Source organism: Chenopodium album, chromosome 7 (assembly GCF_948465745.1).
Source record: "Chenopodium album chromosome 7, dcCheAlbu1.1, whole genome shotgun sequence".
Classification (NCBI taxonomy): Eukaryota; Viridiplantae; Streptophyta; class Magnoliopsida; order Caryophyllales; family Amaranthaceae; genus Chenopodium; species Chenopodium album.
The window spans coordinates 65,893,519-65,947,681 of record NC_137840.1 but is presented as its reverse complement, the minus strand read 5'-3'; the positions used below and the strand labels follow the sequence as shown (position 1 = coordinate 65,947,681).

At 34.0% G+C, this 54,163-nt stretch overlaps 4 protein-coding genes and 1 long non-coding RNA gene across 5 annotated transcripts; 4 read left to right on the top strand and 1 right to left on the bottom strand.

Annotated features, from left to right (window-relative positions):
* The first annotated feature begins 11,927 nt into the window (after positions 1–11,927).
* On the top strand, positions 11,928–33,326 carry LOC145639213 (histone-lysine N-methyltransferase ASHH2-like). Its single transcript, XM_081690388.1, has 19 exons — positions 11,928–12,238; positions 12,397–12,439; positions 12,661–14,874; positions 15,008–15,215; positions 18,263–18,420; positions 18,519–18,598; positions 18,986–19,117; positions 19,212–19,328; positions 19,500–19,592; positions 20,730–20,807; positions 21,334–21,390; positions 24,086–24,872; positions 24,968–25,023; positions 25,195–25,274; positions 26,063–26,145; positions 26,224–26,303; positions 28,651–28,730; positions 31,093–31,138; positions 31,877–33,326. Exons 3-19 carry the CDS (start codon positions 12,687–12,689, stop codon positions 32,978–32,980), a joined length of 5,427 nt encoding a protein of 1,808 aa, XP_081546514.1. The 5' UTR covers positions 11,928–12,238; positions 12,397–12,439; positions 12,661–12,686; the 3' UTR covers positions 32,981–33,326.
* A 1,506-nt stretch (positions 33,327–34,832) lies between these two features.
* On the top strand, positions 34,833–37,697 carry LOC145640501 (wax ester synthase/diacylglycerol acyltransferase 4-like). The gene is made up of 5 exons (XM_081691772.1): positions 34,833–35,049; positions 35,133–35,711; positions 36,095–36,445; positions 36,653–36,790; positions 37,551–37,697. The coding sequence occupies exons 1-5, from the start codon at positions 34,834–34,836 to the stop codon at positions 37,695–37,697; spliced, it is 1,431 nt and encodes a 476-aa protein (XP_081547898.1). The 5' UTR covers position 34,833.
* A 2,910-nt stretch (positions 37,698–40,607) lies between these two features.
* LOC145638112 (wax ester synthase/diacylglycerol acyltransferase 4-like) lies at positions 40,608–44,153 on the top strand. Its single transcript, XM_081689067.1, has 5 exons — positions 40,608–40,840; positions 40,945–41,523; positions 42,312–42,656; positions 43,250–43,387; positions 43,780–44,153. The coding sequence occupies exons 1-5, from the start codon at positions 40,625–40,627 to the stop codon at positions 43,924–43,926; spliced, it is 1,425 nt and encodes a 474-aa protein (XP_081545193.1). The 5' UTR covers positions 40,608–40,624; the 3' UTR covers positions 43,927–44,153.
* A 4,548-nt stretch (positions 44,154–48,701) lies between these two features.
* On the bottom strand, positions 48,702–52,695 carry LOC145638111 (uncharacterized). Its single transcript, XR_014114620.1, has 3 exons — positions 50,859–52,695; positions 50,643–50,747; positions 48,702–50,139 (listed from the first exon to the last, which is right to left on the bottom strand). It is a non-coding gene; the product is annotated as an uncharacterized LOC145638111 (long non-coding RNA).
* On the top strand, positions 50,754–53,796 carry LOC145638110 (wax ester synthase/diacylglycerol acyltransferase 4-like). The gene is made up of 5 exons (XM_081689066.1): positions 50,754–51,038; positions 51,127–51,702; positions 52,269–52,619; positions 53,159–53,296; positions 53,536–53,796. The coding sequence occupies exons 1-5, from the start codon at positions 50,820–50,822 to the stop codon at positions 53,680–53,682; spliced, it is 1,431 nt and encodes a 476-aa protein (XP_081545192.1). The 5' UTR covers positions 50,754–50,819; the 3' UTR covers positions 53,683–53,796.
* The last annotated feature ends 367 nt before the right edge of the window (positions 53,797–54,163 follow it).

The window sequence follows — 54,163 nt, the reverse complement described above, 5'->3', positions numbered from 1 at the left end:
ATTGCATAAAAAAAATAACTTTTTTTTTTCTTAGGATTGATTATTATTCTTTACCAATCGGTTTATTATATTTTTTTTCTTAGGATTGATTATTATTCTTTACATAGTAAATATATACATATATAGTAATTATATCAACCATATCGTTCACAAAACAGAAATAATGTGAAAAGGTAGTATAAAATCTTTTCAAACTTCCAAAATTATTTTTATACTCCACAATACTATCTAAATATAGTTGCAATTTTCAATATCAATTTTATGCATGATTGAGGAGAGTTAAGAGTAAATAATGTGAAAAGATAGTATAGAATCTTTTCAAACTTCCAATATTATTTTTATACTCCACAAAACTACCTAAATATAGTTGCAATTTTCCGTTAAATATCAATTTATGCATGATTGAGGAGAGTTACGAGTAAAAAAATGTTAAGGTAGTATAAGAGCAACTCCAATGGTTGGGAAAAGGGACTAGCTTGCAAATATTAAAAAGCTTAAGCTAGTAGCTACACCATTGTTTCACATCTTGTTGATTAGCTTTGGCAAGCAAATTAGCTTTGTAGAGCTAATTAGCTTGGCAAATATTTATTAGATTAAAATTATTATTAATTTAAAAATAAATTAATTTACAATTAGCTTAACCATTGGAGCAACACATAACTTGAATTGTTGTAGATTAAGAAGATGATTTGGCATGCTAAGCTATTAAATAAATTAGCCAACCATTGTAGTTGCTCTAATATCTTTTCAAACTTCCAATATATTTTTATGCTCCACAATACTATCTAAATATAGTTGCAATTTTTCATTAAATGTCAATTTTATGCATTTTTGGCAATAGATACGAGTAAAAAAAAAAAAAAATTTACATATTTACATAAGATCTATTCCCTATATATAAACCATATATAATCATTGATCACAATTGATTTGGGTTTTAATTCTTATTATACTGTTCAATCATTGTTATTATATTATTTAACCATAATTTTCATTCATTCATGGCTGAAAATTTAGAATTCATCAAGGACATAAGTCCTACTACTGAGAATGTAACCTTGCGAGTTAGAGTCATTCGTTTACGGGCACTATCATTCTCCAATTCTGCTGATATCTATTCTATTGAGATGGTGTTATTGGATGAAAAGGTATAGTAAATATTGAATTAATGATATTTCTGTTTATTAAATTCAGAATTAATGTTTTAAGATGCACTTTATGGAATCGATATGCTAATCAACTACAAGATTATTTATCTGAGCACCCATGCCGTCAAGTTATCATCTTATTACGGTTTGTAAAAATCAAGACTTGGCAAGGTATGTAAAGTTGCGGGTTTTGGTTTTGACATCAATATTATTAGTACTATCTATTATATTCATGTTTATTAAATTTTATTTAATAACAAGTACTACCATGCTATCAACTTCCCTATTTGCGACTAAACTCTATTTAAATTATGATATTCATCATGAGATGAATGAGTTTAAGAATAGGTACATGATTTTTTTTTAGATATGCATACTATTCTTGAAAGAGTAATATCCCCCAAAATATATATATTGATTACTTATACAACAAAATATATATTGATTGTTACATTAATTTTGCAGATTTGATAAGGGTGGAAAGACTTCTTCGGAATTGGTGACTGACATAAGTAGTTATATCTCACAAAAAAATGAGAGTGACTTTTTAAACAAATCTGAAAGAAAAACAGTTGATGAGATCCGTTATACACAAGAGCTGAGGCAAGTGCTTACTACTACTATTTTATTTTACAATTATGATGCAGAATTCATATTGTTTAAAATTACAGTTATCAAATTTATATGACTAAATTTTATTATTATAAATATTATTTTATAAATATTATTTATTTATTTATATTTGTAGGTGTGTGTTTGTGTCACATTAGCTACAATTGACTCCATTGAAACTGAAAATGGAAGTAATCCCCCGTATTTTTTAAATATTTTATAAATGAAAATTTATTTTATTTATAATATTTATTTGTTATTTTTCATAATTTAATTTCAAAAGTTTCAAATTATTAATCTGGGTCGAAATTTATTTGAACAAATTATTTTATGCACCTTTATTCTACAATTTATGTCCAATCACACAAGCCTAACCCATTTGTAATCGACCCATTATTTTTATGAGGCCCAATATTCTTATTTACCCTACAATTCTCTCCTATAAATACCCCATACATCCCCAAAAATTTCCCCACACAAAAGATTAGTCTTATTTTCTTTCTCCTTTGTTTTATTAATTTGTGTAATTATAATTATTGATTATGGGTTTTGATTTTATTGTTTGAAATTAATTTAATTAGTATCAAATTGTATTTTGATGATTAAACTTTATAATTTCATATTTTATAAGTGTCATAATTTTCAGATTTTGTAAATTTTATAACCTAGGGTTTTTAATTATTGAAAATCGTGATTTTAGGGTTTTTATGAACAATTGATTTAGGGCTTTTATAGTAATGATGTTTTGAAATTTTGGTGATTATAAGTACTAATTAGTTTAACTTAATTCCAGATTGTTTTGAACACTTAAATTCGTGTTTTAATTTTAAGATTTTCGTTCATTAATATTAATCCCGTTTTAATCCCGATCAGGTTCTGAACTCATCCGATTTTGACAAAAAAGTAGTGTTTTCCATGTGAAAACAACGTTTTAAGAAAAACTCACTACCTTTGGTAGTGAGTACCACCCTCTTGTGGCCAAATTCAGCCTTTAAATATGATTTTAGGGCAATTTTTGATTTTAACGAAGTTTTTTTATACTTAAAATATTATCCTTGAGTTTGATTAATAAAATTAATTATGTTTAAAGTTAATTTATTTTTTTTTGATGCGAATGTTTAAAGTTAATTAAGCATAAATATATATTTTTTTTTATTGAAGTTTTAAGTGCTGGAAATAATTCCTAAGTACTACTTTTGATGTTTTATAAAAAGGGTTTAATCACCCATTAAAAAGGGAGATTATTAGAGGTTTTTAAATAATTTTAAGATTTTTATTAAACTTTAAACTTGTTTTAATTTTATTTATAAGAGTGTATTTTAAGGTTTTTATGAAGAAAATTTAAAGAACTATATATAAGCCTTTAATTTTAACTAAAGGGAGGGTTTTAAAGTGTTGTTTGATTTGGATTTTGAAGGTTTTAAAGTAAGTTAGTGTTGCTGTAAATTTGATTGATTGGGTATTGATTGAGATGTTATTGTTTGGTTTAGGAGAGGAGTTTATTAAAGGTGATTTCTAGTTTTTAAGTGGCCAACCGAATTGTTTACACGAGGTACGTACATGTCTACTTCGTTGTAAGTAGTATCATGTTTAGGTACCAAAGAAAAGAACTTAGTTTCATGATTAGAGAACACTTGGATGAAAATTGTTTGGTTATACATTTAATTAATTCATGTGCTTATGTTTATGAGACATGTTTTGGTGAATTGATTATGTTTGTATGGAATTATGGATGCAAACATGTTGAATTATATTGGATTAATTGTTTGTATGGAATGTTGATACAAGCATAATTTTATTGGATTGGTTTGTTAACCACATTTGGGTTATTAAAGGATTGGCCGGAATTGAATGGTTTAAGTGGAATGAATTCATTAATTATTCCACAAGGATGTTATTTATTTTATTTATTACTCAATCATGACTCGTTAGTATGTTGAGTAAAGGTGGATTAAGCCGAATGGATAGGTGAGTTGACTATGTTCAACAATTTTAGATAATTTGGAAGTTTAATGGAATTAAAGGTCAATTTGTTATGTGATCACCATTGTCCTAAACAAGATTAAAAGTGCATTGATGTATGATTGTTACGTATGGTCTACTTGAATGAGTCGGCTATAAATTAAAATTGTAATCACGTAAAGTGAAACATGGATGTGCAATAAAACTCTAGAAAGCGTGCACTTCTAGAGTATTGACAATTATGGGTTGGGGTACACGGTGGTAGCCCGTGGCTTTTCGAGGCTTGTTTGATCAACATGTCCTCTTCTCTTTTGGTATTTACATTTTATTTTATAATGAAAGTTAGATGGGATCCTAGACTAACTTTGTGAGAATGGAGTCGCGCCCATTCTTGCATCGCGCTAAACTTTTATTTTAAATGGTCATTTGGGACCAAAATGATTTGGTGGATTGGACAACCTCGTCTATTGCTTACTCCAAACTAAATTAATTAAATTAAGTATAAGGAGTCAAGTGTTTGGAATTTATTAGCAAGTATGTTGAGTCGTTTGAATTGTTTAAGTGTAGAGTCTTGAATAATGAATTCGAGTTGTATATTTATTTACTTTAACTAGTTGAGCATGCTAGATTTTGTGCGTTGTAGCTTGTATGTACTCAGCTTTGCTGATTGCGTGCTTTTGTGTGTTTTCTTTTGGTCATGGCCTTCGCCTTTCAATGATCCTGTGATGATCCAATTATTACACTTGTATTATTGGGGAGCAGTATTGCACAGGTTAGCTTGATGATGTGAAGTTCGGGGATTTGACATACGCATCGTCAAGGGATTGGTGTGATTGAGAGTATTCGTTCTTTGTGTTAAACTTATTTATGTTTTACTATTCTAATTATGTTTTGGGATTTTGATTATTGGTTTTTAAATAAGGGTTTTTATGGTTCCAATTTGTAAGCTTTGACTTATTGGTTTTCTAAATTATATTATTTTAAGATTTAAGTTGGATTTTCGCTGCAATACTTTGATAAAGCCTTAACGTTTTAACACGTGGCGGTAACATGACAATGGTTCTCCTCTATTTTTATTTAAAGTAAGTGGTTTGGAAATGGGAGAATTATTGGGGTGTTACAATGGATGGTTCTACCTTGCCTGTTAAAAAGATTTTAAGAAGGTTAAGGAGATAAATGTTGAAGGGCTAACAAAGTTTTTGTGTGAAAAGTGCAATACTTATGTTGAACCTGTTCCAAGATTCAAAGTCCAGATTAGGGTAGTTGATGATCCTGGAAGTGCTTCATTTGTTGTTTTGATCGTGAATTGGTGCATCTTCTAGGTAAATCTGCTTTATACCTACGAGAAAAAACAAACAAAGGTATGGTAAATATTTTAATTTTTTAGTAAATTGAAGTAAATTTGTGATTAATAATGCCAATTCTGATATCATGAATTTAGAATGATGCAGGATGGAGATAATGTGGATTTGATTCCTAAATATTTGAATGAACTCTTAGAAAGGAAAGGTTTGTTTAAGATAAAAGTTTATGAGTATAATATTCGACAATATTGTCCCTTATTCATAGTTATGAAGATGTCCGAAGATAAAAACTTAATAAAATCACTAGGTTAGATCTCGTGCCATGCACGGTGATCTATAGTTCTAAATTAAATTAGCCCCGTGCGATGCATGACATAATAAATTTCTTTGAAATACATAAATTTTATATATGTACCTCATATGAGGAAAAAAAATATACAAACATAACCATAAACAAAATTATACAATACGGAGTACTCTTAAACCGAGAGTAATTATATTTGGGATCGAGATAGTTTTTTATAAATACATAATAATTTAAAAAAAATATATATATATAGAAATAACATATTATAATAATTATCTTCAAAAAAAAAAAACTCCGTATTATAATTTAATAATTCAAGGTAAAAAATAAAAAGGTTTAAAAAATAAGTAAAAATAAAAATAAGAATATGATGTCAGCAATTGATTTAGGCGGGAAATTTTAATTTTTTACCACAACTTGACATCTGTACAATTTAAATAGGGGATGATGTCAGCGGTTGTTACTTTAGTAATATTTATAGATATAGATTTATAGATTTGAGGAGTCGGACAATGCTTATAAGGTTGTTACTTAGTTTCGACTTAAGGTTTATGATGATTAATAATTAATATTCGTTTTATTATTATTATTATTCGTTTTATTATTATTATTATTATTATTATTATTATTATTATTATTATTATTATTATTATTATTATTATTTAGCTTTTGCACATATTGGCAATGACTGCAATAAGGTTGGCCAGGTATCAATATTATTAGGTTTTTTTTCACTCCGTAGTCATCTTAAATATAAATATTATTTTATATTTTTAATTAGCAATTTTTTTAATATCACTAATACATACATTAAAATTACAGATTTCTAGCACCATATGCAACGAGCACTCGGATGACAATTGTTTAAATAGTCGTGCCACGCCGAATCAAAAAAGGTGTTTTTAAAGATGTTAATGACATGAATGCAAATGATCAATTTACATCAACTGAGTTTTCTACAACCAAATATCAGCGAAAGATTAAGGTTGAGCACGAAAAGGATGAAGATGATTCTTGAGTCTTTGTTAGTTGTATGCTCAAGTTGTTACTCTGAGATTAATAATATGTTCTTTTCTAATTTTATTTTTAGAATAATATAATGTGAGCTATTTTGCTAGACACCTTCAATAATTATGATATTGTTAAGATATATGATATCATCAATATTGGAAAATATATGTGTGATATATTTTCTGTATTGATCCTATTAGGAGAATAATATATTTATCTTTATTTATGTTAAAGATATTAATAAGAGAATATATCTTTAATTAGGTTTATAGAATAACCTCTTTGATGCACTAAAATTTCTCGCTCCGTCCATTTTTATTTGTCTTACTCACTTATATTTTATATAATAATAATAATTAACTTACATATATAACTAAGTATCACTTTAATTACGTATAAAAATTAATTATGAAAAGTTGAAAACATGATATTTAAATACTACACATTGAAACGCCACTTATAACAAATATCACACATTTGTAATTTTTGATTTGTACATAATAAGCCATAACAAACCGTGAAAGTTGAATAATAAAGAATTAAGGTACTCTGTAATATAATTCTAAGCACTAGCCACATCACCAACAAAATTATGCCAAACCTTTTCAATTATTAAAGATTTTCAATTACTAAAGATGAATCAAAGACAGGATGATCTAAAATGTACCCATAAATTCAAAGAATGATTATCTAACATATGCCCATAAATCTCCCGTAGTACTTATTTTTTTAAAAGTGACCCATAATCTTTTTTTTTTCTTTGGAAAGAAGTGACTCATAATCTTGATTAAAACAATTGAGTGATTCATTATTATTATTTAACTAATATAAAAATATATATTTATAGTAAATGTATCAAGTATCAACCATATCATTATTAAAATAGAAATAATGTTAAAAAGCAATATAAAATCTTAAATATTCTAATATAATTTTTATACTCCACAATACTATCTTTTTTTTAAGCAACTCCACAATAGTATCTAGATATAGTTTTATTTGTATTCTATATATATTCCCTTACTGCCATCAAAATAAAAAATATATTCACTTACTATGAAATATTAATTTTATTAATAAAATCACACAAAAAGGTTGTCTGATTGATAATCTAAATATACATTAGTTACATATATATTTCTCAATTTTTTTATATATACATGTATAGTTAGATGATATCATTTTAACTCATATCAAAGATATGGATCAATGCGATAAAAAAAATACAAGGTTATATAGATATCGAATTTTGAAGGAAAAGCAACAACGACTATCATATCATTCACAAAGGTCAGATAATCAACTAAGAAGACCACTCAGTGACATATCAAATTGTAAGTTTTTGCTTCTATGACTTCAAATTAGTGACAATTTTTTCATTTTTGTTGTAATTTAGCTGCCCTTTAAAATGGCTTATAGTACAAGCACTATGACATAGTGTAAATAAACTTAAAAAAATCTCAATTTTACACTTCAAATGATTATGAACGATCATTTGTGGGTCAATGTCAATTGGGTGCTCCGAGTGAACTAGCATCTTCCTCTAATAACACCAGAATAAGCAACGTAGATTATAGCCTATGGTTTGGTAGAAATGAAAGTTCACATCGTTCACCGAAAGCCGGAAAACACATTATACAAAACGGAAGAATTTGTAATAAAAATTCTTGCTGCTGATCAATAGTAATAAAAATAATATTTTAAGATAATGCATATATTCCACAATAGACAATACTATATAATATGTGTATTATACGACAAGTAACAATTAAAAGTCTTATTCAATGGTAAAAAATTTAAGAAATGGTTAGATTTAGGTCCGTGCAAATTATTATTCACTTATAAAACATTATTCTTAAATTATTTTGTCCTTATAAATAAAATATATGTACCCACCATGACCTTATATATGGATCTAAAAGTTTAAGTATAGAAATGTTGGATGGTATTTTTTTTTTTTTAAAAAAAAAAAACTCAATATAAAAGAACAATCTTGAAACGATATCTTTAGACTCATTAGTTTATATATGTATTAATGTATATAATTATAAAAAATGGCTAAACATTTATTAAATTAACTTCTAATTCTTCATAAAAAAAAAATATATTAACAATACTGATTATAAAAAGGTTGTCTTATATTATGACCATTATTAATCATAATAATAATAATTCAATTTTATCCGTGCATGGCACGGGTCTTACACTAGTTTATTACTAAAGCGAGAGAGTGGTGGAGGATTTTTTTTTTTTTAACTACAACTAATGAAAATAAGACATGTTACACTATAAACTAGTCAAATCTGTTAAAAATATTTTTACTGAACTAAAATTATTTTTTATTGAAACAAAATTATTTTTGCTGAACTGAAATTATTTTTACTGAAAGAAAATTATATTTGCTGAACTTAAATTATTTTTACTGAACTTAAATTAATTTTACTGAACTAAAATTATTATTGTTGAAATGAAAATATTTTTACTGATTTTCTAGGATCTTTTGCCAAAATGGCTACTTTTACAAAACTATTTACCAAAAAGGTTACTTATAAATATTAATTTCAAAACTAGCTAACTTATTAACTTGGAAGAAAATTATTTATTCCTTATTTTCTTTTGAGCTAGTTTGGTTCACTTTATGGGTTTTTTTTACAGAAAAATATAGTTATTTTTTTTTCTAATTTTTTTTTTTTTTTTTTTTTAAAAATTTTGGGAAATTTGAATGCCATAATTTAAGATATCCAATGATGAGAGGGTAGTTAGCTTGTTTTTCGTAGGGTGTGCTTTTGTTTTCTGCTTTGTTTTTTTTTTAAAAAAAGATTTCTGTTAGTGTGTTTTTCTTTTGTTAGGGGTTCTCCCCTCTTTTGCACCAAAAAAATAAATAAAGAAACCCATTTATTTGAAAAATAACATTCAACATAATATATTTGCAACAATTCTTTGGAGACTCTACTTTGTTCAGAGGTGCAAGCATTAACATTTTTTTAAAAAAAAATTAGGGAAAAACAAAACTCAAAAAATTATTCCAAATTTCCAATTAACAAAAAAAAAAAAAAATGAGAACATATTCATTGTTTACCATAATATATCACTATGTGTAAATTTGATTTATCATACACATTAAACTAAAAAATATTCAAATTAGCTGACATTAACAAAGTATACAATTTATAGGCATGAAAAAGATGAACAATACCTAAAAAACCCTTATCGTTATATAAATTTGCGGTAGTATTGATAGAACAATACTACTTGAAATTCCAAATTTAAATGATACGATCTAGCCGAAAAAATTAGTATATTTGTACTCTGCATATCGTCAAAATTTTCAACTTTTAAAAAAATCCTAAAAACAAAATTAAAATAAAAACAAGAAACAAAATTTAAAAAAATATCAATGAAGTGAACCCTGAACAAAATTGGTTCAAAAGGAAAAGAAATAGCTAATTTACGTCCAACTCAATAATTAGCTAGTTTAGGAATTAAAATTCATAATTAGCCATTTTGGTAAATACTTTTGTCAAATTAGCCGTTTTGGTAAAAGATCCCATTTTCTATTATAATTCTTTTTCAAGAAAACTGAATTTTACTAAACTGAAATTATTTTTACGGAATTGAAATTAATTTTACTGAACTGAACTTATTTTTATTGAAATGAAATTAATTTTATTTAATATTATTTTTTAAGGTGAAGTGAACAGCACCTAAAAATAGTTTTGTGAAAAAACAAATTAGATAAAATATTAGGGACGAAGAGAGTGGCTATGGAAGTAAATCAAGACCGCTGACCAAATTATCTTCTCCCCTTGAACCAAGCACTTAAACGTGATGTGTTCTTGATTTGGTATAGATACTGCATCAAATGATAATTGGGCCTTCCATCTAATAAACTAGCCCTTATATGTACGTGCTAGTTTGCTATGGTAGTTTGAAACAATTATTTATTTTAGGAAATTTTGAATTTTGGTACCTCGAAAATGACCCCAATTGAGGTTTAATTTTTTTATTTTTTATTTTGGTACCCATCAAATGTAAAAAATATAGATTTTGGTACCTCCGTCCAACTTTCGTTAAGTTTTCTGTTAGTGGGGTCTTGCCACCTTCCAACCACCCCTTAGCCACCTTCCATCCACCCCTTAGCCACGAAGCAACTACGCACGCAACCACCTTGTTTCGCCACCACACCACCGCCACCAAAACTACCCCCTTGCACGCAACCACCTCCAATTCGCCACCACATCACCGCCACCAAAACTACCCCCTTGCACGTAGCCACCTTCAATTCGCCACCACACCACCGCCACCAAAACTCCCCCCTTGCACGCAGCCACTGCAACCAGTCACCAAAGCCGCCGAACACAGTTCATCCGCCACCACCACCACTCGAAACTCCCATTCACCTCCAATTCGTGCCATCCCCCCCAAAACCAACCTGAAACAACCCCGAAAACCACCCGTTTTCTAGGTTCTTTAAAAACCTTAAACGGGTTTGGTTTTTCGGGTTGTTTCAGGTGGGTTTTAGGGTTTCGAGCTAAGGGGCGGCGAAAAGGGGAAGGTGGTTGTTTCAGGGGGAGTGAGGAGGTTGGCGAACAAGGGAGGGGGATTGTTTTTGGCGAATGGTGGTTGTTTTGAAGGGTAGCTGTGCGGTGGTGTGTGGTGGTTTAGTTGAAGGTTCATATGGAATGAAATATCTCGGCTTTTTAGTTAAATAAATATTTCGTAGTTAAAGAGGATCGTGAGAGCTAATAACAGTGTCACTATCCAACAAGACATAACAACAATTGATAATTTAATTACCAATCACAATATTTTAAAAGTGGTAAAACATACATTATCTTAAAGGTAACAGGTGAAACTTGTATCAACTTACCAATTGTAATATTTTTGGTAATTGTGTTTATTCAATATGACTTTGCTGTTAACACTCGTGTGCAAGTTTAAAATGAATATTCAATATAAAACTGTATGTTTCAACAAGGTAATATCATTTTATTTAAAAAAAGGTAATATCATTGAACGAATTTAACGAACTTTAACATAACTGATTTAACGAATCTTAACACATATGATCCTCCAGATTCAGTAAATCCCTAAATCATCATATTTATGATTACAAATGTCTTTAAACTTGCACACGAGTGTTAACAGCAAAGTCATGTTGAATACAACAATAACTGAATGTATTATAATTGGTAAGTTGATATGAATTTAAAATAAATATACAATATCTTACTATATGTTTCAACAAGGTAATATCATTCAACGAATTTAACGAACTTTAACACAATTGATTTAACGAATTTTAACACCTCAAATCAACCACCGTCAAAATCATCCAATTTACAGTAATCAACAATGTCAAAACCATCGAACTCAACCAATATCAAACCCAATTCAACCGACCTATCCATCTTACCATATTCAATCTCACCGATAAAGATACCCTTAAAAAAACAAACGGAGAAAGTATAACGATCATGAAACACTTGGAAGAATTCCCCTAAAGTATCCAATTATTCCACCTCCACACCCACATTCATCTTCAAACAACAAAGAATACGAGTTAAAAAGGTCGTCTTGTTCTTGTTACGAACAAAGTCTCCCTCTTTCTCTCTCCTCTCCTTCAGTGCCCTTCTTCTTAAGGACACTTTTTTTCTTCTTTTTTTTGGGGATTTTTTTGGATTTTTTTTTTCATCATATAAACCGTTTTATTCACTTTGACACACCTTTGCTCGTATTCTCTCTCCTCCCTTCTTCTCAATTAAGGTCACCTCCAAAAAATAAAAAATTTAATTCATGAAATAATGTCATAGAAAAAAAAAACAAAAAAAATTAGAAAAACCAACAAAATTTCTTCAACGACTTAATTCATCTTTCTCTTTCTTCAAAACCAGGTACCCAGATTTTTATTTTTTGTTTTGTTTTTGTTATTTTTGTTGTTTTTAATTTAATTTTTGTGGGTTTTTTTTTAATATTTAATTTAATTTTTATTTATGTGTAAATTTTTCTGGGAATATTTGAACGTAGCCTTACTTGTTCTTCTCTCTTTCAGTTCTCCATTGACATTTGTATCCTCCATTGATGCAGCTTACGAGGTTAGTTGGTTGTTTCTTTTTGTAATAATCATGTTAATTTCACAATCTAGGGTTAATTGTTTATCTAATTTAATTTAGTTTAATTGTCAGTATATAGTTAATTTAGGGTTAAAATATTTGAACCTATTGATTCTAATTTGATTATTGAATTTCCTAAAATTATGTGATTTTTCGAGCTTGTTTTAATAATGGAATCAAAATTTGTTGCTAATGTGTTGCAGAACCTTTTGAATGTTAGTATTGAACTATGAAATTGGACCTCTTGGCGGCCGACCCTGCTGCCCTGGCTCAGGGACGGGCCTGTCAGCAGCATTGTATACCGGACTCGGGTGTTGGGTTAGGTGAATTGGGAATGGAAGATAGACATACAACATTTGATAGTCCTGTGACTGCTGATAAGAATTCTGAGGCTTTTATTGAGAATGCTGGTTTAGAATGTACTGATGGCGCTGAGGAGCTCGTGTGTGATGCTTTAGGTGAGAGGCTGGATGAGTTGATTCTTACGCCCCTTTCAGTTTCGGGGTTGGACATTAGTTTACAGGAACCTAGAGGTGAAAAGGACACTGCTTTGGTATCTTCTTCTGAGGAGGGTTTGTCTGAGTTGGATCATAGAGACGAAAATGCAGGAGATTTTTTTCCCGATACAGATTTTGAACCGATTACTGAGAGGAAGTGTGAGCACGATGATAACGACTCTGAATTGGGAAATGCATCAGACATCAAATGCTGCTTGAACAACTTATGTCTTGATGGGGGACCATGTGAGCGTGAGATAAACTCATTTCTGAGTGGTTTTGCAGAGGAGTATATGTCAGATACTAAAGCAGATTGTGTCAATTCCACTGATGGAGGTTCTGTGGAGGCTGTTTATTCTGGAACTATGGTTAATGGATCTTCAAAGAACTTGGTGATGCCAAGTACATTTAGATTGAAGGGTTGTGATGCTGCTCCTAATTTTACCTGTGCAGTTGATACTTTTAACCAAGGCGGTTACACAGAAAAGGATAATGCTGGAACAGATGGTGATACGTGTGAGTTGAAATCTCTTGACACTTCCTCTTTGCCTTTGCGAAGGAGTTCTAGGAGTAAAAAATCAGTACAGAAAGTTCAAAAGGCAAAAAATGCAACTAAACGCACAAAGAAGGCCTCTAAAGTGTCACTCTGTCGAAACATTGATTTTCTTGCAGAGGCTACAAGAAAAAAACGTAGTAGCTTGAGTAGATCAAATCGTTCATCTGGTTGGGGGATGTCAGACACATTGTCAAAGTACTTTCAACAGAGCAATGAGATTTCCGTAAACTTAATGATAGATCAAAGATCAAGAAAAAAGAAGGCAGGCCAAAAGAGCAGGAAGAAAAATAAGCTTAAGATGGTTGCAAGCTCAAATTTTTCAGACGACAGACAAGAAGTTCCTATTCGTCCTATTCGCATTAAGGTTACTTTTGGGAAAAAGGAAGAGTCTCGTAAGGTGGATGGCATGCCTCCAGTAGTATTTGACGCTTTACCTGGCTTTCAGCCTTCTAATGAAGGTAAGGGACTGAATTTATGTCCCTATATTGATAGTGCTGGAGGAAATGTGATGGATAGCTCAGTTCCCAAAGAGATGCCTGGATTAATACCATGCAGCAATTCTACATCAAATGTCCAGTTTTCAGGTTCAAACCTAGAGATTTGTTCTGAGTCAGGCAAGTGTAGTCTTGCAAATGCTTCTCAACTGGAATTTGAAAAGCGGGACAGCTCCGTTGCTGATAAGTTTTCAGACCCTGGTACATCACCTGATTCAGAGGTCATTGACCAGGCACTTGACTCTATTATTGGGCCCAGGGCCTCCTGTGGCAATGCCTGTCCCAAGAGTCACAGCTTCCCCGATTCTTCTGTAAAGAGTAAGAGCAGAAGATACAAGAAAGACAAGCTCTGTCTAGCAGGCAATCCTGTTTTGGAGTACCAACATAGTGCTGATAGAGATAAGGTGCCTACTAAGGGCGGACAATTGCAGAATTCAGTTAATGATGTTTGTTTTACTGATAATGTAAATGGGGAAAGTGAAAATCCTCCAAGTAACACCTCTGGCAGTGAGCTAGCTATAACAGAGTTGTTGCCGGTTGTTGATGAAGGTTGTCACAGGGCTTCAAGTCTGGACAATGGTTCTGATATCAATACTTGTCCTAGTATGAACATTGGGATTGAATCTGCAAATTCTGGGAGTTCATGTCAGTTGGTTCCTTCCAATAATAAAACTCAAAAAACGAAAAATTCCAAAGGTTCAAGAGCCAAAGGGAAACCCAAGAATAAGTCTAAGAACATGGATGTCACTGATCATCAAAAGGAACCTTCTAGCCTACTGAAAAGTAAAAGTAAGCTGAAGAGTAAGCACAAAGTGAGGGATTCTGGCATTTTAAATGAGGCATACACGATAAGGGCCGAACCAGGAACAGGTATCCAAAATTTATTGGTTACGTTTCTCTCTGGCTGTTTCTACTTGGTGCCTTTTATATGTTTTCTCCTATTTTTGAATCTTTTGATTATAGCTTTGCTATTCGAGCTAAAAGATATTGCTAACTGTTTCAGGGAATCATGATTTGGTTGATGTGGGAAGAACATATTCTAGCAATGAAGTGCTACTGGAGAATGCATGTTGCCTGGATCCTGTACCAACTGGAGCTGCGAACCAGACATTGGCTCCCCGTCTTGCATGGGTTTGTTGTGATGAGTGTCTAAAGTGGCGTTGCATACCTGCTAACCTAGCAGATACCATTGAAGAAACAGACTGCAGATGGTATTGTCATATTGCTGAATATGCTGATACTTTATTTACAAACAAACCTAGGTTGCATTTAGTGATAATATGCTGTTGGGTTTATGCTAGCCGTACATAGCTGGATATTTATGTGTAATGGACCATTTCTTGCTATCGGTCAGTCAAAGATTGTATGGTAATGCCTTAAATTCTTTTATGTTGCAAACACACATTGTCCATTTGTAATTATTGATTTATCTATGGAAGTTATCACCACCTAGTAAGGAGGTGTGTGTGGGGCTGGGGGGGGGGGGATCTGTGAAGGGTAGGATATGGACTGCCTTGACCTTTGTGCTCTCTAAACCTTAAAAGAAAGAGAGAACTTACATAAGGTAATAAAAGGCATAAGAGGGGTAAGTGATAACAATTGTAATGACAATAACTAATAAAAATAAAATAATAACATTGTTGACGGTAATAAAATTGGCATTATGAAGTGATAGGAGTAGCCTGGAGTTGAGCTTGAAATAAGGCTGGAGGAAAGGATTTATTTATGACTGTGTGCTTGATGTTTTCCTTCTCTGTCATTCCTCTTTGAATGCTCTTTGCTTCTATGTTGGTGATGCGAAAAATTATGCAATTTTGTTTGTTATTCATCAATATGACGATTGAGAAACAATCAGTTTATACCATTTAGGAGGGAGATGGTGTTTGTATGCGGAATATGATATTAATTCGGTCAGTCAAAGATTGTATGGTAATGCCTTAAATTCTTTTATCAAATGCACATTATCCATTTGTAATTATTGATTTATCTATGGAAATTATCTCCACCTAGTAAGGAGTTGTGTGCATAAGTGTGCGTGTTTGTAAGGGGCTGGGGGGGGGGGGGGGTTGGATCTGTGAAGGGTAGGTTATGGACTGCCTTGACCTTTGTGCTCTTTAAACCTTAAAAGAAAAAGAGAACTTACATAAGGTAATAAAAAGCATAAGAGGGGTAAGTGATAACAATTGTTATGACAATAACTAATAAAAATACAATAATAACATTGTTGACAGTAATAAAATTGGCATTATGAAGTGAGAGGAGTAGCCTGGAGTTGAGCTTGAAATAAGGCTGGAGGAAGGGATTTATCTATGACTATGTGTGCTTGATGTTTTCCTTCTCTGTCATTCCTCTTTGAATGATCTTTGCTTCTATGTTGGTGATGTGAAAAATTATGCAATTTTGTTTGTTTTTCATCATTATGACGATTGAAAAACAATCAGTTTATACCATTTAGGAGGGAGATGGTGTTTGTATGCGGAATATGATATTAATTGGTTGTGCTCTCTTTGTCCTCAATTGAATTGCTTATATGTGTACTTTTTAGGATTGTAAAGTATCTGTCTCAGCTAACGAAAAGAGTTGTAGGCTTTTAGTACCATATCTTTCATTATTTAGTAGGTCCTGTGAAGGATAGAATATAGACTACTTGACCTCTGTGTTCTTTAAACCTCAAAAGAAAGAGCAAACTTATATAAGGTAATACAAAACATAATAGGAGTAATAATAATTGTAAAGATATCAACTAATAAAAAATGAAATACTAATACACTATTGGCGATGGCAACAAAAGTGGCATTATGAAGTAGTTCTTGCCTTCTTGGAGGAGTAGCCTGGATTTGAGCTTGAAATTAGGCTGGAGAAAAGGATTCTTAGCTATGACTATGTGTGCTTGATGGTTGCCTTTTCTTTCATTTCTCTTCGAATGCTCTTTACATCTATGTTGGTGATGCTAAAAATTTTACAAATTTGTTCGTTATTCCTCAGTTTGACAAGGGATTGAAAAACAATCTGTTTAGATTATTTAGGAGGGGTGGTATTGTATGCGGAGTATGAGAGAAGTTTTTTTTTTTGTTTTTTTTTTTTTTTTGTGTTCTCCATTTGGCCTAAATTGAACTGCTTAAATGTTCATGGTTTTTTGAATTGTAAAGTATTTTTTGGGCGAATCAAAAGTGTTGTAAGCTCGTAGCACCATATCTTCTACTACCCTGTTCTTTTTTAGTTGCCACGTATTACTTTATGGGAAGTTTCTTTTTAGTGGGCATGTTTCTATTTTGGATAATATTTAATGTTAAATTGTCATTTTACCCTCAAAAATTTTAAGGGTCCTCTTTTTACTCCATTTTCTTTCTCCTCTCCCTTCACCATACCTGAACTCTCATACCCCTGTCATCATCTTCCCTAACCCAGAGGCAAAGATCACCACCCATTTTCCATTATCACCACCACTACAACCACTACCACCAATCACCACCACCACCACCACCACCACAACCACAACCACCAACCCCTCGTCACTTTTCCACAAGAAAGAGAGTTGTTTGGGGGTTGGAAGGAAGTGCTGCCATTAGAAGTTGAAGGTGGTGTGAGAGATCCTAGGATTTCGGGGGCTTTGCCGGTGGTTTGTAGTAAAGTAGTGACTAGGGCTTTGATGAGTTGGATTCGCCAAAGATCTGAGAAAGTGAGTCAAAATGGGTCACAAGATATGGGCTTTGACACATTATTAATTTTCCATTTTACACTCCTCTTGTCTCAATAGAAATCACACTATGTTTTCTTTGAAACAAATGTTTATTTAAAGTAGAGAAAAGTTCAAAGGATTCAAAGAAGAGAGAATTTCAAAGGGAGAAGAGTCACCTGATGGTGTTTGGTGGTTGTGAAGAATCTAAAGATGGACATATGGTGGTGGGGTTGAAGAGTTGAGGAAGGTAGGGATGTTGGTGGTTCTGTAAAATTTTTGTAGTCAAGAAGAAGGGTAGGTGGGTGGGTTAATGGATACGGGCATCTATGTTTTTTGTCATTTTTACTTATCCTTCCTTTATTTTTGTGCCAAAACCAAATATGTCAACTAAAAAAAAGGGAGCAAGTATTATTTAGAAACTTATTTTTTGGTTATCATTGGTAGGTTGTGAATTTGGGTGAAGGCTAATGTCTGGTAGCTGGTACTCATGCATATATTTATAGCTTTTCAGTTGAGAAAAGTTAAGTTTGTGGTTTTGCCTTATACTCTATATTTTATTGATTAAAATGTTGCTCATAGGACTTGCAAAGATAACCAAGATCAAGCTTTTGCTGATTGTTCAATTCCTCAAGAGAAGTCCAATGCTGAGATCAATGCTGAGTTGCAAATATCTGATGAAGAAGATGCTCGTGGTGGGCACTTAGGTTCCAAGGGTGGTGGTCTTGGGCAATCAGCAGGTTGTGTTTGGCTTTGCTAGTGGAATATAATTGTTCCAAAAGTTATTGTAGTTTATATAGTTTTTAGGATTTACTCTTCTTTTCATTTTGTCTTTCAGCTTTGCAGCCGTCAACTTGGATGCTAATAAAGTCTAACTTGTTTCTACACCGCAGTCGCAAGGCCCAATCTATGGACGAGGTTGGATGATTCTCCTGAACTTATTAAATTTTAGTGATCTTGTAATGTCATACTAGGCTGATACTCTTTAATGTGACAATTTCGATTTTAATAATTGGAAGCCGATGAATTAAGACGCTTCTTGACTTCTATATAAGCAAATAACAGTTTGATTGTGATTTCTGCTGGGGAAATATATATCCCATAAACTGCTCTTTTTCTTGATGCCTTTTCCAGTGTAATTTGATTTGAAATAAAATTTTGAAGTAATGTCCTGGAAATTTTTAAATGAAGCTTACACCTACAGTCCTACACACGTGTATGCACTTTTTTATTCAGTAAAGCTACCTTACCCTTTTGTGCTATAAATTACCTCTCTTATTTGTTCTGACTGTTCTTTTTAATCAGATAATGGTTTGCCATTGCAAACCTCCTGTAGATGGTCGGCTGGGCTGTGGTAGTCAGTGTTTGAATAGAATGTTGAACATTGAGTGTGTTCAAGGAACTTGCCCATGTGGAGATCTTTGTTCTAATCAGCTGGTAGGTGCTTGTTTGTGAACAGTGCTACATGCTAATATTTACGGTGAAATTCTATCTTTTGGGGACATGTTGTGAAGATTCTGTTTTCCTGCAGTTTCAAAAGCAGCAATATGCCATGCTGAGTTGGTTTCGTTGTGGGAAAAAGGGTTATGGATTGCAAGTCTTGGAAAATATCTCTGAAGGGAAGTTTCTCATTGAATATGTTGGCGAGGTACATATCTGAACTATTTGATTATTGTTTAGGTAACATTATATTTAGTAATATAAAGTATAATGCCTCAAAAAAAAAAAAACAAAAAATGCTGTCATTAATGGTCAGAGTATTTGCTCTGTTTTATGTATTGAGGTTGTTTGAAACAAGTCTCACATCATTTTTGTCTAGGTGCTGGATTTGCAATCTTATGAGGCACGGCAAAAAGATTATGCTGCAAAGGGCCACAAGCATTTCTACTTTATGACCCTGAATGGGAACGAGGTTTGTACTGCTCTTTTCGTGAATTTCTTTATGGGCCCCATGCTTTTGGTGTACAACAACTAATGCAGTTGCTGTAGGCATTTAAGTACCCTATGGTACTTTTATTTTACAGTCATTCTCATTGTTTATATCTAATTATTTAAGTCTTAGCAACACTTGTTGGAAGCTTATAAAGTAGAGGAAAATATATGGGGATTCGAATTACTATCTAGCTTTCAAAAACCCTCTCACCAAAGTCTGTGCAACAGACAGCGTATGAATATGCGGGGAAAACAAACACAAACAAGGAAGAAGACTAGAGTAGATTGATAGGTAGTTAACCGAAAGGTTAAGAGTTACAAATTTAATGGCTTTAAACCATAAATCTCCAAGGTTTCAATACAATTTTTCTGAATACTCTAGCTCTCTCTATTCATTGTTATATATACTACTTACTAGTGGCAAAGCCTTAATTACTACAACAACTATTTTTGTCCTCTTCCAAAAGCTTCCAAAATAGAACAGGTAAAGTAACGGTCCCCTGCACTTTTACCCCTCTGCCCTGGGAGGCTGTTGTGGTGTGTTTGTGCCCTGCTCGAGCCCTGTTGCTGCTGTCTTCTGTTGGTGTTGTCTCCTGCTGTACGTCCGTATGATGGGTGGCCTTTGGTTCATTGCAGTCTGAAAAGTCATTCCTAGATCTGCTAAAGGGAGATTGAAGTAAGAGATGGGCAAGCTCTTGATGACACCCCTAAACACTGAGATATCCTATGATTATCATATGACTTGAAAGAAACTTAAATATGAAAAAGAGCATTTTTATTTTAATTAGGTTGTCTGACAAGAAAATAGCAGTATTATCAGCAAATTTCGAGTAAATGTAATTTCTTGAAGAAGTTTATGGGGCATTGCACGTTGCTTTGTTCAATTGATGGAGCATCTTTTCTTCTATGTTGGACAGTATTCTTCTTGATTAATACCCTGCCCATGTAAGCTGGTGGAGGCAGGGATTTGGAACAATGGGACTGGATTTAGTTTGATTATTTTTCTAGGTCTCTGTTAAGTGTTAAACTTTTTTTAGTTTATGTGTTGCAGGTTCTTGACGGATATGTAATATTTCTGTCACGTGTTTGATGTGCTTCATTTTGTCCTGAATCACAGGTTATAGATGCAAGTGCCAAAGGAAACTTAGGTCGCTTTGTTAACCATAGTTGTGATCCTAATTGTCGTACTGAGAAGGTGAATTTACTTTCGACTAACTTGTTCTTTTTACCTGTGGTGTGAACTGTCTTTTTTCTTCCACATTTTTATTTATTTTAACTTATGGGGGTAAGTACTCTTACTGGCTACCTAAGGTATTTTGTATAATATTAAATGTCTGGTGAAAACTCTAGTACCTTCTAAACTATTTGAAAATTGTAATTTGTCTGAAGTTATACGTGTTTTTTCTTGATGGACTCTCAAAATGTGACAAGTCATTAATATATTAAAAAGATGACTTGCCCTTTTTATTTATTTATTCTTTTTGGTGTGTGTGTGTGAAATTTTGGTTGAATGGTACATATTATAGTTATTAGTTAAGCCATTGGGTGTGTTCCTTTTTTTTTTGGCTTGGTTTTATCCCCCATTGAATTCTTGTATTAAAGTTTGCAGTCTGATTATACTTGGAAGTTAAAGTATAGCTTACCTTAATTTATTTCTATCGATGAAAATGTGTTTTTATATCCTTTTCTTTTTGTTGAGCTACATTTTTTTTTTGAAACAGTGGGTAGTAAATGGAGAAATATGTGTTGGCCTCTTTGCATTGAGGAATATCAAGAAGGTACTTGTCTCCTTTTCTTCTGCTATTACATGAACCCATTAATGCTCTAATCCATTAGTATGAAGTGTTCATTAAGTAGAAACATAGTATACCACAGTTACTATGTTTGTCTGTAGAATATCACCTCTTTATGTTATCTTACTTTCTATTCTGTACTGGTGCTTTGAGTGAATTGCCAGAGGGGAAATGCTTTGTTATGTTCTTTGAATCTTTGTATGATGGAAGAAAGGAATTTTTTTTTTTCCCTTCCAAATCTCTGTTGACACTCATTATAGTTATGTTATGCTATAATTGAGTCAATGGATTTGATGTTAGGTCATAGTTGGCATCAAGTGCTTCTATTGTCTAAGCAATGTGCTTTATGACCATCCCACTTTGTATGGAAAATGGAATACAAAGAAGTACTAGTAGAAAGTAGGATAGTTTTGTATGAGGGGGAAAGGGAAAAGGGCTAAAGAAGGGATATAAAGGGTAAGTAAAATAAAGTTCTTAAATGTTACTTATTTTTGTGAGGGGGAAGTAAAAAGGAGTAAAATAGGGATATAAAGGGAAAGGAATGAAAAATTCTCTAATGTTACTTATTTATGTGGACATAGAGGGAGAAAGGGATTGCAATCCATACCATTGCCACCACTACCACCACCATGACGATAACACCACCACCACCACCGTCCCACCCTACATCCCTTCTCACTAGGCAACGTGGCGGCAACAATAGAGGGTGGCCATCTTTCTCTCTCTCTCTCTCCCCCTCTTTCGTGGGGGTGAGTCCCGGCAAACAAGCCGTTTGGTTCAGGTTGGGTTAGGTCGTTTTCGAGTCGCTAGTATTCGGGTCGGGTTCGAGTCGAGTCAGCTTTCGGGTCAATTTTGGGTCAACCTTTGGGTTGAGTTTTGGTTGGGTCAGTTCGAGTCGCCAAAAATAAATTCTCTTAAAAATTCTGTTGGAGGATTCCCTCTTATTTCAGTAATAATCGTAAATTTTTTTTTTTTTTTTTAATAATAATTAGAATCTAAGATAAGTTTCTTTTTAAAAAAATGTGAGTACTTATTGGGTCACTTCGTGTCGGGTCTCATCTCGGGTCGGGTCACTTCGTGTCGGGTCTCATCGGGTTAATCAATTTGTGTCACTTTGGGTCGGGTCAACTTTGGGTTTCGGGTCAATTTTGGGCCGGGTTATTTTGGGCATCGGGTCGCATTCAGGTTAACTCCATTTCGGGCTGTGTATGGGTTAAAATTCAGTTTGGGTCATTTTCGGGTCAATGATTTGGGTCAATTTTGGGTTGCTGGTCGGATCATTCGAGTCGGGTCAGAATTGCGAGGTCTAGGGTTTGGTGGATTTTGTGATAATTGGGTGAATGGTGGATGGGGTAGGGTAGTTGTGGTGGTTGCCTAGTTGGGGTTATTTTAGCCTTTAGGGGTGGTTTCGGGGTGGTAGCGTGGGTTTTTGTGGTAATAGGGGTTGTTTTGGGTAGGGTGGGGTGGACTTCACCTTTTCGAGGTGTTAGGGTGGGTATACATGGTGGTTGGTTGATTGGGTGATTTGGGTTAAGGTGATTTGGTGTAGAGGAGTTTGGGGATTGGTGTAATTCCATTAGAGGGATTGAGGTAGGGTAGTCATGGGAGAGGAATGTGGGGGAAACATAGTGTTAAAGGGAAAGATTAAATGACCTTTATAATAAAAAAGGGAATCATCCGTGTTCTTTTACTTTCCCCCCTTTTTTTCCTTTCCTCCTAAACATGTGCCCCCAAAATGTTAATTCTCCGTCATCTGTAATTGGTATGGTAAATGCTCTGTTTATTTCTCATTCCAAGATAGAGAATGGGCTGGTAATTGTGGTGATGTAAACGTCATCTGCATTGGCTTGCCTGGGATATGATAGCTGCCGTAAACTGTATATTTGGCATTGCCAACGTGTAAAAGATCATTTTGTGGCCCCTTAGTTATCTCTTTTACCTCTATTTTACTTCCTATTGTTTTGCCAGAAAGTCTTCTATTGTTTTGCCAGAAAGTGTGCATACATATTGCAATAGTGATTGGAAAACATGTTACCCTGTGAGGGGAACTTTGTTTCCCATGTTTTTCCTCAGTCATTTTCTTTTCCAAATCGTTTATGCATTTGAAATGTTATTGAAACAACTATTCAGGGGATGTGTGTAATAATTCCATACATCAGATATGCCCTATGACCAATAAGTTTCAAACCTTGTGGCAACCCCTATGAGTCATAGTATCAATCGCTGCTGTCTCTATACATCCTACTGCTCCTCGGCTTCAGTGAAAAACCTGTTTGCCTTTCCGTTTCACACTCCTGCTTGATATCTTCAACCGCCTAACCTGGATGGCTACATTGATCTTGATTGGTGTAACTGATGAATTTTGACAGACTATGGGAAACAGTTGGACAACAAATAGATTCCACTTTTGGTGGGTTTAGACTCTTAGGAGGCTGTTTACAATCAATTTATTAGAGAGTAGATAAATATATATGTTTTAATAAAAGATTCCTAGCGTCTTCCCCTGTTTACAAGAGGAGGTGAGGGTTAAAAAGACACCCTGAACCTCAAAGAGGCACTGCATAGACTCTGTAGACTGAGTATGATCTTGTTAATTTAATTATTTCCGGTTAACTATGTCATTGATGTAATAGTTGATGTGCTATGATGAATATTCACAAGGTTGTAACTTGACATGCAGGGTGAAGAGTTGACTTTTGACTACAACTATGTACGGGTATTTGGTGCTGCTGCTAAGAAATGTCACTGTGGTTCTCGTAAGTGTCGGGGTTATATTGGAGGTGATCCACTCAATACACAAGTAATTGTTCAAGGAGACTCAGATGAGGAATTTCCAGAACCTGTTGTCATTGATGAAAATGGTAAAATTGACCGTACCCTAGAGGATATGAAGGCTAAATCAAGTTATCAGGATGCTGAACAGGTTCTGAGTGAAGATAACTTGACTCTCAAGAATTCAGAAGTTATAGTTGAAGGACAAATGGTGAATAAAGTAGACTCTCTGATTGATGATGTTGGGCAATCACAGATCGTGCTAGTAAAGGACTCCGTTCATGAAGTTCATGAATCTACAGATAGTTCATTAGACTTGGGACCTGAGAATTTGAGAAATGAACATATATCTGCTGTAGAAAATCATACTTCAAAAACAGCACATACAGGCACACTAACATCTTCCCCAGAATCGGATTTACTTCATGTGGATAATGCAATAAAAAAGTCTCAATACGGTTCAATTGATTCTAAGGGTAGGGTGTCTGAAGTTGACATTGAGTGTGAACCACCTATTGCCAGACCTCGTTCTCGCATGAAAATTTCTCGTCCGTCTAAATCTGTTAAGAACCGCAAGGTTAGTGGCAATTCAGCCAATGTTGGGAAGGCTCCTCTATTAGCCCAGAGATCAAAGATTTTGTCCTGCAAACCAAAGAAATTACTGGAGGGTTCTGTCAATGGTCATCTTGAAGCAGGTAGGTTTATTTTTTATATTTATATATTTAGTTATTTATATTATGATTAACCATATGGATAATACCTTTTTACTAATAATTCATGTAACTCACAGTTGAAGAGAAGCTCAACGAATTACTTGATGCTGATGGTGGTATCTGCAAAAAGAAGGTATGGTTAACTGACTGTTGTTTTGAGATATGGTTTGAACACTTTCTGTCCTTGACAATGATAGTTCCCTACTTCCCTCTCTTAAATGACCACAGATAAAAGACCAATAGATAAGATAACTGTTGGGATTCAGGTGCTGAATGTTTGTTTTTTGCTTTTCTTTCCTTGTAGGATGCCTCTAAAGGCTACTTGAAACTTTTGCTTCTAACTGCAGCTTCTGGTGATAGTGGCAATGGGGGATCAATTCAGAGGTGAGTTATGGTTTAACTGTTGAATTGGTTTTCTTGTTTTAATTTCTCATCTGTCTCAGTGTAACACTGTTTTCTTTCAATTTCTATTATGTCATGTTTAATTGTATTGGTCTCTTGAGTTATTCTTCCAATATCAGGCAACGAGGTCTAATCTCCTTTACTGAGAAATCAAAATGGTTTTGATAGAGTTTGGTTCTTTGGAGAGGGAAACTTTATGTACTCTACTAATGGTTTATTAGAGTTGGCAAAATGGAATTTGATCTCATATCGATTCGAAGAAGGGGATTTTTTTTAACTAACTCCCTATGTTCTCATATTATTGCAACACTTACCATTCTAAAAAGTTTCAAAATATATATGATTTGGCTGATAGGCTCTCTATCTATGTCGTGTTCACGTTGATCCCTCTTTATATTCCTCTCTATCTCTCTTTATATCACATAAAAGCAAGTAATATTGTTGTTAGGGGGTTGAGCTAGTAACATTGGGGCTAATATTCTGTAGTTAAATGAAATGGACAGTCTTGGAATTTTTGGTGTCAATTGTATTGAATTGGCTGAAATTGATCTCAGCTTGAAACTTACTAGATGTTGATTTTTGCTTCTTTTGTACATGATTGTATGACTCTGTAGGCCAGCTGACACTGTATTAAGATAAGATTTTGGAGATCTCTCGGTTGAAAATTGCTATTCTTAGTGAATGTTTGAATTGAATTGAGCTTGTGATTCTGCTCTCTTTGTTTGTCCTGGGTTTGTGACCCACTGTATTTTTTCTTTCGTTTGCTGCAGCAATAGAGATCTTTCAATGATACTTGACGCGATATTGAAAACAACATCCCGCGGGGTGCTTTTGGACATAATCAACAAAAATGGTATTTTGTTTGTATTGATGTAGCATCTGCCCTGCATTTGTTGCATTCCTTGATGCGTGAAACTTCTTTATTTTCCAGGTTTGCAGATGCTACATAATATGATGAAGCTTTACAGAAGCGATTTTCAGAAGATTCCCATCTTACGGAAACTTCTTAAGGTATGCATGAACCTCTTGGTCTTTGATAAAGTATGGTGAATCTGTTGTTTTTGACAAATTTGGATTCTATCTTACAAATTTGTTTTTGATAAAATATCTTGGTCTTACATGTATTTGATTAATTATGTTGTAAATCACATGACTGACGTGGCTATTATCTAGAATAGCTTTGATGTGGTTTATTGACGCTTTTCTGATCAAAAAGTGATGTATTTACTTCATGGATATTGAATATCTGGGTATTATCTACAAATGTTTATCCAGATGTCAAAAAAAAAAAAAAAAAAAAAAAAAAAAAAAACAAAAAAAAAAACCAAATGTTTATCCAGGAATAAATACATGTTTGTTTTCATTTGGAATAGGAGGATTTTATAAGTTTCATCATGGAAATTAGCTAATGGATTCTTTAGCCTTTATTCTATCAGGCACTGCAGGTCTGCAGGATAACATGACAGTATTTTGTTTTTTTAGATTAGAGGTGATTTAAGTAAAGAAGGCTAGAGAAAATTAGAATAGACACTGTCTTTTAAATTGGAAGCAAAAATTTGCATTTCTTTCTAATTATTACTATTTTCTGTAAAGAATCAAAATACTTCTTTTGTTTATGTCTGATTTATGTTAATAAAATCCTCTTGAGTTAGGTGCGTAACAGAAAAGAAGCCATTACTAGTCAAATAAAACTTCCTTCTATCAACCTGTCCAAGGTTCTAAACTAATGACCATATAACAGAAAAGTAGCCTTTACTTAAGAGGTTTTTTATTTATTTATTTTTTTTCCCCTTCCTCTCAATGGACAATTTTTTCAACATACATACCAATAATTCACCCATAATGCCAAGGAGTTTTCTTTACTATTTTCAGCAATCTTTCATGGATGATTAAGATATATTTTTTCATACATTTCCTTGCTTTTGAACATATATCTGATCATTTTAGATGCCTTGCTGCTATGATATATCATTTATATGGTCTTTTTAATCGGAATGTGTTCAATCTATGTTACTCAATAAAAGAAAAATTTTGCATGGTTGTGGTCTAAATGAAGTGCTATGTATCCATTCTCTTGTCCTAGTAACACATTACCAACTGATGTGGGAGTCCTACAGCTGAAGATTGTTGTCCCATTCTTTAATTTATCACATATGTTTAAATTTATCCTGTATTACTTGGGAGGGATTCCGGTTCATTGTGTGTGTCGGTGACAGTAGATTGGAGTATAATTTAATTGTGTAATCCAAACAGTAGAATTCCGATATATCTGGTTTCTGTTTGCTGAATTTCTTGCTGTGTACTTCATTGCAACACTATCGCATTTTGAAGGTTGACTCTGACCTCTGCCAAAATTTTGAATCTTTGTCACCCCTTGATATATGTCTACTCTTGATTCGAAGTTTACAAATGTTGACTGCTAATGTTTAATTTATGCTGAATTTCGGCATTACAGTGTTATATGCTTATAAGTACTTTCAAGAGACTTTTTGAGTACTTTCATGAGAGTATACTTCTACATTTGTGACAAATTCATTGGTTAATATTTGGTTTCAAAGACCATGAAAAGTCTAAGTGGACCTGTATAGGGGACACTGGGTATTTTTAATTTTCCAAGCAGACTACAGTTTCTATTAGATCAAGCACTGTATCCGGTCTTAAAAAAAAAAAAAGTACTGTATCTATTAGCCTATACCGCTGCTGTATGTCACAGCTGGATCTAAGTTTAGATTTGTTAGAGATTAATGAACATATTAGCATATATGTATGAGGAACGTAATATTGTGTTGACAATGGGCTAATTTAGCTAAAAGTAGCAAATGAGAAGTCATCCAATCCTGCATATGCTATGCCCGTTGTATCCTAAAATTATTGTTATCCTTAACTAAAGGTAATTGCACATCTGAAACTTCTAGCCTTAATCTGCTGTCATTTTGTGATCTGCGGTAAATGAAGTTAAAGTGATTTGTTCATATCCTTGAGCATTGTTGAATAATTAAGAGCTTAGCTGGTTATGGATAAGGCTGCTTCTGTGTACTCTTGGAGATTATCCCTCCTGCTGTTTTTTTTTTTATTTTTTTATTTTTTTTAATTTTATAATTAAAGGATTTAATTGAGATTGCATGCTTCTTAGTTATGTTTAAAGCAAGTGGATGATGCATATCTTGAACTGTGTTTGGAGTAGGACATCTACTGGTTAATTAAGGTTGATTCCATGTAACTGCAACCTTTGCCAAGCAGCAAGTTCTATTCTGTTGTCTACTTGCTTATAGCTCCTTGTGATGCTGTTTGCTTCTTAGTTACGTCTAAATGTGTGCGGATAATGCATCTGTTAAACAATGTGGGATGTGTTTTGCAGGCTTTGGAATTTCTGGCTAAGAAGGAGATTTTGACTGTGGATCGCATTAATGAAGATTCTGTACATCCTGGAGTTGAGAGGTTAGAGAAAATAATTTAATTAGCTTGTTTTTCAATTTCTTTTCTGGCATTTGATGAATTGTTTAGAAACTTTGCAAGTGAAAGAAGTCTACTGGATGCTTTCTGATTAATTGTGCTGAATCACTGATAGCTTCAATTAGTTCACATTTTTTTTTCTTCCTGGGATTGTCTTTTCTTTTTGGCCTCTACTTTTAGGCTGTTGTGACTTATCTACGATAAATAAATATAATAAGAGGCTGTAAAGAGGAGGTATGAAGTCCAGATTTAGAATTTGCTGGTTTTGAATACTTTCTAGTTTTCCGAGTGATTTAATGCTGATATCTGTTTTCTCAAGGAAAAAGTATGAAGGCTCATATATCTGGTTTTGGTTTTTGTAAATTAAAATATCGAATAACTAGGTGATCTTTTAAGCGATACTGAGTTTATATTTTTATTTTCCAAAATTAACACTGTATAGTACTCCATTTATGAAATAGATATTGGGCATTTTGTATCAAAACAATTTCCAAGACTTAAATAATAAAATAAATATTTTCATTGGAAATGACGTTTGTGGTAGAAAATTATTGTTCTCTAATACTCATACATATAAATCAATGCAATAAAATATTGGAAAATTCTCAACGGTAACCCCCAACTTTTGCTACGAACCAATGGTAACCTCCCCTTTTTTTAATCAAAAACTTTTGTATACATCCGGTTTACACTAATATTAGTGTACATCGAGCAGTATAGGGGTAACTTTAAGCCAATTTAGGGTAACTTTTTGCCTTTTTTTGGGTAACTTTGAACATAATATGATTTTTTTTTTTTATAAATCGAACAAGAAAAGTTTTATAAGGGTGATAAAATTACTTTCAATCACTAATAATTGAATTTTAGTCATTTAAAATGTGATTCTTTACCAATAAAACGTAGATTATTTTTATTTGTATTGGGTTACTTTAATACATATTAGGGTAACATTTATTCATTTTAGGGGTAACTTTTGATCACTTTAAGAGAGATTTAAAATGGATGTACAATAATTATTGTACACCCGATTTTTTTAAAAGTTTGTGTTTTTTAATTATACAAAATGACCCCAATTAACAACTTTATCTCACTTATGACATTAATGAGGGTTAATTAATTAAAAAAAACTATGGTTAGCTTTGAAAAAAAAAATAAAATAAAAAGAAAAACCACCACCTCCACCCTCATCCCCACCAGATCTAGCCAGCACCACCACCTCCACCTCCACCCTCATCGGAGCCACCTCCCACCCAACCCCCTCGTCTGAAACACTGACCTCACACCCAAACCGCCGAACCCCAGGCAACAACTCCCTCGCACAGCAGCCCGCGACTAACCCACCTCCCTACCTCCACCGTTAGCCGCCGAATTAACCACCAGCACCTCCAATTCGATCACAACAGCCACCATCGCACTCAGTCCACATCAGAGCCACCACAAGACCCTTCAGAGCCGGCGCTAATTCCATTGAAGCGGTCACTCCTAGTTTGATCTACAAAATCCAATTCGTGTTTGGGGTTCAGCGGTGTGGGGGTGGTCAGGGTTCCGAGATCGGCGCTCTAGTGGGGTGACGGTGAGAAGGAGGAGAGGGAAGGAGGGTTGTGGCAGGGGATTTGGGAATCTGGCTTGGCGGTGTTTGAGGTGGAGTTGGCGCACCGGCGGTCGGAGGAGTCTGGGTAGCATCGCCGGCGATCGGAGGAACTTGGGGTGGTGTGCCGGAAGGGAGATGGTGGCTGGGCAGTTTGTGGGTGGTTTTTGGTGTTTAAGGTTAATTTTTTTAATTTTTTTTTTTTTTTTTAAAATATAAATCTAACTATAGTTAATATTTAATGAAATTAGGTTATGAGTGAGATGAAATTTTTAACTAAGGTCATTTTGTATAATAAAAAAAAGGGGAGGTTACCATTGGTTCGTAGCAAAAGTTGGGGGTTACCGTTGAGAATTTCCCTAAAATATTTTATTTAGTGTAACTCACTAAAATATATCCAGCTTAATTAACTTGTTTAGGAGGGAAAACTTGATTTGCTATAGTTTAGACATTTAATATGAATATATAGATATAGATGATGGAGTGCCTTGGCTATCTTTTGATTGATTATCCATTTGCTTCACGGAGCTTTACAATGTTGTTTTCATCAAGTTTTTTTATAAGTAAAATACAAACCCTCCTTTTAGCAGTTTTCATGCATTCTGTCAAGTCAATCTTCTTATCGCTTCCTTGCTCTATGCTCAACATTTTCTGTGAAGTGAAATGTATATGAAATGTATACCATTGAATTTAAGTAACTTTAAGTGTTCACTGGTGTCATATTTAATTTGCTAATTAAACTTTAACTATCTGCTGCAGTTTGAGGGAATCCATATTATATTTCACAAACCACAAGGATATCCAGGTAATGTTCCTGTTTTCTTATATGAATTATACATGTGAAATACGTTTAATTTGATAAATCCCCCCCCCCCCCCCCCCCTCTCTCTCTCTCTCTTTTATTTTATTTTTTTTTTATTTTTAATGTTGTGCTACATTCATTTTGGTCTTGGCTATCTTAATATGAAAAAGAAGCCTAAGATTTTCATGTTGTGATAAAGGCTAATTCCTGTTTTCACCTGAAATAAAGTGTTCAAATTTGATCTGAATATTTCTGAAACGAGTAATATGTGGCTCAATCATTAACCATTATGGGGCTCAATACGAATATGGGCTTTTGTATTCTAAATATTTTTGTTTTTTGGAACTCGACCAATTGTTTTGCGGTACCATATGCATTGACACTTTTATGACCTACCGTTATATGCCATTCTGTTTCATGGATTGTTTACTGTCCTATGCGTATTATGTCTTTCCTGTGGAACTAAATGTTAACCATCACAGTGGCAGTATGGCAGAACCATATTTCCTAAAAGGTCCAATCTGTTTAGTGATAGTGTTCTTGTTTTGTTTTTCTAGTGTTCTCATTTATTTGTACATGTCGCTGCATGTCTAATGTGGTATGCCAACTTAACCGAACACTTTCCAGCTTCTGCCAACCCAAAAAATGGAAGATTTCCATTGAGTGCAATAAGTATAAGTCTGTGTTCAGGATTTGATTTATTTTGTGAAAATTGAATCCCTAGTTTTTCTTCTGCACCAGGTCCATCAAATTGCACGGAACTTTCGGGATAGGTGGATTCCTCGAAAATTCAATCGAGTTGATCGAAGGAGAGAGTTTCGTAGAGGTTCAAACTCTAATAGATATTTTGGAACATGCCATCATTGGAGAGAGCAAGGAGCAATGGAAACAGAACGCATAAGTTGTTCTGATCAATCAGGAATAACGAACAATCCTGCTGATGCTAGAACGCAAGAGGCCTCTTGTTCTCAGTTAACTGATAACCAGACTGTTGTTAGCAGACCTCGGAAGCGTAAAAGCAGATGGGATCAGCCTGCAAGGTCACCCAAGAATATTAGAACAAGCCCTAAAGTTGAAGTTAGTGAAGGGGGGCAACCCCATGTTATTGAGGCAAAGGAAGATAGTGGTTGCTCTGGTGCTCAGAATTTACCCAAGCATAGTAACAAGGGAACAGATGATGTGATGCAGAACTCCGATGATGATGCACCTCCTGGGTTTTCTTATCCACGTGATCCTGTTGTTGATAGTCCCCCTGGATTTTCTTCTTCTCTACAGTGTTCAGTTCCATTGGGCCTTCTCCAGGAGAGATTCAATCCACGTTTGCCTGTAGCATATGGCATTCCCTTGTCCATCATACAACAATCTGGAACCCTTCATTGTGGAACTGTTGATAGTTGGGCAATTGCTCCTGCCATGCCTTTTCAACCCTTTCCACCACTTCCGCCTTATCCACGTGTTAGGAGTCTGATGGGTGTCCAGGAAGAAGCAAGGGAAGGCTACCATTCCCATGCTGGTGATCAAAGGGATCAAGGCATACCGAGTACATCTGGGGCAAGCTTGTTGAATGCACAATATTCTGTTGCCACAAATCAGAATGCATTACATCATGAAAAGGGATTGCGAAATTTCCCAGGGAAGAGGCATAATCGACAGAAGAAGTGGAACAACCAGAAGCCAAGGCCGCCATGGCTTCGGAATCTAGATGGTTGGGGTTTCAAAGGGAATCATCCCTCGCATCCCAGAAATGGGTCATTTGACATAAATATGGAAACAGTAGCTAATGAACTTAATGATCAGCATTTAGCTGATGTAAATTATAGTATAGAGTATGCAGGCAATTCTTGATAGGTTTTACAGCATCTAATTTCATTGATTTTTTAGGAAAACATTCACAGGCTCCTTGATTTTGTATTATTTCATTCCTAGTTGCCTTTTACTGATGGAGATCGATTGATTCATTTGAGACAGCATCTTCAAGCTAGGTTCGTGTCATGACAGATTCGGAAGGGTGAAGGTCAGTTGGTATTAGGGAGTTTTGTAATTGGATGTCAATCTTGTATAGAGTGGGATAATTATTCCTGTCATTGCCTTACTCATACTTTTAGGCATCTTCACAATGTTGGAATTGTAAAAAAGAACAATTTCATCTATAAAAAATTGAATGTTCAAAGACTGAAATTTCAAAATTTAATCATTATGTATTTATGTTTATTGCCATTTGATGTAGTTTACTAAATAACCTTCACTTATTTAGTAAACTAAATAGAAAACAAAACTAAGTTTATGATTTTATACCAGAAATAGTGATTCATCTGCGTAACATTTATTTCCAAATTCATGTATCACCTACCATGCAGCATCCTTTATCAATACAACTCAGAAAAAGAAACGTCCTTTGCCTGTAAAACTACAAGTCAATAACTGTTACAGAAATCACTATCCTTTCGTAGCTAGTCTCCCAAGTACTCGACCAATCATTTTCACCTTACTGATGAAATCCCACGAACAATCTACATTTGAGTTGTCCCACATTGTAGCTAGTCAATAATTGTTACAGAAATTACTACCCTCGTAGCTAGTCTCTCAAGTACTCGACCAATCATTTTCACCTACTGATGAGATCCCACAAACAATTCGCATTTGAGTCGTCCCACACTGTAGCTAGTCATAACCATTGTAGAAATTACTATCCTTCTTTGCAAGTCTCCCAAGTACTCGACAAATCATTCTCACCTTACTGATGAGATCCCACGAACAATTCACATTCGAGTTATACCATATTGTAGAAGCCGTGAGAAAAAATCACGCTTTTTTTTCCCCCTTATCGTAAAGCTGTAACACAACTGAGTAATTTATATTGATCTGTCCTTACCAACATAGACATGAAGTGACTCATCACCATTAGAACATAAAATGTGTGGTGCATCTTTTAAGTAATTATCACAACATTAAATAACTTGTACAACTTTACCAGAACCAGGTGAAGAAGAGTACTATTGTACAGAATGTCTAGCATTCCAGATTTCCAGACAACAGAGAGAGTAAAGAAATTGTTACTTTTTGAGTGTGTCATTTGATTAAGTAATTAACCTTTTAGAGGAAAAAATTACGCATAATTGGTCAAAAATTATGGACTGTAATGTCAGTATTGTCTGACAAGTCGTTGGCTTCCCATCAAACCCATTTATATCACTTGTACTAGTATCATGTGACATTTCTTAACACTTTACTGTCCTCGGGAATCCTGATACTGATGGCTAGTGTTTTTGCAAGGCGAGTTCTATGGCAATTTCCATAGCAATGGTTCGGTGTGCTACTCTCGACGATAAAATCACATTATGTGAAATGTGAAGGTCCGGACCTTACCAGCCTACTCAAGCAGTAATGGAAATAAGTTTACAAAAAAAAGTACGTACATGATCAGGATACTCTGGATATAGTTGTATATTGATGACATGACTAAATGTTATATTCGTTACATACTTTCATTTATTTCAATTACCACAATTTATTACCATCTGCCAAACGTTATTAATTCCATCAACCATGTTATTCCCGTTCCTGTTTGGCTGTTACAGTCAGTGAGAGAGAACAATATAATTTTAGTTGATATTAGGCCTATCAGGCAACATATTACTGCAACATCAAACAATATATGTATCCTTCAATACTGCAACATTGCATATAGGAAAAAAAAAATGAAGTCAAACTTGAAAATTGAAACAAATTGCAAACAAGAAAGTGATGCAGCTGATGAACCTGTATCTCCTACAGGACAATACTTAAACAGCAAAGCCTTAAACTCTTGTATTCTAGCCATCCTAGAATCTGAAGTTCCCATAGACGAATCGTGTGCATTGCCACAACTTCGAGACGTGTTTCTTCCCATTAATCCCAGGTTTTCATCTATCATGGTAATCATCTTCTTCTATTTCTATCAGTTACTAACACACAGCTTAATATAAAATGTCACTGACTAGTAATTTTCTTCTAGCAGATATATGACAAGAAGGGTGTAAGACAGTGGAAAAGGGTGGAAGTGAACCTTCAAGATCACATTTACGTTCCTAGTTTCCTGGAAGGCTTATCAAGTGAATCTTACGACGATTATTTTGATGAATATCTGACAAAAATCAGTGTGGAACCACTGCCACAAGATAAGCCTTTGTGGGAACTTCACATAATCAACTGCCCAACAAGCAAAGCTGCAGGGTACATAATCTTCAAGCTTCACCATGCACTTGGTGACGGCTACTCTCTGATGGGAGCACTTCTTTCCTGCGTAAAAAGAGCAGATAATCCTTCCCTTCCGTTAACGTTTCCTTCAACTCGAGCAAGATCAGAAGTTAAGAACACTAATAGCAAGGGTTGTATGACAAAGGTGCCAAGAGCTTTATCTGCAATCTTCAAAGGAGCTTCTGATTTTGGATACAGTTTTCTGAAAAGCACTTGCATTGCAGATGATCAGACACCTATCAGAGGCGAAAGCAAAAGAACGAGTTCCAATCCTCTCAAAGTCTCTACTCTTGCATTTTCCCTCGAACAAATCAAACTAATCAAGACAAAACTAGGCACGGTATGTTCTCTCTTTCCATCTTGGTCTTTTTGTCTTGTATTATGTTGAATATGAAAACTGAAGCATTGTATACTTGTATGAACTGCTTTCTCCAATGCCATTTTTTAGCATTGTTATATACATTGCCATGATGTAATATATATTCATGTATGAATTGAAATTCTAATCAGGCATTTTGAGACTATATCTATATGATCACTTTGAACTTTTGAAGTAAATATTTTTAGAATCAGAAGCTCTATGTTGAGAAAAAAAAATCTATAATCTCATGCATCATTTCCTTAAAATTCAATAAACAGAAATATACGATACAATTTCATTATCCATATTTCCTGATGTTAGTAAAATAACAGCTTTAACACAGCATTTTTTTTCCCCTGCAGACAGTAAATGACACTATATCAGGCATAATTTTCCTGGGGACTCGACTCTACATGCAAGAAACTCAAACAAAATTCTCCAACTCACGGTCCACAGCAATGATGATGCTCAACACAAGGATTACACGAGACTACATGTCTCTTGAAGAAATGACTAATGCACAAACAAAAATATGGGGAAACAAGTTTTCATTTTTGCATATAGCACTTCCTAGATCAATCAACACTGAATGCTCCAACCCCCTTGATTTCATCTATAAAACACGAAAACAGATCAGTAGGCACAGAAATTCACCAGCAGTCTATCTCACTGCCCAGTTCTTGGAGATTACAAGAAAGTACAAAGGATCTGAGGTACACATTAAGAAAATACAATTCACAATCCTTCTAAGTTTTTCCGGTCATACTTCATTTACATCTTCGTTTAAGGCGTGTAGAAGTATTAGTGAAAAATTCTTGCAGGTTTCCTAAGTGACTACACAGCTTTAGTCACAGATCATCTGTCATATTGACTACTGAGAATGGAGTATTTAACCTCAATTCATTTGAAACTTCTTTCAGGCAGTGGCGAAACACATCCATAGTACATTGAGTAAATCAAGCATGTCAATGACAAACATGATTGGTCCAGTTGAGCAAGTAACATTAGCTGGTCATCCGATAAAAGGCATGTACTTCATGGTTACTGGCAGTCCTCAGGTAAACAAAGTAAAATATTTAGTCATATATACACCAAAAATTTCTCTTCTTAAACTTCAAGTATTCAAATCAGATAATTTGACAATTTTTAACACAACAAATTTCTAAAATTAAAAAAAAAACAAATTAAAAAAAAAAACCCTAAGTTTAAGATCAATAGCTAAAAGCTGATCAAAAACTGGATCAACCCACTCAGCTGAGCTTCAGGAAATATTTTTACCCAACCCATTTTTGCATTTTTTGACCAAGATCCAAAACTAATTTTGTTACAACGTTATATTTGTGTCAGACACAATACTTCCTAAAACAGGCAAACTTTTTGTTGAAGTCCAACCCGTCTCATGATCACCTCTAAAACTTTCTCTATTAAATTCATATATTGATCTAATCTTCCCCTTTAATCCATTTTAGATATCTTGAACCTTCAATTGTTAACGTACACTTTGTTTGGATACAAGGAAATGAGGATAAAGAAAGAGATGAGAACAGTTTCGATGTTCGGATAAAAGATCTCCCCCACCTCCTCCTCCCCCCTTCAATAAACAGTAATACAGTATCCCTCCAAAATTGGAGAGATTCTTTAGAAAAATGAACCCCACTTTCTCCCTCCCCTTTTTTCACTTCTGTTTTGATATCCAAAGAAAGTGTAAATGTCTGTTTCCAAAATCAATGCAAGTAACCAACCACTAGAACTTATTTTCTACATAATTTGACAATTTTTTTCTACCACTAATGGTTCTATCATTCTATGGACTTGCAGAGCCTGGTAATAACAGTTATGAGTTACACCCAAACTTTGAGGATTGGAGTTGGATCTGAAAAGGGCTTCATAGACTCACAGAGGTTGAATTCATGCATCAAGAATGCTTTCGAGTTGATCAATGAGGCAGCAACAAAGAGCAAATAAGGACAACTAATACAATATTTATTATTGTAAGCTAAGAGTTTATCCTATATTAGAATTTGTTCGAGATTAAGAATGTTTCCAAAAGACCAAAACTAGTAGAATACTCTTATGGCAACAATTTATCTCCTATGTATAACTCCTGCATCATCAATTATTATGCAATTAAGCTTGAACCTAAGACGGCTACAATCTATCACAGCTATGCGCGTAAGAACCAAGAAGAACACTCCCAGGGCATAAGAACCATCACTACCATCTGAAAAAAGAACAAGTATTAACTTCTTTTTTTTTCCTTGGATAGACCAGAAGATTTTATTACTCTGGCTCAACTTTAAGGCAATATAATAACTATGTTAATTGAGAATGTTTAATGTGAACTGCTCTTATAGTCAGGCCTAAGTATAAGGTCACAAGATGCTTTGAATACGATTCTATGCTCGTTTCTTGGATTACAAAGCAACGGTATGGTATGTATGTTACTCCTTTTACATGTAAGTTACCTTAAGCGTTAAGCCTTCTAGGCATTGATGAGGTTCTTGTTTAAGTAGGGCATTTTGAGATGTTTTCCTCCTAAATACTAAAATAAAAGAAAATATTTTCTTTCTTTGTTACATTAACAAACGTTTTTATGAATATTTTTTAATTCATATGTGGGCTTGTGACCTAGCATCTTCAACACAAGATAACTAGATAAACATTATAATGAAATAGAGCAAAAGAAAAGGCCATACTAAATAAAATATACATATTATAGGACAGAAAAAATAGTATAAACAAATTACGTACTGTAAAATTAAGACGAAAAATAAAATAAATATATTATAGGACAGAAGTAGTATAAAACAAATTAACGTACTGCAAAATTATGACGAAGATAGACATATTAGTCATGTCATGGATGGTTCAAAGTCTTCAAACCTAAAATAAAAATTAAAGTTTTGTACAACGTTTGAATAGTTGAGTTGCGGGACAATGAATTTTGAGCTGGCTGTCATTTTCAGTGCAAACGGTAGAAAACCGATTATTTATAGTCACTAAAGTAGTCAATAATTCATGCTTTCAAAAAAAAAAAAAAAAATCAAAAACTCATAATTACAAAATTTGGAAACAAGTGATGGTAAATTGGTAACTACAAAGTTCTAGTAAAGCCAAATTACTTCACCCATTCTATTTTTTTTTTATACTTCCTCCGTTTTTATTTATTTGACGCGTTTGATTTAGGTACATATATTAAGGAGAGGAGAGAGTGTGAGAGAGAATGGAAAAGCAAGTTGGTTAGCTTGTAAATGCAAGGTAAAAAAGTTACCCAAAAAGAAAACGTGTCATTGTGTCAACTAAAAAAAAACTTCCTAAAAAGGAATACGTGTCAAATAAAAAGAAACGGAAGTAGTATTTCAACGATAGGTATTGTAGTATTCCAAGACAGGAGAGGAATAGTAAGAGAGAAGGGGAGACGCACAAGATGAGGAGAGAAAAGATAAAGAATTATCTTGCGATTGAAAAGTAAACTGAGACATTAGAATAGCCAAAAGTCTTCAATAAGCCAAATACCAATCAATTAGTAAGGCACTAATTACTGTAGTCTTAAGGACTCGTCTAGTTTATCCCCGAAGTATAGATTTATATTGCTCTCTAATGTATAAATTCATATTGCTCTCTAACATATAGGGACATTGTTGTTACAATAAGGCATGTTATTTGCCGCGATTTCATCTGTTGTAACTTATCCAATGTGCAGCAAATTATGCCTCAAATATATGTTTTTTACACAGCAGAAAAATAGTCACGACTCAGGATCGATACTAGTACAATTTTGAACGGTATGGCTGTAATTGTTTGACAACTGCTTCAGCAATTACAAGCTTAATAAAGCTGCTCACCTAGCAAGTTGTTGATCAACAGACTTTTATCGGCAGATTTGGGCACTCACAAGCAGCTTAAACCGAAACAACCCCAGTAAAATGGATAAATATAGTATAGTACTTTCAATTGTCTCAGCAGAAATGTCTGTGATCAATCTGATCATCATCAACACAGCATGAGATATTTTGGTCCCAGGCAACAACTAGTCGTAGCAGTAGAGTAAAAGTAGTCAATGCAAATGGTGAAAAATTAACTAGTAAGGAGAAGCATTAGGACTTATCATTCTCTGATTAACATAAAAACCGAAATACTAGTACTAGATTAGCAATCAAGTGTCTAACAAGAAGCCAGTTTTAATATACATCTGACAAATGACGAAACATTAAATTATGAAGGGAAGCATTAGGACAAATATTATTATTTAGTTAACATTAAAAACCAGTATACTATATTAGCAATAAAAGTTTGACAAGAAGCTAGTTATAATTTATATTTGAGGTTATTAGCCTTCAGTCCTTCACGTGTGTAATTTAATCAGCTAATATGAAACTCACAAACATGTTAAAAGCGTAAAACACCTTTTATACAATTTTAGATGCACAATAGTACTATAATGATCATGAAGGCAGCAAGGCAGTAGCACGACTAAGAAAACAATAGTAGGTAAAAAATGTAACTAATATGGGTTTAGTAAGCCATCAACAAAAATGTAATGCACAAAAAGGAATTCAACTGTCAGGTTTAATTACCTCCCACAAAGTTTGCACTTATGATTGGTTTAGAGTTTCAAGATTTTAACATAGGCAGTAGAGTCAGCATCTGACATGTCGCGGTCCTGCTGCAAGACCATACTCAGCTCCTTTATATTTTTGAAATTTGTTGCTATTGTTTGTGCATTCTGCTACGTCTCATACTTAACTTTTCTCTCAAAATCTTCATACTATAATATCAGCTAAGTTGTTTCCGTTCAATTGATTTTGTATCCTCTCGGCTGCTCAGCAATAAGCTGCAGTCTGCAGCATAACCCATTTTCCTACATAAAAAATTCTTATTGATAAGAGAAAATGAAGCCACAATTGAAGATAGCAACAAAAGGAGGCAAACAAGAAAATGATGAAGCAGAACCAGTATCTCCTACTGGACAATACTTCAACAGCAAAGTGTTGTCTATTTGTATCATTGCTGTTCTGGAGACTGAAGTTCCCATAAATGAATCTTGTGTAATGCCACAACTTCGAGATGTCTTCCTACCCCTGAACCATAGATTTTCATCTATCATGGTAATATCTTCTTCTAATCTTTTGTTATTCAACTTTAAAAAATACTAACATAAACCTAAACAAAAAAAAGTGTCCCTAACTAGTTAAAATATGGCTTCTAGCAGGTATCTGACAAGAAAGATGTAAAACAATGGAAGCGAGTGGAAGTGAACCTGCAAGATCATGTTGTTGTCCCTAGCTTCCCTGATGGCTTATCGGTTGAGTCATACACCGATTACTTCGATGAATATCTGACGAAAATCACTGCGGATCAACTACCACAAGATAGGCCTTTATGGGAACTTCACATATTCAAGTACCCAACAAGCAAAGCAGCTAATCATATAATCTTCAAGCTTCACCATTCACTTGGTGACGGCTATTCTCTGATGGGTGCACTTCTGTCCTGCCTGCAAAGAGCAGAAAATCCTTCCCTTCCAATAACTTTTCCTTCAACTCAAGCAACCACAAAAATCAAGAACAATAATACAATGGAGTTCATCAACTGGATGCCAAGAATTATGTCGTCAATCTACAAAGGAGCCTGTGATTTTGGATGGAGTTTTCTGAAAAGTACCTGCAAGGCAGATGATAAGACACCCATCAGATCTGAGAATAAGGGTCTGGGCTTCAACCAAATCAAGATCTCTACTATAGAACTACCCCTAAACCAAATTAAACTGATCAAGACAAAACTAGGCTCAGTAAGTTCTCCTTTTCTCTTCTTAGTATGTTTTTTGTTTAAGCAGCCCATTCAATATATAGAGTGCAAGAACAGAAAAAAAATAACATAATAACAAACTAATTTAAACCAACTATCTATAATAGCATGCCATTGTAAAATGAAGAGAGCTTAGGAAGCTTAGAGCACATATCTATATTCCCACCATATAAAAATATATAATGAATCATCATAGTAACAAATTAACAACTGCCCAATATTAACCCATAACGAGGTCTAGATGACTAGATGTATGCAGAACTCATCCCTAATCGATCAGAATGACAAGAAGCAATCATAGAAAACAAAAATTCTAAGGGATGTAGTGAAAGTCTGTCACTTTTGACCAATCACTTTAATCCTTAAGAATGTAGCAAATTTAATAGTGATAATACACCAGCTGTTTTACCCTAAAGAGTTGGCCACCAACCTAAAACCTTTTTTGGAGCACAAGCAACTCTAAAACATTTCCAAAAGAATTCAACAAGGTTAACAAACAACGACATGATTAAATCGGAAATTATAAATATGTTTAAACTTCAAAATTTAAACTTTCTTACTCCCAAACTTTTTTTTTTTTTTTTTTTTTTTTTTTTTTGCACAAAGGATCATGTATGAAGGGGATATCTGTGCAGGTTCAGATTTATAGAGGCTTTGCTAAAAGACTGGAAGAAATTAACAATCTAACAAAGTTACTATTCCTTATGTCGGTGAAAGATCTCGTCATTAAAGGGTCATCAGTTCTGATTTTATTGTGTTTACTTCTTGCAGACAGTAAATGACACTGTTGCAGGCATAATATTCCTCGGGGTTCGAAGATACATGCAAGAAACTGACATAGAATCCAGCCATTCGCAATCAACAGCATTGGTGCTTCTCAACACAAGGAACATTGGAGGTTATATGTCTGTAGAGGAAATGAAAAAAACACATTCATGGGGGAACCAATTTGCATTTTTGCATATAATGATGCCTGAATTAATCAACGAGAAAAACTCCAACATCCTGGATTTTATCTATAAAGCACGTAACCAAATCATGAGGCTCAGGAATTCACCAGCAGTCTACCTCACCGCTCAGTGCCTAGAGCTTATAAGGAAATGCAGAGGACCTGAGGTACATAAATGATCAAATTATTTATGCAAATATATCTCCTTTTACAGTAGTCTTCCTGATCACGCTTAGTCTTTGATCTCGATTTAAGTTAAACTGTTAAAGTGAGGTAATGACACACTAACACTTATTATACATGCTGAACCATGTGTTTGACCAATAATATCTTAAAATGTCTACCAGTAAAATTTCAGAAAATTGATATTATGAAAATATACATTATTAATCCAACAACATACTATACAATAACATTTTTATATATGAGTATACAGGAAGTAAGTCAAAGCTAATATGTAAAAAGTGCATCAAATCATAGTGTCACTTAAAAAACAGAGGGTGTAATTGACAATAGATACCTACATAGTACCAGTGTTCCCTAATTTCCCAAGGCAGTTTAAGGAATCCGTTTGTCGATCATATATTTAAGGAAGCTATGGTTGATGATAAGGAAGTTGAGAGTTATAATAAATTTTTATTTATTTCTTAAGCTTGAGGGTGGTTGTTCACTAACAAAACAAGTATTTTGTTGAAAAAGATAATTGTTTTGACTTGGAGAACACCAGGAAAATTTGAAGCATGGTTATGTTGTCTTTCAGGCAGTAGCAGAACTCATCCATAGTACACTGAATAAATCAAGCATGGCAATAACAAACATGATAGGTCCAGTTGAGCAAGTGACGTTGGCTGATCATCAAATAAAAGGCATGTACTTCATGGTTGTGGGCAGTCCTCAGGTAAGCGAAGCAAAATGTAGTCATTCAGACAATGTTATACTTCCAATATTTTCTCTTCGTAATTTTAAATATTTAAACCAAGTGAGAGACCCTTCTTCCATGTCATGTTGGAAAACAAAACCTTCCAAAAAAAAAAAAAAAAAAAAAAATCTAACTTCGATTATTGTTACATGTTGACATTATATAATCTCCCTAATTTAATCATATTATAATAGCCCAGTTCTCTTACTTACACAAGCATTATTTATCTTGATTCTATTTATTACCTGGTTATAAATCTGTGCACATAACTAACTATAAATTCTCTATTTGTGTCAGAAATCTATTTCCTGTAATTGACTCTTAAGCTTGTTTTTCCTACCAATTAACGGTTCTATGGTTGGGACTTGCAGAGCCTGGTAATAACAATTATGAGTTATGCGCAAACTTTGAGGATTGGAATAGGAGCTGAAAAGGGCTTCATAGATTCACAGAGGTTGAACTCGTGCATCAAGAATGCGTTCAATTTAGTATCAGAGGCAGCTACAAAGACTGGATAAGATCATCAAACAACGAAAAATGGTCAAAAATTATCTCTAGTCTTTTAAGTCAATAATTAGTTCAAATACTACTTAAAATATGGGTGTTGGTATGGGATGGATGTGACTATGCTTAAACATTTTAATTAGCTCTAATATTTTGGTCATTTATAAGGTTGTCTTAAATTTTCTATTCTGTAAAATGCTGAACACAGACGACAATGATTCATTGTTCAACTTCTATCTATATAAGCTTGTATTCTTAAGAAGGGTGTCCATCCTATACTGGGTTTGCATAAACATTCTTTCACATTCTTTTTCCCATCCATGTGTCTACACGTGAGGCGTGCGGGGAAAAGAATGTGAGAAAACACAACTTAGCATTAAGTAAACAACTAAAGGTTACACTCCTACACTAATCAAATGAAGCACACTCTACCTGGGAATTTTTCTGATTTAATAAAATCATTTAAGAACAATAATTATGCAGTGTTGTCGTTTATTATTATCTTATTTGTGCTGACAGAATCCTTTTACGTAGTTGATTATTTTTGGTATAGTTCTGTAATTGTGTTGCAATTAAAACTGGGATTGAATCCTTGGTTTTTGTGCAAAATGGGGTTGGTGCATTTGTATGATATGATACTTGTGAATATCCTAAGAGTTCATACAACATGTTTGATAAACTGCTTGTTATAAATCTTGTGACTTGGAATTCTGTTATCAATGGGTTTGTTTTGAATGAGAAGCCTCATGAAGTTCTGGATTTTTTTTAGACAGATGAACTTGGTAGGTGTTGAGCACTTGAGCCTGATGGGTTTGAATGAGAATTTGCACGCAGTTAACATGCTTTTAGATTGTTTTTCTGCTCTTTTAGATCATCATTGTGGTTGAGGTTGGAGGTTGGAGTAACTGGGAGTCTAGGGGTCTAACTTTGTTAACATCTCACAAGACTCCGTTAACAGAAGTACAGAACAACTTAACGTCTGTCAAGCCAGTTATCAGATAAAATTAGACGGATTTTACAAAAAGACGCTCTAACCCCAAATTGTCTGCCTAAAAGTACAAAATTACCCCCCATGCGATGCATTCTATGTTTATCAAGAAGAGAAACATGGATATACCCGATTTGCTACTTCAAATATTTATATGCTTTCTACCATTTATGTACCTATCTAAGGCACTGTTCACTCCGCCTTACAAAAATAATATTAAGTAAAAACAATTTCAATTCATTATAATTAATTTTAGTAAAGTAAAAAAAAGTTCAGTTCAGCAAAAATAAATTTAGTTCAGTAAATATAATTTCAATTCGGTAAAAATTGGTAAACATAAAGAAGAAATATAATAGAAAATTAGTAAAAATAATTTCAATTCAGGAAAAAATAAGTTCAGTTCATTAAAAATAATTTCATTTCATTAAAAATAATTTAAGTTCAACAAATATAATTTAGTTCAGTAAAAATAATTTCAGTATTTTTTTTTGGAAAGCGGTAGCAGATTTAGTATGCACTCGAGCAAAATAATTAGTCCTGCTTCACTAACCTTGCTAATTTCATAATTGAGTTAAGTTCGGCCTACTACTCCGTATTAGCTAATCTTTGAACTCTCAAGCTAAAAACATAAAGCAACAAAGAATTCCAAAGCACCATCTTGATAATCAGAAAGGATAAACAAAATAAGGTGGGCCGAGTAAAACAGCAAACCAAAGATCAGCACTCAAAAGAACACAACATACAACAAAACTAATCAACACATAAAGAAGCAGCTTCAGTTTGCACAACCAAATCTTCTAAGCTCATAAATTCTCAAAATGACAATTTTATGATACGATGAAATATTGAAAATGCTATTCCACCAATATGACTTCTAAAACACGAACTTAACATTTATAAACCCTAACTAAAAATCTAAAATAACAATAATTTAGCAATAAAAATCAACAATTTCAGTGCTTATTGAAATTCACTTCAACAAACAAACATAAAACAAACCCAATTACAGACTTACAGTATACCGGAAGATGCGAATTTAGACTTCATCAAGCCGTAATTGATAATCAAATGAATTCAAAATATTTAAATTATAATGGGCAGAAATTCAATCTTCAAGCCCAATTTTAGCATTAATGGAGGACATGGTCATCCTACCCTTTGGGGTTGACCATGCCCTTAATTTACCCTTATTTCTAGGGTTTTTCGTTTATAATGGCGCCGGAGGCGCCGAATGGGGTCATCTTCAATGTCACCGTCTTCAATGGTGTCGCCTTTGATGTGAGCTTCAATGGAGGAGGAAAGAGGAAGAAGAAGGATCATTATTGCAATTGACGACTTCATTGTTGAAGAAAATATGGTGATGAAAATGGTACCTTCCTCCATTGTTGAATGGAGAACCTGGGTCTTCTTTCTCTTACTTCTGTTTAGAGGGAGAAAATGAGTAACTTTCGTCAGTTAAGGACCAATCTTCAGCACATGATTAAAAAAAGGATGAAAATATTTTTTAATTAGCCAGCACGAGATTTTATGCAAGATAATAACCAAATTGCCATTTGATAAACATTTCAAGTTTATCAAATCTGGGCTTCCTTTTTTTTAAATACTATTAATATTAGTATTTTTTTTTCCCACCAAAAAAAATCAAAAAATTGTTTTTTAACACCAAAACTTTTAAAAGTTTTACATTTGATCAAAACCATGTCATAAATGTTTATTTTTATCTAATTCAATGTTTAGAAAGTACGACCTCAACCAAAAATTTGTGTTTAAAAATCACTAATTATGCTAAATAAACATCTTTTGGGCTTTGGGAGGGTATAGTTAAAGTTCAAAATATGGGAAGAGTATAGTTAAAGTTTAAAAATATGGGGAGAGTATAGTATTTTTAAGGGCGGGTTTGGGAAGCCGATTTTACGCATTTTTAGTTTTTTTTTTTTTTTTTTTTTTTTTTTTTGGCCAGGCCGAAAATGACCGAAAAAATCCAGACATTTTAGACGAATTTGGGCACAAAAATTTCGGCCCAAAGCTTAGCCCGACCAGACCCAACCCAAGAAGTGGATTGATTTATTTAGTCTAGACCCGCCCCATCTAATGATCACCCCTCTAAATTTGAGTCTTTGAGAGAACCCTCTAAACTTCGGTATTTTTCTAAAGAAAGGAGGGAGGGGGTGTGGGGGGAAGGAAATAAATACTGTACAGATTTAATTGCAACCTAATCAATATGGGCTTTCGTCTATGCCAGTACCAATTTTTCTTTAAAAAAAAATAAAAAAATTGTAGGCCCAATCCTAGTAACGTTTTGCCTAGACTTAGTTTGGATCAAGAAGTCATAATAGATTAATAGCACTAGCACCTACGACAATTATGTGTGTCTTATGTCAAGACGTCTAAGTCCAACCATTTCATATGGCAACAACTCTCCTCCACTTTATCTTGGTTGTTACTAGTAGCTTTAAAAATGTCAATTAACTTAGCTGGTTAAAAAGTTAAGAATTGTTCTCTAAAACCTGCAAATCATATATATGAAGTAGATAACAACTGTTGCGAGTCTTTTATACCAAGAAAAAACGTACAACCAATGGGTTACTAATTACATACAGTGCTCTATCTATCTGTTTCGACAGTCCAAATACGTGAGCCAGCCGCCCAGGCGCCCAGCCATTTGGTCCTTTTCTGTCACTAATAGAAATGTTATTGATTTGCAGAGCCTCCTAGTAACGATTATGAGTTACATGCAAACTGTAAGGATAGGATTATCAGTTGAAAAGGACTTCATAGACTCACAGAAGCTGGAATCATGCATCAAGAAAGCTTTCGAGCTCATATACGAGGCAGCTACTATAAAGGATAAAGATGATTATATCATCATTATTAGTTATTGTTTAGAATATGTAAATTCCTTTATTTACTCCTTAATTTTGATAGTCAAAGTATATCCCTTATAATTAGCTAAAGTACCTAGTCACATATTGTATCTAGTCATAGTTTGGTATGTTCAATGTTCTAATCTTGTACTATATATATACTCGTGTATATTCATCAATATAATTAAGATTTCCAACATTCTTTTTTTTCATAACTCTATCAGCTACAAAGACCGAATATCCAAATAAGGGAGTCGAGTAACAAAATACTTCGTATATGTACTATCGGTCTATAGATCTCTGTGGAGGTTGCGGTGTTGGTATGGGATTGATATAACTCTGCTCAAGTTATCAGTTAGCTCTCCTCGTCTTCACCAATAATTATGTAATATGCTTATTCTTGTTCATGTAGTACAAACTAAATAAAATGCAATGGTATTACTAATGGTATCTACTATCTAGTGCACTTGTATTCTTATACTCCGTATTATGACTTTGTTGCTTGGTATGAAGGCATGCAACCAAAGCTTTTATGATTTGTTCAAAAGTATTTGTTGTGCTTATGCTAACACCAACATACAATAGCAAATAGAACGGCAAACTAGTATCCATGGTTGGAGAATTCATAACTATGATCTCGATTTGCAGATTGGAATAGAGAAACTACTGAGAAAGTCACATTAGACAATATTATTATAGTTGGGATTTGTTGGAAATGGTAATGCAATTGGATAATTGCAAAGCCTGACGATCCGCACTCGTAGGGGATTAAATGTTTCAAGGAATACTCGCAGTCAACTAGGTGGGCCGTTGCCTAATTGGGCCCACCTAATTTGCTTGAGTGTGTTTGTTTATTTGTCTCTTATTCTTGGGATACATATAAATACGAGCATTGTCTTCTTTTTTTCTGAAATTTAATAATATACTGAACCCTAAACATATAAACACAAACCTATCCTTTTGACATCTGAACAGTTCTTGAGCAATTCCAACCTTCGAGTCCTGATACACGAATTGTGGAGGTCATTGTGTAAAACTTGGGAGGCGTGCGTCATCGAAAAACTTGTACCAGTGGTTGTGTATTTCGCTTCTAAGAATATACCCAATGGATGACCCAAAATTCTTGGTCATAGATTATTATATAATTTCTTTCTCTTTCCACTCATCCATGACCAAAGACTCCCAATGGTTGCTCAAAATAACTTTGGTCATGATTTTCTCTCTCCCACGTTTACCATACAAATACCCATTTTCTTCTTCCAATAATACACTGCCACTTGTCCATTAATATCTTCATGACCAAATTGATCATTACAAAGACCAGATCATTCTCTTTCATCCCTTTTTTTCTTTCTTCTATTTTTTTTATATAAAAAATCCTCTCTCCTCATGACCAGTGACCCGGTCATCCAATGGCCACACTCTAAGGCAGTGGGTTCCAAACCACGGCACAACCGAAGGAGAACATGTCTTTGATTCGAGTATGACGATAGAGTTTGTTCCAGGGAAGTTTTTGGTTTGTCTATTATCATTCATGGAATCAATATGTATTTTTTTCCAACAGGATTCAATCTCAAGTCTTTGAAACTACCCCTCAAGACTTTAATCAACCAAACAAGACGGCAAATGACATCCACATAACAAGTATGAAAGGTGATAAAAAAAAAAAAAAATTAAATTAAAAAATAAAATAAATAAAATAAAATAAAATTGAATTGCAACAAGACAACAATCAATATTAGTAAATGCCCAACTTTTTTTCACCCAACTGAAACCGTGATTTTCACAATCTTGGCAATTGTTCAGATTACTTCTCAGAACATTCATGTATTTAACCTCCAAAAAATAGTACAGCAGTAACTGATTCAGATTTCACTGTACTTCAATCTTATCCCCTTAATTTCTACACAGAATGAAGTCAATGAACCCAGTACATTAATTTTCAATTGTCATGGCCTGCTTCAATAGTCAATATTCAGCACAAAACTGTGATCAATTGATCATTCAACACATAACATTAAAGCATTACATGTGCTGGAACCCGTGCCCTTTTTTCAGCAATTACTACGACACCGACTAATCGACTATTTACTACAAGTCTACAAGTAATCACCATCTCCAGGTAAAAATCAAAATCCGGCTAATTGTCTAACAGTTAGACACGTAACAAGGGGGTGAAACGCCGTTAGTGCCCTCAACGTAGACTACAGTTTTCTCATCAAGAGCTTGTCCAATTGAACACTCCTAACCGGCCAGAAGACACAATGAACCGAGCTATAGATAAGCAACACAATTTACATCACAAGCAGTTTGCTTAACGTAACTTTTACATGCACGGCGATGCTAATCATGCTATAATGGTACCGACAGCAAAACTGCAGGGATAAAACGGTGCCATGAAGACAGACAGCAAATATGGCCGTGTTAATACATAGTTGACAGTCTAGACACTCTATACATACACACTTGAATGTATTGCAGGTAATGCAGTTTCATAGCCTGAGGGCAACAATACTGCAGCATTGCAGAGCAATTATTAGAACAGCTATCATTTTTCGGTCAATACCTAAGCCATTTTACTAAATTCAGCAAGTTATCCTTAGCAATGAGGAATTACTTAAAAGGTAATATTTGAGTAGCTAACATGAACCTCGCAACTTCACAAGCAGTAAGGTTAATAATGATGCAGTGTCATGTGCCAAGGAGTACTAAGAAAAAATGTAACAATTGACGAATATAACAAACAAATCATGGCAGTTAGGTGTTGAAATTAATACTCGTATTTACATGCATGATGTTGAATTCAAAGAAAATTATGCACTCGATGATTGATTGAGATAATAATAAATAACATGACCATAACCAGTGAAATAAGCACCTTTTCTACATTCGTACGCAGTGAAACAAGCACCTTTTTTACATTCCTTTCAAACGTTCGTCCTATAAATTCCGCTTACGTTGTTCCACTTCTCACCTTCACAACCTACAAACGAAAGGAAAAAGAAAAACTTGTTCATTGATAGTTGTAACTTGTAATACATCCATATAAGAGAAAATGAAGTCTACGTTGCAAATAAAAACGGAAAAAATCAACCTGCAGGAAAAGGATGCATCCGAACCAGTATCTCCTACCGGACAATACTTCAACAGCAAAACACTGTCAGTTTGCATCCTTGCAGTTCTGGAATCTGAAGTTCCCGTTGATGACTCCTGTGCAATTCCACAACTACGAGATGTTTTCCTTCCAATTAACCCGAGATTTTCTTCTATTATGGTAATAAATAAATTTCATATCTTCCTTTAGTTTTTCACTTCTACTTTAAAATAGTAGTGTTACTGACTAGCAAAATTACTTCAACCAGATAACAGACAAGAAAGGTGTAAAGCAATGGAAAAAAGTAGAAGTGAACCTTCAAGAACACCTTATAATCCCCTGCTTCCCAGAGGGCCTATCAGTTGAATCATACAACGAATACTTCGACGAATATCTGACAAAAACTAGTTCAGACTTATTGCCACAAAATAGACCTTTATGGGAAGTTCACATATTCAAGTACCCAACAAGCAAAGCAGCTGGGCATATAATCTTCAAGCTTCACCATGCACTTGGTGACGGCTACTCTCTGATGGGAGCACTTCTTTCCTGCGTGAAAAGAGCAGATAATCCTTCTCTTCTGTTAACTTTTCCTACTACTCGATCAAGCTCAGCAAACAAGAGAAGCAATTCGACAAGGATTATCGAATGGGTGCCACAAACTATATCTGCAATCTTCAAAGGAGCCTATGATTTTGGATGGAGTTTTCTGAAAAGCACTTATAATCCAGATGATAAGACACCCATCAGATCCGGAAAGAGTCAGGGTTTCCAACCAACCAAAATCTCTACTATTGAACTATCCCTAGACCACATTAAACTAATCAAAGCAAGAGTAGGAACGGTACGTTGTTCTTTCTATTTCTTCTTGCTTTTTGTATAGTATAATTAAAACAGTTTAAGAAATAATATTACTCTTTTCTCAGTAATTATTAGTTTTATTTAGTGAGTGCAAATCAGTATCAATATGACAAAACTAATACAGCAATAAATCAAATAAATATATTTAAATCGTAAAAAATAACTTTTAATCAGAAAGATGGTAAAGGCCATATTTTAGCTGATTTTTCGGACGCCTAATTAGCATTATAATACGGAGGCATAAATTCTTTCCAAAAACTGGATGATGCATCCTAAACTTTATTACAAAAATTTATGATCCAACCATAAAGGCATAAAATCTCATAAAACAGCCTTAGAAAACATGAATTCTAATTGATGTAGTACTAAAAGTAGTTGTAGACAAACAATTCTTTTAAGAAAAGTAGTACTTGTTGTGCCCCCTCTATTTATTTCAATCTAGTATTCATCAATGTTTCATAAAAGCAAGATCACCCAATAATGATTGGCATAGGATTTGCTAAGAGAACTGAAAAACTTTGGTACTGACTGTTCTGTTTACTCCTGCAGACAATCAATGACATTCTTGCAGGCATAGTTTTCCATGGGATTCGAGTATACATGCAAGAAATTGACCCGGAATCCAGCATTTCACAATCTACAGCTTTGGTGCTGCTCAACACTAGGAACATCACAAGATATATTTCAGTTAAGGAAATGAAAACAGCAAGTACCAAGATGTGGGGGAACCAATTTGCATTTTTGCATGTAGCGATTCCTGAACTAATTGACGATAACTCCTCCAACCCCCTTGATTTTGTCTATAAAACACAGCAACAGATTACGAGACTCAGAAATTCACCAGCAGTTTATCTCACAGCTCAGTGCCTAGAGATTGCAAGGAAATGCAAAGGACCTGAGGTACATGAATTTAATGATCATATCACTTTATGCACATGCTGTCTTTTTTTAAGCTTTCATTAGACTTCAGGATGCCTTAGATCAAGATAAAAGTGTACTTGCCTTAGTAGAAATTCTCTTGGTGGGCAAACAAACTTCAGTCACAGGTGAATATGATTCAGAGACGTTTCCACATCAATGAATTTTTTTTATCAACACATGTGAAGTGGAACGTTTATCTCCGTCTCCATTTACCTATATTTGAAAATAAGTCCAGATTAAATGCACGTTATTGACGATCAGAAATTTATACATAAGTGAATAGCATAAAGAACAATCTTATTACCATACTTATTGAAACTAAGCAGTTCTGAGTAGTACAGTATAAAACTTGAAGACACTAGACTTATTATAAGTTTCCAAAACTCAACAGAACCAGTCCGATAACTTCCCTTTGTATACTTAATCAATCAAGCATGTATATTAGAATGGCATTTTGTTATCGACTATACTAATTAAAAGAAAGACTAATAAACAAAACAAAATACATTCTGTTTCAGGCAGCAGCTGAACTTATCTACAATACAATGAATAAATCAAGCATGGGAATGACAAATATGATAGGTCCAATTGAAAAAGTGGCCTTGGCTAACCATCCTGTCAAAGGCATATACTTCATGGTTTGCGGCACTCCCAAGGTAAGGGTTCATAATACTTTTGTCCATCACTTTAAGTGATTGATAATGCAAACCTTAAACATCATTTCCTAAACATTTGTCAGTTATGTTGCTTGATCGATCTATGTCATCCTCAATTTAACTACAAATTGCTTATTCCTTCATGTAGATTAACAGTTTTCAGAATCAGTACAAATTTACTGCTTTAGTTAACTCTAAAACCCTCATCCACCACTAACAATTACCCTGCCGACTTGCAGAGCCTAGTAATAACAATCATGAGTTACATGCAAACTGTGAGGATTGGAGTAGGAGTTGAAAAGGGCCTCATAGACTCACAGAAGCTGACCTCATGCATCAAGAATGCTTTTGATCTGGCGTACGAAGCAGCCTCAAAGGGCCAATAAAAAAAACCTTCAAACAGCATAAAGTTTATTATCCTCAAGGTGCTGATTTGGGAATGATGCAACTCACCTCATATATATGACATTTCAATTAGCTCAAGCCTTGCAATTCTTTGCTCTATTCATCAGCAATTACTATGTCTAGTCTAGTAAGAGGAGGGCATTTGGATCCTTTTCTAAGAAACTTTTAAGCAAAAAAATATATATATATAAGTGGTTCATGGCTATATATATGTACACTTCATCTTGTATCAGTGTGGCATTATGCGTAATGAATGACATTTTGGAAGAGGAACTGTAATAGCATAATGGATAATTACATGAAATCCTCAATGTTATATGCTATTAGGACCTTGTTCTTCTATACTATTGTGCTCAAACATTGTCAACTTAGAACAATATTATCTCTCATCACATCTTTGTGAAACTATTAAACAAAAGTTCCATAATAATCTCATGGAAATATCTTAAGGCGATATCTAGT

What these genes read in the sequence shown, in the direction of transcription:
- LOC145640501 (XM_081691772.1), top strand. Translation starts at nt 34,834, where the DNA reads ATGAAGTCAAACTTGAAAATTGAAACAAATTGCAAACAAGAAAGTGAT. An exon ending in CCAGGTTTTCATCTATCATG is followed by an intron (nt 35,050 to 35,132) that starts GTAATCATCTTC and finishes TTCTTCTAGCAG; the next exon opens with ATATATGACAAGAAGGGTGT. An exon ending in TCAAGACAAAACTAGGCACG is followed by an intron (nt 35,712 to 36,094) that starts GTATGTTCTCTC and finishes TTTCCCCTGCAG; the next exon opens with ACAGTAAATGACACTATATC.
- LOC145639213 (XM_081690388.1), top strand. Translation starts at nt 12,687, where the DNA reads ATGAAATTGGACCTCTTGGCGGCCGACCCTGCTGCCCTGGCTCAGGGA. An exon ending in CATTGAGGAATATCAAGAAG is followed by an intron (nt 21,391 to 24,085) that starts GTACTTGTCTCC and finishes CTTGACATGCAG; the next exon opens with GGTGAAGAGTTGACTTTTGA. An exon ending in GGACATAATCAACAAAAATG is followed by an intron (nt 26,146 to 26,223) that starts GTATTTTGTTTG and finishes TTTATTTTCCAG; the next exon opens with GTTTGCAGATGCTACATAAT.
- LOC145638112 (XM_081689067.1), top strand. Translation starts at nt 40,625, where the DNA reads ATGAAGCCACAATTGAAGATAGCAACAAAAGGAGGCAAACAAGAAAAT. An exon ending in TCAAGACAAAACTAGGCTCA is followed by an intron (nt 41,524 to 42,311) that starts GTAAGTTCTCCT and finishes TACTTCTTGCAG; the next exon opens with ACAGTAAATGACACTGTTGC. An exon ending in TGGTTGTGGGCAGTCCTCAG is followed by an intron (nt 43,388 to 43,779) that starts GTAAGCGAAGCA and finishes TGGGACTTGCAG; the next exon opens with AGCCTGGTAATAACAATTAT.
- LOC145638110 (XM_081689066.1), top strand. Translation starts at nt 50,820, where the DNA reads ATGAAGTCTACGTTGCAAATAAAAACGGAAAAAATCAACCTGCAGGAA. An exon ending in TCAAAGCAAGAGTAGGAACG is followed by an intron (nt 51,703 to 52,268) that starts GTACGTTGTTCT and finishes TTACTCCTGCAG; the next exon opens with ACAATCAATGACATTCTTGC. An exon ending in GGAAATGCAAAGGACCTGAG is followed by an intron (nt 52,620 to 53,158) that starts GTACATGAATTT and finishes ATTCTGTTTCAG; the next exon opens with GCAGCAGCTGAACTTATCTA.